The following is a 72,089-nucleotide window of genomic DNA, read 5'->3' on the forward strand; positions in this document are numbered from 1 at the left end:
CTAAAAGTATGAGCCAAAAATCTGGACATTCTGCAAAAATCTGGGCAGTTGAGAGGTATGATTCTGGGAAAGTCCAATGTGATAGAAGACAAATTGAGCAGATGCATTCTTCTACCTCACGAATGATCCCTCAACAAAAAGATTGAGAACATGATCTTTGTCAGTGGGGTCAGCCTTGCTGTGATCTATCTGCATCCCCCCTGAACAACAAATGGAGAAGCTACTTTTCTCTAATTCCCCCCACATGGGGAGTCCCTGAGGGAAGCTTTACTTCATGACTGGCCCTCTGGTCTCCTTTATGTGTATCCTCCACGTCCATTACTTCCCAAATTTCTTCAGAAAACTACAAGATTGAAAAGCAAGATCATCCTCATTGCCCCTTATTGGCCTTGACAAATTTGTTTTCCCTTCCTTTGACCTCACCTGATTTAACCACCTTGGTTTCTGAATCTGACTCCAGACCTCCTGTCTCACTCAACAGGCATGATACATCCAGACATAGCGAACCTCAGACTGGCTGCCTGATTTCTCCAGTTCCATTAATAGCCAGACAATCTGTGCTCTCTTCTCCTGTCTGTCATATTCTTTTGTCTTCACATAAACCTTCCACCAGGAAACTATACTCCAGCAAATGGAAGAGATTTGTTTTTTGGGCTCAAAAACAAAATGCTGAACCTTTCACATCCCCCATTCATAATATCTTGGAATTTTTAGCACATCTTTTTGAAGAAGGAGCTCGTTCTTCTACTGTTAAAGTGCAATTAGCAGAGATTTCAAATTTTCATGATGGAATAAATGTTTCTTCTGTGGCATCCCACAAGTTCAGCAAAGCATTTTTGAAAGGTAGTCTACTGTTGAGGCCCCCTTGTAAAGATCCTACTCCCCTGTGGGACCTAAACCTTGTGCTACATTCTCTTACATATCTCCCTTTGAACCCTCAGCTACATGTGAACTCAAATATCTTTCATGGAAGACAATTTTCTTATGACCCATTATGTCTGTCAGAAGAATTTCTGAAATCCAAGCATTGTCCTCAAAACCTCCATACTCGATTTTCCATGATGACAGTTACCTTACATACCAGCCATTCATTTCTTCCAAAGGTGATGTCAGTATCCAATATAAACCAATTTGCCAGTATTCTTTCTCAGATTTTCTAACAAAGGAGAATACGTGTTACATTTATTAGGTTGTTCATAGACAGTTGTGTTTTTACTTACATAGGAATAAAAACATCAGAAATTCTGACCAATTCTTTGTTTCATATGCAGAACCAACATTGGGTAATTTAGTTACCAAAGTTATTTTATCTAAATGGATAACAAATTGCATTTTCTTTGTGTATAACAAATTGGGCATTGCTCTAACAAAATCTGTTCGAGCCCATTCCACCATGTCCATGGCAATTTCCTCAGTTTTTCAATCCAGAGTGTCCATGGATGATATTTGTGCAGCAGCTGCTTGGGCTACTCCCCATACCTTTATTACTAATTGCAAATTAGATCTGATATCCAGAGGAAGGGCAACTTTTGGTTCTATGGTGCTCAGGAATATCGTTTCTTGAGTCTGCCCTGGAAAATAGGTAGCTGGGGGACTCTGTCCCATCAGTTGAGGACAGGATGAAAATTGACAACATCAGATAAGGAAGTCATGTACTCTCTATAACATTCCATATGTGTTGTCCATTTTCATTCTTCCTCAGCTTCCCTCTCACCAATCCCCATTCTTAAGACTTCTTAGGGCTTCTGAAAGAGTAAGAGTTTACAGGACCTATATGTCCTAATTATATACATAAACTTCAGATATAGCTTCTTCATGATGATTTCCTTCTTTCACTTTCTACTAAGGCAGCAAACAAGATCTGAGGTAGCTGGGGTTGTTGCGTTGTGGGTAAGGGAGAAGCTCACGAGTTTTTTCTTGCCATGAGATTTAGCAATGGCTGAATCAGATCCGAGGGATCGGATCCAAACCCATCAGCTGAGGAAGAATGCAAACGGACAACACAGAAGGAATGTTATGGTGAGTACATAACTTCTTTTATTTTGACATTTTTCTATCAACCAAGGAGTCTAAAACACTCAGTAGGTCCTCTACTCATGTTATTACTTTGTCAGTATACAATAATTTTAATATTCTTGGTAGGTCAAATTCTCATCTCCCCCTTGCAAATCTCATTGGCTTCTAATATATCAGGCTCTGGGAGAGGTTCCTTTCTCTCTGAGTCTGGGCTAAAGAAGAAGGTGGTCACAGTTCTGTCAGTGGTTTCAAGAGTGGGCTTTTCTGGCCTCTTTCATTTTCAGTTGTGTTGGCATTGCTGCATGAGCTACTGGTGCTAGCAACTCCGTGCACAGGATTTTTTAACCTAAGATTGTCCTTTCTAAAGATGGAGCTCAGAAACTCCATTCTGTATACCCCTTATAAAATGGCAGTTCACTTCTTCCAGTTCTTTTAAGCCCAGTTGATTAACTGTTGAAGAGGATGCAGTCTTTTACTACTGTGGAGGACTGCTGCAATCCCCTGCACCAGATATCTCTCCCTCTTCTTGATGGTCAACTACAAAAAATAAAAAAATCCTTCTTGCCCAACAAGGAAGGATTTCAAGCATTGCATGGTCTTGCCTTCTCCTGTACCAGCAAAGCCTACTAAGCGGATGACTTTGTCTGCCCAACTTCAGCAGTGCTGACTGTGGTCTAGGCCTGTCTATTATGGGGGTGGGGGCAGTTGGGGTGGGGAGATAGCTTTTCAAAATTGCCTAAACTTAAGGAGCCATCACAAAGGACCACTGGGTTCTGAAATGGACCATGGTTGACCACTTCCTAGAGCTGTTAGGTCTCCATCAGAAAGAGCTGTGTTAAGGAACAAAATCATCTCCAGATTTGGGACAAACCAATACACTACTAATGAAATAAATCATAGAAGATGTTCATCATTTGATCACTGCTGCAGTAGTCTTGGCTATATGGGTAATATCCTGCCAAGAATATAACAGCTGGCCAGTCTTGCAAAGGCTAGATCGTCTTTTACATTCACCCAGGCTGCTGGTTACTTAAACTAAGTCCCAAGTGGAGAAAAATAGCAGCCTGAGCACCAGAAGCTTCACTACCTTATTGCCGCCTTCAGAGAGCACTCCGCTTGCTGGCTTTAGAGGATTGCTGGGCAGATAAGTTCCTGCTGGGGGGGGGGGGAAACTTCCACAATCTTTTATTTATTTCTTTATTTTATGTAAAATGTACCAGTTTCTGTGAAAAATTTCATGATATTCATTTTTGTGTGTTTTATGGGATTATTGCAAAACTGGCTGGTTTGATAGACCTTTTTACCTTTGTCTTTTAACTTTTAATTATATGGTTTAAGCACTTTTGTGGAGAAATCAAACCTCTGTTTATTTTGTGGGGCTTACTGAGTTTTATTGAGCCAAATATATTTTAGTAATATCATTGTGTATTTTCCTTGTGAACATTACTTTTGACAACTTAACCATCATCGACTCCTTCTAGCTGCATTAGCTGGGAATTAGCCTCCATTTTCAGCAGAACCATGGAACAGCATACTGGACCCACAGTTCTACCTTCCTCAAGTCCCAAGATAAAGACATTTTGCAAGAGGCCCTTACTAACACAGCAGGCTCAGTCTGTTCCACAGCCTCTGGAGGGTGACTCTGCTTTGGGCATAACTGGTCCCTCAGACAATTTGCTTTTTTCTCTCTGGGTCGCACTTGTGTAGCCTCTTCAGCCACCATGGTCCAGGGATCAGTCGCATCCTTTGTGGCTGTTCAGGTGCCCTTGCCAGGCGCGAGACAGCCACTTTTTTTAATTTCAGAGGAGATGCAGGAACTGCACCTCGGCATGCCAGGCTAAGAAACCTAGTCCCTGGAGTGTAATCCATCCATGAGTTAGTACCCTTCAAGGGAAGACCCCTAGAAAAGAAAGAGACTGAAAAGTAAACATTTTTTCTTCCTCAAACTGTATTTCTGTATATAAGAAAGAGTTTATTGGATTGGCTTAAGGTTTATTGCATGCTTTAAACTCTTTAAAGAGTGACTGGAATTTTTGTGGTAAAAACAAAACAGTTCCCTCAGTTTCTGAGTATTCCCACTCAGATAATGGGGAATTATCCTGACGGATGATGATGATAAATATGATGATGATGATTTACACAGGATGAGCCTATAATTGGTAATTGTTTCACCAATATTCTACCCCAGTAAGCAAATTCAAATAAATAAATAAAAGAGATTGAGGAGGGGCATCCTCTAATATTTCTTCCCAAGTACCTAATTCTGAAAAATGAGGATTTTCTATTTTCTGAAACTTTCTAGGATGAATAAGAAATTTCAGTGGGAGCAGTCTGATATTCCACCTTCTTTGAAGAAATACTATGATTTCTTATAAATTGTAATTCCACGGCCTACTGCCATTCCACCTCTTTTGCCAGCTTTGAAGGATGTTTTTGAGATTACCTGCAGCACCTCAGAAGGCAGGCAGACTTTATAAAGTTCATCAGTCTTAGAAATATTTGTTTTCTCATCCCATATCTGATCCTGCAGCTATGTGTGTGTCAAATTGCGCTGCAACAAATAATTTAGTTAATGCTTTTGACTGATTTGGGAAGAGGATTTATTCTTCTGCCACCTTAGCTTTTAGAATTCGATGTTATTAGGTTCACATGTTAAAGGATCTTTTGGCTTTTTTTGACAATATGAGCAATGTTACATCCACTTTTCCTCTTCAAAAGGTAAGTTCTCTTCCAATTATTTAATTACTTCTGTTTCCCAGGTAGCTAAATATTTTCAGTGTTCTTATTACTTTGCTGCCTTTGTCTCTAGGACGGCATCTTCTACTTCTGTTATGAGGTGGTTTATTTAGGTGTGTACACAGACGTTTTCTGAAGATGTTATCTGATATTTTAAATTCTCCTCTGAATAAATTGGTTTTGTTTGCTGTTCCTGCCACTTAGGTACTCAAAGAGTTTGATGAAAGAGTGCAATTGATCCAGTAGTTCACTTAGACATTTTTTTCAGCTCTCCTTCTCCATGTTTGCTAACACCTTTTCTACAAACTCAGGTTATTTTTATAAAACACAAAATAAATGGTCACAATAGATCTCTAACAAGCAGACATAAAAGAAAAAAAAGTGGCAAGACAGTTCTAAGAAAAACGAGGAAACCTTCCAGAAAAAAGAACAGACCAATAATAGGAAATGACTACTGCAGCATTCTTCTTTTTTCCCCTCCCACCCTGCCACTTCTTTAAATCTGTCCCAGATTGGGCCTTCACCTTCCTTCTTAGCATCACATTGTTTCAGACAAATGGATTCTAAAAGTTTTTCAGGAAGGTTATAGATGGCTGTGAAATCCTCCCCCTTTTGCAGGAGATTCCCTCTCATCCTTCAAGGCAGACTTGCCTATTTCCCCCAGTCATCAACTAAATGCTTTCTGTGGATTATAGAACAAGTTCCCTAAAATCTATGAGGGATTTTACTCAGGAACTTTTCCTGGTGCTAGAGAAGGATCCCTCTTGGAGGCTATTCTTCAACTTGTGTGTTTTTTCTCAACCTATCTGTGAACATTCCAAAGTTCAAAATGTTGTCCCTACAAACTTTGTTACCTCTCATTCCTCCTCTAAGTTTGTTGGCACCTATAGACTTGAAAGTTCCTTATCATCACATACCTATTGGGTTACACGATCAGTTCTCTGCATTACCCTTTGGGCTATCTACTGCTCCAAGGGTTTTCATAAAGCATCTAGCTCTTATGACATCCCATAGCAGACCACATGATATTCACATTTTTCCTTATTTAAATGATTTACTTAACTTTGTAGACTCCTTCTCAAAGAGTCAGGAGTCCCTTACATAGGTAAGAAATCTCTTTATCAGTCCTGCATTCCTGGTCAGCATTTTAAAATCCTCCTTGATTTCTTCCCATAGGACAGTGCTCCTTAGCTGCCTTCTGAATACCTCCATGTAAAAGTTATGCCTACCTCAGGAAAAAGTATCTGGAATTGTTTTTAAGGTTCTCTCTTTAGTCCCAGACAGCTGCAAGAGAATACCTCAGGATACTAGGGTTTATGGCCTCTGTGATTCTCACGATCTTCGTTGCTAGACTGCATATGAAAAAAAAAAGTCATTGATTCCTGAAAAGAGTATGGTCCCAACATCTTCACCCTCCTGCCATTTCAGATTCCAGTGCTGGGTTTTGTGGAAAGAGAGTTGCTTTGGTGGAATGATCAGATATCCTTGAATCCATGTCTCCCCTTTCCTCTGACTCCCCCCTCCACAATTCGTAATAACAGATACATCAGATTTTACATGGGGAGCTGTGTGTGTGGGGATAAAAGTACAGGGTCTATGAAAAAAACATGAGGCCAAAGCACATCAGTATAAAAAAGACGTTAGCTATTATATGTGCTCGCAATTCTCTGTACCATCTGTGGTCTCCAGGGTCAAGTCAAGCAATCACAGACACCATTACAGTGATGTGGTACATAAACAACAGGGGAGTACAAGATCTTACCCCTCTGCAGTCTTATTATGGTAGCTTGGAAGGCACCAGTTCATCTTAGTCTAACCCTCCAATCTTCTTACATTCCGTCAAAACAAAATGTTGTGGCAGACAAGCTAAGCAGGAGCAAGACAGAACCTCACAAATGGAAATTGAATGAAGGGGATCTTCCAGAAACTGATCTAGTTGTGGGGAACTCCTCAAGTTGATCTGTTTGCCTCCTTTCAAAACGACAACTGAAGATTCTGCTCCAGGTTTCTTTGTAAACAGGCCTTGAAAAAAATGCTTTTTCATTCCCGTAGATGGGAGTGTGTGCATGCATGTCCCCCCTTTCCACTGATACCCAGGGTCATTCTGAAGATTAAGAAGGACTGTCCAAAAATGATTGTGGTGATGCTCTTCTGGCCCAGGCAATTACTTCAAGCTTCTTAACTCAGTAGATTTACTCATAAAAGACAAGAATTGTTTGATACAAGTCAGAATTAAATAATTATAACTGACTGCCTAGATGATTCAATTTTAATACCTTAAGCACCTTTTTTCTGAGAATGAGCTGTTAAAGTGCTTAGAATGCAAGTGATCAGACTCACACCATACTACTGTATCCATTATACTTTATTACAAGAAAAATATATTGCCAAGCAGTTATACTGAGTTATTTCAATTCTATTATAACATAGCTAGAAAAAAGTCTTAGCTTCTCACAAACTGTGTCATGCCTAGGATCAATGCACACTTAATCAAGATGGCTCTAAAGAAAAGCAAGCAGTGTCCAGCTTATATATACTTTTAGATAGCAGCATGTGTTGTTTTTTAGTGTCTTTGTAGTTTGCATGACTGATTTCTGTTCCATGTCATCTTCACATTGGTTGATGTGTCTGTATTTTATTTCTTTCATTTCTGCACCTGGAGACTCACCAAAGGTCCTTGTTATTTCCTTTTAGAATATCAAATGTCTCAACAGCTTCCTTTTTTGTATGCTCCAGTTTGTCATAACAGAATGCCATTTTACCATGACAGTTTAAGCCCACAACCACGTTTTCATGAACAAGCTAAACTAGACATGTTTTATATTTTTTTCTGTGAACCAGCTCTAAACTACATGTAATCACAGATAAGCTAAACTAAGCATGTTTTATATTTTTCTAAGAAATTGCTCTAACAGGTGTCTGACTGATGCATAGTTAGCTGCTGTGCTAAGCACATTGTACTTTCCATATCTATTTTTAACTTTGCAGTTCAAGCCTTGCATGTTACATTTCTGCACTTTAGAAAAAGAACATTTTCTTTTCAAACCTTATATTATAGGCAAACATTTATTTTGCATTATTTCAAAATTTGCATTAAAAGCAAAGAATTTATTTTACATTATTTCAAACTTTACATTAAAAGCAAACAATTTCTTTTACATTACTGCTTTGGGGAAATTTTGCTTTATATAATATCTGTCAATTCCCCCTTTTTGTTTTAATGAAGACAAAGAAAAATGCAATCTACAGAAAAATACGATCCTCTGTACTTAATACGATTTCTTCATTGTTAACGACATTTACTTGATTAATAGTTTTATTAATACAGATTTTAATACATACAAATGTCATAGATAAAAGATAATGACAATGAAGGCAATCAATGCCATGATTATAGTACCACACCAACCTGAGAACAGTGCATAACCAATCGGACCACTCTGTATTACACGTTTTCCTGGATTCTAACACAACCTCAGGCATCCTCTCGAGGTGTTCCTGTATAGATTCTGATTTGTCACGAATACATGTACAGTACCCCGGCTAGCAAGCAAGTAATCTAAAGCCATCCTGTTCTGGAGGTCCATTGTCCTCATTGGTACCATCTCCTCTGTTATATGTAGATAGCTCCATAGGTTGCATTTGCTAATACTTCCATCAGCTTTGCAACTTTCCATGATTCCCATATTGCCTTAGTGGCCCACAGAAAACCAAAAATCGGAGTCATCCAACCGTCCCCACAGACCAGATCGATCCGGAAATTACTCAAGGTTCTTTTTAGTGCCAAAAAAGACAGGGGACCTGAGACCCATTTTGGATCTCAGCAAACTAAACCAGTCCAAATTCCGAATGGTCACTTTACAGTCCATTCTCCCATTGTTGGAGAAAGATGTTTGGATGTGCTCCATAGATCTCAAGGACACCTATTATCACATACCGATACATCAGGCGTCCAGGAGGTATCTGCGCTTCAGCCTGGGAGACAGTCATTTCCAATTTTGTGCACTGCCCTTTGGTCTCACCACAGCCCCCAGGGTGTTCACCAAGTGTTTGGCAGTAGTGACTGCTCACCTGAGGAGTCTCGGATTCCAAGTGTTTCCCTATCTGGACGACTGGCTCCTGACTGCCACCACCAGGCATCTACTACTAGAGAACCCACAAGCCACCATCTCCCTGGGTGCTTCCCTGGGAATTACATTCAACTGGCCAAAGTCTGTCTTGCTGCCTTCTCAGCGCATAAGATTCATAGGAGCAGAGATAGACTCAAAATTGATGCGAATCTTCCTTCCTACCGTAAAGGATACAAACATTACAAGGTCAAGTCCGAGCCCTGCTTCTAAGATCCAAAGCCCCAGCCAGGTTGGTCCTGCAACTTTTAGGTTCAATGTCTGCCACGGTTCTCCTAGTTCCTCTGGCAAGATTGCACATGAGGATTCTTCAGTGGCTGTTATCGACACAATGGTCCTTTCAGGATCTCCCCCTCAATCATCACATACTGATTACAGAAACGCAACGGGACCAACGCTGGTGGCTTCTGTCATCCAACCTGAATCAGGGAAGACTATTTGTTATGCCCCTCCGCAGCCACCTTGACGACGGATGCCTCCCAGACGGGTGGGGGGCATTGTCTGGGCAGGTCAGTTCAGGGTTCTTGGCTTCCAAACGAAACATTTCTCCATATCAATGTGTTGGAAATGAGGGCTGTACTTGTCCCTACAAAGCCCTCCACAACTTTCTCCTCAAGGCATTATCGCTATCCACACAGACAATATGTCGGTGGTCTGGTATCTAAACAAACAAGGAGGGACCAGATCTTACCCCTTTGCAGAGAGGCCATGAGGGTGTGGGAATGGGCAGTGGTTACCAACCGCTTCCTGGTAGCGATCCACATTCCAGGAAAATCCAATGTATTGGCAGACAGACTGAGCAGGACTATTCTCTCTCCTCACGAGTGGTCCCTGAACGAACAGTAGCAGCTCAGATTTTCAAAAGATGGGGATTCGTGTGCGACCTGTTTGCAACACCACAAAACACGAAGTGCAAAGGTTCTTTTCCTGACCCCGCATCAAGGGGAAGCAGCTACGGATGCTCTAGTCCAACCTTGGCCAACAGGACTGCTTTTACGCTTTCCTCCGGTTCCACTCCTCCCCAAAGTCATCCAGAGCTTCCCAATTGGGGTCCACAATGATTCTAATTGCTCCACTGGCCTCGCCAGGTATGGTTCCCCTACCTACAGAAATATGCTCTGGACGGTCCTTGGTTTTGGATCTAACTCGACCTTCTGATTCATCAGTCGGGACAACAGCACCAGTCCCTTCACACTTTGAAATTAACAGCTTGGCTCCTCCACTTCCGACTTTAGTCAGAAATCACACCTTGGACCCGAAGTTATTCACATTTTATCTTCAGCCCACAAACCCACCACTAAGAAATTGTATCACAGTAAGTGGAAGAGGTTTGCTATCTGGGCTCAACTCAGAGGCTTAGACCCTATTACTGCCCGATACCAGAGGTCTTGAAATTTTAACATCCTTGTTTAATCAAGGATCTTCAGTCTCTACTATTAAAGTCCAACTAGCAGCTATCTCCAAATTTCACTTAATCCATAGACCCACCGTTGATGAGTAGCAGATTATGTAAACTTTCATGAAAGGTGCTGTGCTTTTAAGACCCCTCTAGTTTTTCATCCCGCGCCCGTGGGATCTTGATTTGGTGTGCCTTTAACATCTTCCCCTTTGAACCGGCTGCTACATGTGAGTTGAAATATCTGTCTTGGAAAACTGCCTTCAATTGCAATTACCTCTGCAAGAAGAGTTTCAGAACTTCAAGCCCTATCTGTCAAACCACCGTTGATTTTTCACAAGGATAGAGTATCACTTAGGCTCAATCCATCTTTTTGTTCCAAAAGTTTGTTCTAATCTCTGTCTCCAACAATCTCTAGAGCTACCAGTTTTCTTTCCAAAATTTTCAAACAAAGCGGAATACACCTTGCATAAATTGGATGTTCACAGGCAATTGCGCCCATCTAGACAGGACTCAACAAATTCGAAAACAGACCAATTGTTTGTGTCCTTTTCAGATAATAAACTGGTAAAACCATCACTAAAGCTACTATTGCCAAATGGATTAGAGATTGCATAACTCAGGCTTATTCCTCTTCAAATAAGCAACTTACAACATCTGTCAAAGCTCACTCTACTAGAGCTATGGCTACCTCTATTGCATTTCATTCCAAGCTCGCTATTTCTGAGATTTGTGCTGCGGCTACTTGGTCCAACCCGCACTTTCATTTCCCACTATAAATTGGATGTGGCATCTAAAGGGCGAGCATCATTTGGTTCCATGGTACTCAGGAGTGTTTTCCAGTGAGCCACCCAGGATTCAGGTGCTAGGACGCTGTCCCATCAGTCAGAATGTAGGCGAGATAGGATCACATAACATCTTTTAGTTATGTACTCACCATAACTTCAGATGTTTGGGATCCATCTCGCCACATTCCTAATACCCACCCTCCTTCCCCTGCCTTGGAGATCAGAAGAGATTGAACGGTTTGAGTTCTACTGTTTTTATCTTGTTTCATCTGGCGATGTTATATAAGCAGTGCGTGCGTGTGTGCATGTATGCGGACAAACTAGATCTGGGGGACTGGTAGTGGTGCATCCTGGGATATAGTAAGCTCAGCCAATAAGAGACTTCGCTCTTTGGCATAAGCGTGCCGAGTCGGAGCCGAGGGATCGGCTCCGAACCCATCAGTCAGAATGTAGGCGAGATGGATCCCAAACATCTGAAGTTATGGTGAGTACATAACTAAAAGTTTTCTCATCCCATATCTGATCCTGCAGCTATGTGTGTGTCAAATTGCGCTGCAACAAATAATTTAGTTAATGCTTTTGACTGATTTGGGAAGAGGATTTATTCTTCTGCCACCTTAGCTTTTAGAATTCGATGTTATTAGGTTCACATGTTAAAGGATCTTTTGGCTTTTTTTGACAATATGAGCAATGTTACATCCACTTTTCCTCTTCAAAAGGTAAGATGTTAAGTTGTCAATCTCGCCTTCATTCTTGCTTGATGGGTTCGGAGCCGATCCTCGGCTCCGACTCGGCACTTGCTTTAGCTCGAGAACTCCTTTTACCAGCTCGAGGCAGCCCCATATCCCATGATGCAAGGCAGTAAGTACCCAGATCTCGCTTTGTCGCTTGGGAGGTCTTCTTTTACCAGCTCCTGGTAAGTTGTTTCACTTTGTGATTTTCAAGCCCCTTTTTAGTCAAAAACTAATTTTTTTATAGTTTAATTTAATTTCTATCCCTTCCTGACAGAAATTCCCTGTCTTTTTGAATTTGTTCTTAGTTATCCCTATCCCATCCCCCCGCTGTTAGGGTGTGTGTGTTGGTGTTTTTTTTTTTTTTTATAGAATACCTTTTGGTATTTTGTGTAATTTAATTTTATTTTGACTGGTGTGTGTGTGTTTTGTGTGTCGGCACCATGTCAAAGGAGAGGGTTTCAGGTTTTAAGAAGTGTGACTCGTGCTGTCAGAAAATGTCTCTGACAGACGGTCACACTTCTTGCCTGTATTGTCTGGGCCCTCTTCACCTGCAGGACTCCTGTGCTATTTGTCACTCCTTCAGCCAGAGAGTCCTGCAGGAGAGACATAACAAACTGGTTCTTAGGGGCCTTCTTGCCGGAGGGCTCTCCGCTAAGTCGGCCCACGAAACCAGCAAGAGTTTCCAAGGCCCAGGCTTCTGTTTCTAAGCCTGCGGCCTCGGCTCCGACCGCACAGAGTCGAGATCGGCTCGGCTGGAGCCGATTCTGGCTTGATTGTTTCGGCACCGATGGCCATCGGTGCCGAACTGTATTGTCACTTCGATGTCGGCCCGATCGTCCGACACCCATGTGGCAGGCATCGTGTCGGCCCGATCGGCTCCGACACCGCTATTTTGGTGGCTGTATCGGCCCGCTGGAGCCGATACATCGAGCGCTCTGTTGGCTCGAGAACGGCTCGACAGGATCCGTGAGTGTCGGCTCCGATGGCTCATTCCAGGAAGAGGTCGAGGTCTCCTTCCTTGGAGCCGATACTTTCAGCTCCGGCTTCACCTCTTCTGTCGGAACGAGCCATCGGAGCGATCTTCAAGGTCATCCAGGTTGTCTGACCATGACCTAGAGAGAGTGGTCAGCAGATTGCTCAAGTCACAGGTACTGGCCCAAATGCTTCACAGTCCGTCTCAGCAGGCGACTGTTGGTCCACACCGTTACAGTTCCTCCTTCAACTCTACCCCAGAGCTTGGAGTTGGAGTCTTCGGCATAGTTACTGCTACGGCTGGAGGACGGATACCCCCTTCTGTTCCTTCAGCCTCTACTCTTATCTCCTCTTCCTTAGAGGGATTCGTGATCGGGCTTCCATGGTCTCCTCCGAGGGGTGAGTGGCATCCGGACCCTTGTCCGAACCCGCTCTTCCCTTGGAGCCTCGGCCTTGGTGAGCTCGGCCCGACATCTGCCTCGATGCTTCCCTTCGGTGGTCCCTGGAGTTCCTAGCTCTTCGAGCGGGTTCTCTCGGACCTGCCTGGGAGGGGAGCATTCGAGGTGATGAAGAGTGTACTGGCCACTGGTATCAGTCAGCAGTCTCTTCCCGTAGCTCCTCCCTCTATTGTACCTGTTGACATCTCTGCCACTTCTCTTGCTACAGGACCCAGAGATCCTCCGCCTCAGGTTTCCCATTGGGAATTTCCCCTCTTCGAGGATTCTCCTGATGTTTCGGGAGATCCTCCTAGGAAGAGGACTTGTAAGAGGAAGCATGTAGACTCCTCCGAGTCTGTCACGTCGGATACTGACTTTGATGAGTCAGAGGGATCCCCTAGATCCCCCTCTGAGGATGTCTCCTTTTCAGACATCCTAGAACTCTGAAACAGAGGGGAAACTGGCCCACCAACAATCCCTCTGAGGATGAGTCAGTATACCTAGAGGCGTTTGGATCTCGGCCTTCCACCTCCTGGGTGTCTCCGCCTTTCGACCCCCTTATGCAGGTTATTGCACGAAGGCGTGGACAGCTCCTGACTCTGTAGAGCCAGTCCCTAGGAGGCCTTCTAAATTTATCACTGCCCCTAGTGACAAACAATTCCTTACCAAGGGTGTCCCCGCTGATGCCATGGTGGTGGCGGCCACCAAAAGGAACTTGCAGATCCTTCCGTGCCCGGCCCATCCTCCTAATAAGGACTCTAGGACCATGGATAGGTACGCAAGCGGATGTTTTCCTCAGCGACCTTTGCTATGCTCGCTGAATTATCTTTGTCACTTCACCAGACTCCAGAGAGATATCCTGAAGGAGCTGGGAGAAGTAGTTCAGGATCCTACAGCTGCAGGGGCTCAAGAAAAGATTGCTCGCAGCTAGGAACCCTCAATTCCATTGCTAACTCCTCCATGCGGCTAATATCTTATGCTGGATGGAGTAGTAGAGCCGCAGGCACAGGTGTGGCTCTTGGACGCCAAGCCTGGATGCGGCTATGTGATTTTATGGATCCCTTTAAGGCCCTTCACAAATTCTCCCTTTGATGGGTCAGCTTTGTTTGGCCCTCAGGTGAAGAGACCTTGACCAGGTGTGAGCAGGACGGCAAGACTCTTTCTGCTGTTGGAGTCTGTTTTTCCACCCCTTCTAGACCTTATCCCAAAGGACAGAAGGGTGGTAAGATGTGGTTCCAAATCCCAAGGAGTCACCGATTCACGTGGTCAGTTTACCCCTAGAGGCAGAGGGGTAACAACAACAGACGCCGCTCTAGAGGCAGAGGGGGTCCGAAAACCAGGGAAACAGGGAGCCTCTCTCTGATAAGCCCTTTCAGCATCCCTGAGGTGTTGCCCGGCTGTCCCTCCTTGGAGGCAGTCGGGAAGATTATCACTGTACCCAGAAGCCTGGCATTCCCTCACTCAAGACAGATGGGTACAGTCGATCATATCCAAGGGTTACATAATTCCCTTCGAGGAAAGTCCCTTCCCCTCAAGTTCCCTTCCAGATGTACCACCCGGTCTAAGGGACATTGCAGAGTTAGAAATCGCAAAACTACTGCAAAAGAGCCATTCAGCCAGTTACAATAGACCATTCAGAGCCCGAATCTACTCAAGGTTCTTTTTGGTCCCCAAAGACGGGAGACTGGAGACCAATATTGGATCTCAGCAGACTCAACAAGTCTGTCAGGAAGACAAGATTCCGAATGGTCACTCTTCAGTCAATTCTGCCCTTCTTACAGAAGGACAACTGGATGTGCTCAATAGATCTTCAGGATGCGTACTATCACATCAAAATTCACAGACGCCCAGGAGATTTCTCCGCTGCTGGGGTCCAGTCATTTCCAGTTCAGAGCCCTGCCCTTTGGTCTCACTACAGCCCCCAGAGTGTTCACCAAATGCATGGCAGTGGTCACGGCTCACCTGAGACGCCAAGGATTCCAGGTGTTTCAGATCTCGATGACTGGCTCCTGTCAGCCACCACCAGGCATCAGCTTATACAAGCCAGGGATTACACAATAGACCTTTGTTCTCATTTGGGCATCTCAGTCAACTTCGAAAAGTCATCCTTATCGCCCTGCCAGTCTATTACCTTCATAGGCGCAAACTTAAACACTGTTCGGATGTCAGCTACCCTTACAGAACAAAGAGTTTCAGACATTCAGACTCATGTCAGGATCATTCTGGCCAACGAGAAAGTACAGGCCAGAATGGTTCTAAAAGTATTAGGTCTCATGGCTGCGGCCATTACTCCCCTGGCTCGATTCTACATGCGCCTCCTTCAGTGGATGCTGTTCACACAGTGGTCATACCAGCAACTCCCAATGCGTCACCAGATTCTGGTGACACAAACATGCAAAGAACATCTTGCTTGGTGGATCACATCGTCTCAGGTTCACCAAGGCAGATGCTTTGTACCTCCGTCCCCGATAGCCACTGTCACCACGGATGCCTCCCTGATCGGGTGGGGGGGTCATTATCAGGGCAGGATGGTTCATGGGACGTGGCAACCGTTCGAGTACCATCTGCACATAAATGTCCTGGAGATGAGAGCAGTGCTTTTAACGTTGCAAGCCCTCAACGACTTTCTTCCCGTAGGGACAATTGCAGTCCACACAGACAACATGTCTGTAGTTTGGTATATCAACAAACAGGGCGGAACCAAGTCCCACGCCTTGTGTCGAGAAGCACTCAGACTATGGCAATGGGCGATCTCCTCTCATCGGTTTCTGGTAGCAACGCATATCCCTGGGAAAACCAACATTATAGCGGACAGATTGAGCAGAGCTATTCTCATGCCTCACGAGTGGTCTCTCAAGCAATCCATAGCGGAAGAGATTTTTCTGGAATGGGGTCCCATGTTGCGATCTTTTGCTACTCCCCAAAACAGCAAATGTCCAGACTTCTTCAGCCTCTTCCCTCTATCAGGCCATCCCAGAGACGCTCTGACCCAGGATTGGCCCCAGGGACTTCTTTATGCCTTCCCCATTTCCTCTGATCCCTCAGGTGATCCAGAAAGCTACCGTTTGAGAGCCAAATTGATTCTCATTGCCCCTTACTGGCCTCGACAAGTTTGGTTCCGTTCCTCCATCATCACCTTTTGGTGCAGCTGTGGCATCTGGACCCAGTGCCAGATCTACTGATTCACCAATCCGGTCAGCTGCACCGGTCAATCCCTTCTCTCAACCTCACAGCATGGTTGCTCCACTTCCTTCCTTAGCCAGGTTTCCTTTGATCTCTAACCCAGTTAGAGATATCATAGTAGCTTCACTAAAATCCTCTACCAGGAGGATTTACACAAGCAAATGGAAACGTTTCTCTTATTGGGCTAAGGCCCAAAATATTGATCCTTTTACTGCCCCTGTTCAGGCAGTTCTGGACTTCTTAGCAGAGATTTTTCATGCAGGCTCCTCTTCTTCCACAGTCAGAGTTCAGTTGGCTGCTATTTCTAATTTTCATGTCGGGATAGCAGATCATAATATTATGTCCCATAGGCTCTGCAGGGCCTTCTTGAAAGGAATTTTCCTACTAAAGCCTCCAATCAGGAATCCTCCTCCTCAGTGGGATCTAAATTTAGTGCTGACATCCTTGATTCTTCCCCTTCGAGCCAGCTGTTTCTTGTTCCCTGAAATATCTTTCTTGGAAAACTTTATTCCTAGTGGCTATTACATCTGCCAGGAGGTGTCTGAACTTCATGCTCTTCGGTTCGACCCCTATTTGATTTTTCACAAAGACAGAGTATCTTTGAGAACTAATCCATCCTTTTTACCTAAGGTCGCTTCAAAAACAATCTGAATCAATCCATTGATCTCCCTGTATTTTTCCTAACTATTCAGATAGAGCTGAACAAAAGCTACATTATCTTGACGTCCACCGTCAGCTTAGATATTATTTGGACAGAACAAAAATTTAGAAAATCTGATCAACTTTTTGTTTCCTATGGATAATAAAAAAGGCCTTCCTGTTTCTAAAGTGACTTTGTCCAGATGGCTTTCTTCGGTCATCACTGAAATTTATACGATCAGGGAAAACAGCTGTGCTCAAAACCTAAAGCACATTCAACTAGGAGTTTAGCTACTTCTACAGCTTTTCAAGCTAGACTGCCTTTGGACACTATTTGTGCAGCGGCCACTTGGGCCACTCCTCACACTTTTGTTTCCCATTACAAATTGGACTTGGCCTCCAGGGACAGAGCCAGTTTTGGCTCTACAGTCCTCAAGAGTTTGTTCCATTGAGCCACCCAGGATAGTGGTGCTAGGGACGCGGTCCCATCATGCAAGAATGTAGGCGAGATTGACAACTTAACATTAAGAAGTTATGTACCTACCATAGCGTTCCATGTTAGTTGTCTTCTCGCCTTCTTTCTTGCGACCCTCCCTCCTTCCCCCTGGCCTGGACAGACCTTGTATAAGAAACTATTATGCTAAAGACCATTCAAACCTGGTCCTTTTTTTCCATCTGTAAGTTTCTTCTTCCTTTGGGAAGTATTTTATGCTTGGTGTTATTGCCCTTTGTCAACAAACGAGATCTGGGTACTTACTGCCTTGCATCATGGGATATGGGGCTGCCTCGAGCTGGTAAAAGGAGTTCTCGAGCTAAAGCAGGTGAATGGAGCCGAGGATCGGCTCCGAACCCATCAAGCAAGAAAGAAGGCGAGAGAAGACAACTAACATGGAACGTTATGGTAGGTACATAACTTCTTATTCTCTTCCAATTATTTAATTACTTCTGTTTCCCAGGTAGCTAAATATTTTCAGTGTTCTTATTACTTTGCTGCCTTTGTCTCTAGGACAGCATCTTCTACTTCTGTTATGAGGTGGTTTATTTAGGTGTGTACACAGACGTTTTCTGTAGATGTTATCTGATATTTTAAATTCTCCTCTGAATAAATTGGTTTTGTTTGCTGTTCCTGCCACTTAGGTACTCAAAGAGTTTGATGAAAGAGTGCAATTGATCCAGTAGTTCACTTAGACATTTTTTTCAGCTCTCCTTCTCCATGTTTGCTAACACCTTTTCTACAAACTCAGGTTATTTTTATAAAACACAAAATAAATGGTCTCAATAGATCTCTAACAAGCAGACATAAAAGAAAAAAAAGTGGCAAGACAGTTCTAAGAAAAACGAGGAAACCTTCCAGAAAAAAGAACAGACCAATAATAGGAAATGACTACTGCAGCATTCTTCTTTTTTCCCCTCCCACCCTGCCACTTCTTTAAATCTGTCCCAGATTGGGCCTTCACCTTCCTTCTTAGCATCACATTGTTTCAGACAAATGGATTCTAAAAGTTTTTCAGGAAGGTTATAGATGGCTGTGAAATCCTCCCCCTTTTGCAGGAGATTCCCTCTCATCCTTCAAGGCAGACTTGCCTATTTCCCCCAGTCATCAACTAAATGCTTTCTGTGGATTATAGAACAAGTTCCCTAAAATCTATGAGGGATTTTACTCAGGAACTTTTCCTGGTGCTAGAGAAGGATCCCTCTTGGAGGCTATTCTTCAACTTGTGTGTTTTTTCTCAACCTATCTGTGAACATTCCAAAGTTCAAAATGTTGTCCCTACAAACTTTGTTACCTCTCATTCCTCCTCTAAGTTTGTTGGCACCTATAGACTTGAAAGTTCCTTATCATCACATACCTATTGGGTTACACGATCAGTTCTCTGCATTACCCTTTGGGCTATCTACTGCTCCAAGGGTTTTCATAAAGCATCTAGCTCTTATGACATCCCATAGCAGACCACATGATATTCACATTTTTCCTTATTTAAATGATTTACTTAACTTTGTAGACTCCTTCTCAAAGAGTCAGGAGTCCCTTACATAGGTAAGAAATCTCTTTATCAGTCCTGCATTCCTGGTCAGCATTTTAAAATCCTCCTTGATTTCTTCCCATAGGACAGTGCTCCTTAGCTGCCTTCTGAATACCTCCATGTAAAAGTTATGCCTACCTCAGGAAAAAGTATCTGGAATTGTTTTTAAGGTTCTCTCTTTAGTCCCAGACAGCTGCAAGAGAATACCTCAGGATACTAGGGTTTATGGCCTCTGTGATTCTCACGATCTTCGTTGCTAGACTGCATATGAAAAAAAAAAGTCATTGATTCCTGAAAAGAGTATGGTCCCAACATCTTCACCCTCCTGCCATTTCAGATTCCAGTGCTGGGTTTTGTGGAAAGAGAGTTGCTTTGGTGGAATGATCAGATATCCTTGAATCCATGTCTCCCCTTTCCTCTGACTCCCCCCTCCACAATTTGTAGTAACAGATACATCAGATTTTACATGGGGAGCTGTGTGTGTGGGGATAAAAGTACAGGGTCTATGAAAAAAACATGAGGCCAAAGCACATCAGTATAAAAAAGACGTTAGCTATTATATGTGCTCGCAATTCCCTGTACCATCTGTGGTCTCCAGGGTCAAGTCAAGCAATCACAGACACCACTACAGTGATGTGGTACATAAACAACAGGGGAGTACAAGATCTTACCCCTCTGCAGTCTTATTATGGTAGCTTGGAAGGCACCAGTTCATCTTAGTCTAACCCTCCAATCTTCTTACATTCCGTCAAAACAAAATGTTGTGGCAGACAAGCTAAGCAGGAGCAAGACAGAACCTCACAAATGGAAATTGAATGAAGGGGATCTTCCAGAAACTGATCTAGTTGTGGGGAACTCCTCAAGTTGATCTGTTTGCCTCCTTTCAAAACGACAACTGAAGATTCTGCTCCAGATTTCTTTGTAAACAGGCCTTGAAAAAAATGCTTTTTCATTCCCGTAGATGGGAGTGTGTGCATGCATTTCCACCCTTTCCACTGATATCCAGGGTCATTCTGAAGATTAAGAAGGACTGTCCAGAAATAATTGTGATGACTCCCTTCTGGCCCAGGCAATTACTTCAAGCTTCTTAACTCAGTAGATTTACTCATATAAGACAAGAATTGTTTGATACAAGTCAGAATTAAATAATTATAACTGACTGCCTAGATGATTCAATTTTAATACCTTAGGCACCTTTTTTCTGAGAATGAGCTGTTAAAGTGCTTAGAATGCAAGTGATCAGACTCACACCATACTACTGTATCCATTATACTTTATTACAAGAAAAATATATTGCCAAGCAGTTATACTGAGTTATTTCAATTCTATTATAACATAGCTAGAAATAAGTCTTAGCTTCTCACAAACTGTGTCATGCCTAGGATCAATGCACACTTAATCAAGATAGCTCTAAAGAAAAGCAAGCAGTGTCCAGCTTATATATACTTTTAGATAGCAGCATGTGTTGTTTTTTTAGTGTCTTTGTAGTTTGCATGACTGATTTCTGTTCCATGTCATCTTCACATTGGTTGATGTGTCTGTATTTTATTTCTTTCATTTCTGCACCTGGAGACTCACCAAAGGTCCTTGTTATTTCCTTTTAGAATATCAAATGTCTCAACAGCTTCCTTTTTTGTATGCTCCAGTTTGTCATAACAGAATGCCATTTTACCATGACAGTTTAAGCCCACAACCACGTTTTCATGAACAAGCTAAACTAGACATGTTTTATATTTTTTTCTGTGAACCAGCTCTAAACTACATGTAATCACAGATAAGCTAAACTAAGCATGTTTTATATTTTTCTAAGAAATTGCTCTAACAGGTGTCTGACTGATGCATAGTTAGCTGCTGTGCTAAGCACATTGTACTTTCCATATCTATTTTTAACTTTGCAGTTCAAGCCTTGCATGTTACATTTCTGCACTTTAGAAAAAGAACATTTTCTTTTCAAACCTTATATTATAGGCAAACATTTATTTTGCATTATTTCAAAATTTGCATTAAAAGCAAAGAATTTATTTTACATTATTTCAAACTTTACATTAAAAGCAAACAATTTCTTTTACATTACTGCTTTGGGGAAATTTTGCTTTATATAATATCTGTCAATTCCCCCTTTTTGTTTTAATGAAGACAAAGAAAAATGCAATCTACAGAAAAATACGATCCTCTGTACTTAATATGATTTCTTCATTGTTAACGACATTTACTTGATTAATAGTTTTATTAATACAGATTTTAATACACATACAAAATGTCATAGATAAAAAGATAATGACAATGAAGGCAATCAATGCCATGATTATAGTACCACACCAACCTGAGAACAGTGCACTTAACCAATCGGACCACTCTGTATTCCATGTTTTCCTGGATTTTAAGGAAACCTCAGCGATTCTCTCTAGGTGTTGCTGTATAGATTCTGATTTGTCAGGAATAAATGTACAGTACCCCCCCCCCGGCTAGCAAGCAAGTAATCTAAAGCCATCCTGTTCTGGAGGTCCATTGTCCTCATTGCTACCATCTCCTCTGTTATATCTAGATAGCTCCATAGGTTGCATTTGCTAATACTTCCATCAGCTTTGCAACTTTCCATGATTCCCATATTGCCTTAGTGGCACCATACTAGGGAAAGATCACAGCTCTTGAAATAACACCATTTCCTAAGTACAACTGTTTTATATCCTCCCCTATTTTAGAAAAAACTATCATGGACCTCCCACTTTTTCCTGTGATTTCTTACCATGTCCTCCGGTAATGTGCGGGTAATTCTCATCATTGGAACTGCATAGCCTATGTAACAGGATCCCACCATCCTATTGGTAGCCATTTGTAAGCATTCTTTCCACATATGAAAAAGAACCCTTCTGTCAGAATTGTGACATTCTCTTGGTCCATTAAATTAATCGTGACATCACTGCTGAAGAAGTCTTTTATCGTTTCTTCAAAAGAACTGTTATGAGTTAACTCCGGTGCTGTTTTTATTTTATCAACTCCTCTATAATACTCAAGCTTTTCATGTGACCAGAGCTGGTGTAAAGTGATGGAATAGTTACAATTGCTAATACCAACCCTGACTGTCCCTTTCCTTTCAAAACAGAGTGTCCCTCTTTCTGCTTCTGTCACCTGTAAATGTTCTTTTATGGCCTATTGCCTTACGACTCTATTCTTATAAGACCCTTTAAACATAAATCCCATATCTGTAACCTCTACAGGGGGTGCATGTAATGGCATTTTCCCTCTGTAAGGAATGTGACTACAAACACAACAATTTGATTTATTATGTGCCTTTGCAAACAAATTTTTTTCTTTGTAATTTCTTATTTGCATCTCTTTTCATATTTACATCTCTTTTTTGGATTGCCTTGTCCTGTCCATACATCTCTATTATAAACACTATATACAATAACATCAGAATGCATATGACTATTAACATGCACCTCCAAAGCTTGAAACTCCATGTGTCAGGGCTAGTCTCCTCCATTTTTTCTGGCTTCCTTCCAAACGGGAATATCGGTGTCTAGAAATAAATTTAAACAGACTGTTACTTTCCTAACACTGTTAACAAACTGCTACTTTCCTAACACTGTTTGACTTTTGTTAACTTATACTGATCTCTGTGAACCAATATGGTGTGTTGCTTTTGCTTGGTTGTCCCGTTTCCTATCTTTTCCTTGTTTACTTTTTGTACTTTGTATACTAATGGCCCTGTCTGTTCTATCACCTCATAGGGACCCTGCTAGTTACGATCCCATGGTCCTCCTTTCTGGAAGTTTTTTATAAACACCTTGTCTCTGCACTGTAGTTTCATTTCCGTGGGAAGCACTGACATTTCCTTCCATTGACAGTAAGCCTGTTCTCTGGCTATAGTATCACATACTCCCTGTATATCTTTCAACCATTTTTGGTGTTCTACTGCTGTCAGTAATGGTCAGTTATCTACCGTTTGTGGGTCAGAAGGAAGTGTGAGGGGCATTTTCCTCCCTGTCATCACCTCAAAATGTGAAATTCCTGTTTTACTGTTAGATGTAGCCCTAATGCCTAATAGAATACCTGGCAAATATCTTACTCAGTCCTTGCCTTTTTCCAAGCATGCCTTTTTTAACCTTTCTTTGGTTGTCCAGTTCATCCTTTCAACAATTATGTTGGATTGTGGATGGTATGGAACATAAACCTCTGCTGAATCCCCAACAATTTGCACAAATGCCACATTATTTGGCATGTAAACTGGGGTCCATTATCTGATTCTATGACCCGAGGCCATCCCCAGTGGACAAAAATGTTTTTCCATAATGCCTCTGCTGTGGCTTTAGCTGTCATACTTTTGGTGGGAATTGCTTCTACCCATTTTGAAAATACATCAGCCACCACTAACAGATATCTGTATCCCCCTTTTGCAGCTGGAAGGGGTCCTGCATAACCAACCTGGATAGCGGGTTATCTGCCACTGATACTCTATGCAATTAAGGTTTCTTTATATTTGCATTAGTTGGTAGACAAGCTAAACAACCCTGTAGTACTGTCTTACTGATTTTTTTTAGACACTGATTCCACATCTTTTGTTTCACTATATTCCATAACTTCTCTGGACCTATGTGGCCCAAAATCTTGTGATTATATTTGACCAGCTGTCTAGCTAGATCTCCTGGGATGTATGGTATTTTGTCCTGTCTGGCACTGAATAGACAAAAACTGCCTGTTTGGCATCCCTTTCCCATATACACCTGTTCAGTTCTTCTGGAATCCCTTTTTGTTTTTGAAAGGTTGCCAAATCCTGTATTTCTACAGGTGTAGTTTTTTTTCAACTAACATTACCTTGTCTGCGTGCTCAAGCAGTTGTGTGGAAATAGCCATTGACCTGTTTTGGATGCTTGTTTTGCTTTGGCATCTGCCAAGGCATTTCCTCTAGCCTCTTCTGTGTTAGATTTTTGATGTGCTTTGATTTTGACACTACTGAACTTTCACTGAAAATTGTTCTAGGTAATCAATGCCCATAACTTCCGTAGTACTGGGGCATGTTTTAGGGGTTTTCCAACACTGTGTTGATGAATCCCCTTCTGGCCCAAACTGCCATGTGTAAGCGTAAAGAATTTATCACATAGGCAGTGTTACTGTAAATATTGACAGGTTCAAAATGTTGTAAAACATATTTTACTGCTTCTAATTCTGCCCTTTGAGCTGACATATAACCTGGCAATTTCTTCAGAATAGGCTTTTGGCCATCTTCTAGGATTACTGCAAATCCCATCAAATATTTCCCATCTTTCCAAAATCTCACCCCATCTACATAGACTGTGGGTAAACTTCTTTGGAAATGTCCACAACTTGTTCCAACTTAATCCAAACAAGGTGAAATTACTGGCAATGGCTAAAAGGTCTTTGAAACAAACAGTCTTTATTAAAACAAAATGATCCAAGTGCTTTCACCCGTGTATTATCGGGCATTTTCAAGGAAAATCACTAAGCAACATTGTGCACTTCTTTAAATAAATTCATACTGGTCACATGTTAAGATTAATTAATTAATTGGTAAATAGTAATTGCATCTTAAAGAAAAATAGTGCGTATAACAAGATGTTGCATTTAATTTCAAGTTCTCTGTTACTTTCATCAAGGCATCTCTAAAAAAACTAGTTTCTATACACTCGAACTTGCGTGAACTATTAACAACTTGAAAGAATAATTCATTAAATGCTTATTTCAAAGTTTGATACATCAGATATATAAAAAAACTCTTTAAATATAAATATAAAATTTACGTGTTAAAAAATAATAATAAATAAAAAGTGATATGAAATATAAACTATGTGTTGTAAGTTAAACATACATTAAACTGTACGTTAGTCTGATAATTCAGAAGTTTAATATTACTCATTTTATACATTCAGAGTTTAATATACTGTAAGCTTTAAACAAACTGATTTTTCTTGTCATTAATTAAATAAACAAAATCACATCTAAAATCTTGGCTGAAGATGTTCACCATATTAATTAATAATTTGTGAGTGTTTTAAAAATGAGAAAAGCAAGGTTATAAATAGTTTTAGTTCACTATTCCTTTTAAAGCCATATTACAAATAGATGTTTTAACTTCATGCATATACTTTTTTGAACAAATAGTTCAATTTTCAATTTTTAATTTTATTAAACTTTATTTACATTTTACATTTTATATTTTTATTAAGATATTGATTAAGATTTAATACGAATTATTAATTAATATGGTGAACATCTTCAGCGAAGATTTTAGATGTGATTTTGCAACATCTTGTTATACGCACTATTTTTCTTTAAGATGCAATTACTATTTACCAATTAATTAATTAATCTTAACATGTGACCAGTATGAATTTATTTAAAGAAGCGCACAATGTTGCTTAGTGATTTTCCTTGAAAAAGCCCGATAATACACGGGTGAAAGCACTTGGATCATTTTGTTTTAATAAAGACTGTTTGTTTCAAAGACCTGGCCATTGCCAGTAATTTCACCTTGTTTGGATTAAGTTAGAACAAGTTGCTGCCAATCACGGGTCCTGAATTGCTGGGCTGTGTTTTTTTATTCTTGTTTTTTTCGCTTGGTTTTTCATTTCGTGGATTACTTTGGAAATGTGCATTTAAAGGTGAGGCTTCTGGGCGTTCTAAACTCTGAACACAATTATGTTTTTTTTTTTGTCATAATTGACAAGATCTGAAAGATAATACTTGTCCCCATCTGTATTTGCACATTCTTGGTACTGAATAGAGTCATCCATTTCACAGAGATGGTCTGACTCATCCCTTCTATGAGTTTATTTATTTCTGTGGAATTTAGTAGAATCTTAATAGATAGATGTGGTGTCTGCACAGTTATTTTTGAAAAGACTGTCAAGTATTCCATTTGTTTGATTCCCCAATAAATGGCTAACAGCTGTTGTATACATGGATGGTATCCTATTTCAACTGGGATTAACTTTTGGCTGCAGAAAGTCTCCGGTCAGAGTGTCCTTTCTACCTTGACCTCACTTCCCTAAGGCCAATATTGCAGAAAAACTGCCGAAATGGTCTCATTCCCTGCAGCTGCCTGTAAGATGAAACTTTGCCTATCGTCAGGCACTACTAGTTCAGTGACCTGTGACAATTTTTTCTTTAGGAGTTTAAAAGCCTCTTCCTCCTTTCATCCCCATTTCAAACATGGTTTCTCCTTTTGATCAACTAACATTGTATATAGGGGCACAGCCGCTGCTGTGCAATCTGCTATGAACTCTCTGGTATAGTTCATAATCCCTAGAAATTTATGCAATTCTGAAATGGTCAATGGCTGAGGCAATTCCAAAATTCCTTTTACTATCTCCTTACAAGGAGATCTGCCAGTGGGACGGGCTATTGTTCCCAAAAACTTCACTTCCTGTGAAAAGACCTGGACCTGTGAAAAGACATGGACCTGTTCACTATTAACTTTGAATCCTGCATCCTGTAGTGTGTGCAAAATTTTCTTAAGGAGTTTTTCATGCTGTTCTACCATCTCTGATTGAATGAGGATGCCATAAATGTAATAAATGACACTGCCATCTGTCTCTAAGGGTTTTAAAATTTCCCTTACAACTTGGTAAAAAATTACAGGGCTGTTTTGAAATCCCTGTGGCAATCGCGTCATTACATACTGTGATTGTCAAAGGTAAAAACAAACTGTTGCCAATCATTCTTTTGTAAAGGGACTGCAAAAAATCCATTAGCTAAATCAATGACTGTGAACCATTTGCTTTGAGGTTTTATTCATGCTGCCAGTTCTGGAACCCCCGGAAACAAATGTGCATGAGGGGTCATGAATTGATTAACTTTACATAAATCAATAACTAATCTGTAACTTTCATCCTTCTTTTTCACTGGCCAAATTGGTGAATTTGTGGAGCTATGACCTTTCTGTATTATGGCTGCCCACTCCCATTCTTCTATACACCATTTCATATCATTTTCTGCCTCTCTGGGAATGGGATATTGCTTTTGAAATGGTGGAATGTAGTCATTGAGACTACCTACACTGACCAGCACTTCTAATTTACCACAATCTGTAATTGACATAGCCCACAATGGCTGAAATTGCTGTTTAATTTTTCCCACTTGCGTTGCATCACTGAGTGTCTTTTGTCAATGTCTTTTTTGTACTTGTCTAAATCTATCATAAAACAGGAACATTTTTTGACAGTATTAAGTCTGTCATCTTCACTGGTGGACCCCAAAACCCTGTTAGTAAAGTCAATTACTATTCCCAGTTTACCTAAGATATCTGCCCTGAGAATTGTTGTTCCACAACTGGAATTCATAAGAAATGTGCCCTCCACTGGAGTTTGTTAGTGACCGAGACTGCTGTCCATAATGTTCCCTCCACCCATAACGTCCAGTAATGGGCGTCCATCCTTTCCGCGTTTGAAAGTAGTCAGAAAAGTTAATTGGGTGGGGGGGGACACATCCCTAATTGGAATCAAATTCGCTTTGATCGGTTATCCTGGGTATGTCTCTAATTACAGAGACAACATGTTCTGTTCCTCACTGACTGTTCATGTCATCACTGTCTAGAGTGTATTTTGTACTTTTTATCTTACGTTTTATTTCCTGACCCATGCCATATGAAGGATTATATGGCGGATTTTCTGTGTATTCTACAGAACATAACTTACTTTCCCCTGGATCATTTTGACTTTGATTGTTTGATCATTTGTCATCATTTCTGACTCTTTTTTTCTTGATTTTGTTGCCTAGGTTTATGTTTTGAAAAATCAGTATTTTCTGCATATATATACCTTTTTGTATTTGGCTTGCTTTCCATTATTTATAATATGGACAATCTTGTTTAATATGACCTATTTTTTTGCAAGTAAAACATACCACTTGTTTTCCTGAACTACCATGTGTATCTACCCTTATCATTGGTGGAGCAGAAGCTGCTCGTTGTTCTCCTTTCCTTTAATCAGACCACCTATTGCATCATCTTCCTTTTCCAACAAAATTAACACTTTGTTCACCCTCTACACAAAAGATATTATGTGTATATAACTTTCTATTGTTCCCCATTGTCTTACCTCATATGAGTTTTTGAATCACTTCCTCTAAGGTCTTAGACCCTAATTCATGAATCTATTATCTGATATTGTTAATCCTCGTTCAGTCCTTACATATGGGTATCGGTTCCGACCTCAGAACCGAGCTGGCCATCTTCCAAGCTCGCGCCAGCTACAAACTCTCGAGCTAAAAACTCTTACCCAGAATTCCTCTCTCCCTGTTACCCCAGAGTTTGTTTGCCGCATCGCCATTCAGTTGTGTCAAGCTACTTCTCTTGAGCTAAGCACAGTATTTTTCTTCATACTAAGTTCTAAGACAGTTTTTTTCACAAAAAAGTTATTAGATAGTTATGTCTTACCTTATCGCATTTAGCGACTACCCTTTTTCAAATCCTTTTCAACTCCTTTTCCTCTCTTTTTACCGCGAGGTAATTCCTTTTTTACTATCATTGATAAGCCCCTTTTCCTTCTTACCTTCGGGTATTTCTTGTACCATTGCTGGTATTTTTCTGTTTTTTCTTTCTTTCCTTCTAACATGACAGATAAAAAAGGTAGCCCAGGGTTTAAAAGATGTTTAGATTGTGGCCATAAATTACCTACTTCAGATGCACATTCCCTGTGCGTCTATTGTTTGGGTGTGCCTCATTTAACAGTTGACCCGCCTTGCGGGATTTGTAAGAATTTCTCTAACAGGACGTTAATTGAGAGGAAAAATAAATTAATATTGAAGGGGCTACTTAAATCTCCTTTTTCAGAGGCTATTTCTGGGTCAGAGGCTTCAAACCCTCCAAGATCCCATAAGAAAACGAGTGATGAACATAAAAAGGCCAAGTTTCTTCCTTTGTCCCCAGCTGGGGACCCTCAGCAACTGAGAACCAAGAAAGCTAAGCCTTCCAGTTCGGATTTGACTTCTTCGGCTCCAGCACTTTCGGTGCCTAGACCTTCGGCACTGAGGCCATTGGTGCCATCTGCGACCTCAGCACTGACTAGTGTGCCCCATACTGCATCGGTACCGAGGAGCTCCTCGGTTCAGACTCCCTTACTGGCACTAACTGTCCAGTCAATGCAGACTGTTATGACGTTGATGGATGTTTCAACGCCCGTTTCCTTTTTGGCTCCGACAACTTACCGGCACCGACTACCCTCTTGGTACTGTCCATTCAGTTTTTGTCACCGATGTTTTCGGCTCAGGCCTTAGCACCGAAAACCACTTCGGTACCGACCTCATCGTCGGTGCAGACCATGCCTTCGGCATTGATGATTTCCTCAGTGCAGACACCAGTAGTTCAGTCCATTACAGCTCCGTTGTTCTCAGTGCAGACCACCTCCATGATGGGCACCGAGTTTGCTCCATCCTTAATCCTTGGATAGACCTGACTCTCCCTCAGCCATGTCCATGAAATCCGCTAGAAGCCTCTCTGAACACGATGTGTTGCGTCTTGTGGATCAAGTGCTTTTGGGCAGAGGTATCCCTCCCCCCAGGAACTATCCTTCCTCGGGAGGTGATCACCCTTTACCAAAGACCCCTACTTATTCTCCTCCTTCATTAGGCGAGGGGTGACCCCTGCCCTGGGCCCCCATCCCTCTTCAGGTGGACGGCCTTCCAGCTAATGGAGAAGGCTCTGGTGTCAGTTGGCAATCCTGTGCTATCACTCTCCCTGCCCTCCTCTGGACCGCAATGTACACAAGCCTCTCCTAGCAGACACCGGGCGCAAGGGCCTCAGGACACACTCCCACAGGAGACCACTTTTGAGCTGTCTTCCCCAGCTTCTCCCTCTGAGGAAGATTGTCAAAAGAGCTTGTGCAAGAGGAAGCACATGGACTCCACAGAGGAGTCCCTTACTGAAGACACAGACTGTGATGATAGGGAAGGGTCCCCTCGATCACCCTCTGAGGTATCCTTTGATGATATCCTTGAAATCCTTAAACAGAGAGCTGACTGGCAGCCCTCTAACCAGACCACTGAAGAGTCTGTGTTCCTGCAAGCCTTTCGTGCCCACCCCCATACCTCCTGGGTTACTCCACCTGCCAATGAACTTGTCCGGCTCATCGTGCACCAGAAGGCTCCTGACACCATTGAGGCCATTCCCCGGAGGCCAGATAAAATTTTGTCCCCTTCTGCTAGTGATCCCCATTGGTCCAAAAGTCTTCCTGTAGATGCTTTGGTTTTGGCAGCCGCAACTAAAAAGGACCTGGTGGAAGAAGAAAGCCAGACTGTCCATCCACCCAACAAAGAGTCCTGGGCTCTAGACAGAATATGGAAGCGTACTTTTGCATCAGCGACCTTTGCAGTCAGGTCCCTGAACTATATGGCACATTTTACCAGGCTTCAAAGAGACTTAATTTCTGAGCTCTCGGAAACTTTGGCTGGAGCTGTGTCTGATAACTCCTCCATGAGCCTGATATCTCACGCATCAGCTAGAGCAACAGGTTCAGGCATTGTTTTGAGATGACATGCCTGGATGCACTTGTGTAATTTCATGGAACCCTTCAAGACTTCCTTTCTCAACGCTCCCATTGAAGCCTCGTCGATCGGACCCAAGGTTAAAAGCACAGTGGCCAGATGTGAATAGGACGGTAAGACCCTTTCTGCTGTGGGTGTCTGTTATTCTTCCCCTCAATGGGCTTTCTCCAGAAACCAGAAGAGTGGGAAGATATGGCACAAAAAGTCTCAAAGTTCTTTCCGTGACACACAGGCCGAGTTTTCCCCTAGAGGCAGAGGGGGAAACTCACAGGGAAGATGCCCCTTTCGGGGCAGAGGGGGTCTGCGTAACCAGGGTTCCAGGGATTCTTTCCCTGGCTATTCCTACCAGCGTTCTTGAAGAGCGGACCAACTGCTTTCCTCTGGAAGTGGTAGGGGGTCGTTTCTCTTTGTACCCTTCTGCCTGGCTAAACATTACCACCGATTCTTGGGTACAAAGGATAATAACCAGATGTTATCATATCCCCTTCGACCTTTGTCCCGCTCCTCTAACAAGCTTACCTGATGATCCACCCAGTCAAAGGGAAGAAGCAGCATTAGAGATTTTAAAGCTGCTAAGAAAAAGAGTCATCCAAATAGTCCCTCCAGACCAGATAGGATCCGGATTCTACCCAAGACTATTTTTGGTGCCATAGAAAACCGTGGACTGAAGACCAATTTTGGATCTCAGTGTATTGAACAAGTTTGTAAAAGTACAGAAATTCCAGATGGTCACAATACAGTCTATCCTTCCACTTTTGGAAAAAGACAATTGGATGTGCTCTATAGTTTTTCAAGATGCGTACTACCACATAAAAGTGGACAGACCATCAAGAAGATTCCTTCGCTTCCATGCGGAAGCCAGTGATTACCAGATGTTAAGTTGTCAATCTCGCCTTCATTCTTGCTGGATGGTTCGGAGCCGATCCTCGGCTCTGACTCGGCCTATACTAAAGCTCGAGAGCTAATTTTACCGGCTCGAGGCAACCCTATATCCCATGATGCTAGGCGCTAACTACCCAGATCTCATTTGCCGCTTTCGCTAGCGAGGTGTTTTTTTTACCGGCTCCACAGGTCAGTGAAAAATTTCAAATTTTTCTACTCCTTTCTTAGGATTTTTCCCATTTTTGCTAATCCCTAATCCCAAAAGTTATATCCCTCCCCTGTTAAGGTTAGGCCTTAGGCCCTTTCTGTTTTTTTCCCATTCCCTTGTTTTGGGACAATTAGGTGTGTGCTAGTTTTGTTAACCTTTATTTTTACTGTGTGTGTGTGTTTTAACTTTCTAAGGAAGATTTTTTTCTTCCCTTGACAGCTTAATGTCTAAAGACATTAAATGTCGCTGACAGACGGTCACACTTCTTGCGTGTATTGCCTGGGACCCCTGCACCTGCAGGACTCTTGTTCTGTCTGTCATGCGTTCAGTCCAAGAGTCCTGCAGGAGCACAGGAATAAGTTAATTTTGAGGGGCTTATTAAAGCCCGAAGGCTCCCCGGCTAAATCCTTGCCGGGGAAACCTTCGAAGCCATCCAAACCGTCGGCTCCGTGCTCCAAGCCTTTGGCTGGTGGCTCACCTACTGCATCATGATCGGCTCCAGCTGGAGCCGATACAGCTATGTCGCAGTCTTCTGCATCGGCTCCGGCTGGAGCCGATGCCTCAAAGACTGTCTTCAGAGTCAGCTCCGGTCGGAGCCGACGTGTCTTTGGCTCCATCGGCACCACTAGTCTCGGTGCCATCTTCCACCCACAAAAGATCTAGGTCTCCGTCCCTGGAGTCCATTCACTCGGCTCCGAGATCACCTTTGCTCTCGGAGCGGAGCCATCGGAGCCATTCCTCTCGGTCTTCCAGGCTTTCGGACCATGACCTTGAGAGGGTGGTTAGCAGACTCCTAAAGTCTCAGGCACTGGCCCAAATGCTTCATAGCCCATCTCAACAGACAGTGGCTTTACCCATACCATCTTCGATTCCTCCTCCGTCTCTGCCCCTGAGTTTGGAGCCGGAGTTCCTCGGAGCCGTGACCGTCGAGACATCGGAGCCGATACCTCCCCCTTCGGCTCCGTCGTCTGCTCCGATCTCTTCCATGGTCCCATCCTTGGAGGGATCCAGGCACTTGGACTTCTTCGTTGGCTCCGAGGGGGCGAGTGCATCAGACCCTTGTCCGACCCCGTTCTCCCTCTCGGAGCGTCGGCGCTGGTGAGTTCGGCCCCGACATCGGCTTCAGAGCCATCCCTCTCGGTGCCGGCTGGGGTTCCTATTTCTTCGGAATGGGAGCCCTCTGTCCTGCCTGATAGGGGCGCCTTCGAGGTCATGAGGAGCGTACTGGCCCCAGTGCCTCTTCCATGGTCAGCTCCATCAGATCCTCCCACTGTAGTGCCTGCTGCGGTCTCTACCCACTCTCTCATTCCCGACCGTAGAGATCCAATGCCTCAGGTTTCCCCATTGGGAATATCCTCCTCTTCCGAGGCTTCCCTGATCTGTCAGGTGAACCCCCTCGAAAGAGGACATGTAAGAGGAAGCATGTGGACTCCCCTGAGTCCATCACATCTGATACCGACTTGGATGAGTCGGAAGGGTCCCCACGGTCCCCCTCTGAGGATGTCTCCTTTTCTGACATTCTTGAAATCCTCAAGCAGAGGGGGAACTGGTCTACCCTCAATCCTTCCGAGGACGAGTCGGTTTACCTGGAGGCATTTGGTTCTCGCCCTTCCACCTCCTGGGTGCCTCCGCCTTTTGACCCCCTCATGGAAGTGGTGGCGCGGAAGGCATGGACGGCCCCTGATACGATGGAACCCACCCCACGGAGGCCTTCCAAATTTATCACAGCCCCGTCAGATAAACAATTTTTAACTAAGGGTGTCCCAGTTGATGCCATGGTGGTGGCTGCAGCCACTAAGAAGGATCTAGCCGATCCTTCAGTGCCTATCCATCCTCCTAATAAGGAATCTAGGACTATGGATAGGTACGGCAAGCGGATGTTCTCTTCAGCAACCTTCGCCATGCGGTCGCTGAATTACTTGTGCCATTTCACCTGCCTTCAAAGAGACATTCTCAAAGAAATGGGTGATACCCTACAGGATCCAACAGCTGCGGGGTCTCAGGACAAAATCAACTCCCAGCTAGGAACCCTAAATTCCATTGTCAACTCCTCTATGCGGCTTATTTCCTATGCAGCCGATGGAGCGAGTAGAGCCGCAGGCACAGGCATGGCTTTAAGGTGTCATGCCTGGATGCGGCTTTGCAACTTTGCAGACCCCTTCAAGGCGTCCTTCACTAACTCCCCCTTTGATGGTTCGGCGTTGTTTGGACCTCAAGTGAAGGATACTTTGACCAGATGCGAACAAGATGACAAGACTCTCTCTGCCGTGGGAGTCCATTTTTCAACCCTGTCTAGACCATATCCTAAGGGTCAAAAGGGTGGAAAAATGTGGTTCCGCAAATCTCAGGGAGTCACGCCTGACGCAAGAGGTCAGTTCCCCCCGAGAGGCAGGGGGGGTGGAACAACAACAGACGCCGCCCTAGAGGCAGAGGAGGTCCGCAGAATCAGGGTAACAGAGATTCTCTCTCTGACAAACCCTTCCAGCATCCCTGAGAAGCTGCCCGACTGTCCACCTTCGGAGGCAGTCGGGGGAAGGTTATCGCTGTACCCAGAAGCCTGGCTTTCTCTCACACAAGACAAATGGGTACAGTCGAATATATCCAAGGGTTACAAAATTCCCTTTATTCACACCCCAACTCGGCCAAAAGGGCCCCTCCCAGACATTCCACCCAGTCTAAGGGAACAAGCAGTACTAGAAGTATTAAAACTGCTAACAAAAAGAGCCATCCAGCCAGTCCCAGCAGACCAACTAGGATCTGGAATCTACTCCAAGTTCTTTTTGGTACCAAAAAAGACAGGGGACTGGAGGCCAATATTGGATTTCAGCAGACTAAACAAGTCTGTAAAAAGAATGAAGTTCCGGATGGTCACGCTACAGTCCATTCTACCCTTTCTGGGTCAGGACAGTTGGATGTGTTCAGTGGACCTTCAGGATGCGTACTATCACATCAAGATGCACAGGCGCTCCAGGAGGTTTCTCCGCTTCCGGCTGGGGGCCAGTCACTACCAGTTCAGAGCCCTGCCCTTTGGTCTCACTACAGCCCCCCCAGTGTTCACCAAATGCATGGCAGTGGTTACGGCTCATCTGAGACGTCAAGGATTCCAGGTGTTTCCGTATCTAGACAACTGGCTCCTTACTGCCACCACCAGGCATCAGCTTCTTCTTGCGAGAGATTACACCATTCAAACTTGCAAAGGGCTAGGTAGCTCCATAAATTTCGAAAAGTCTGCCTTGTCGCCTTGTCAGTCTATTACCTTCATAGGCGCCACCTTGAACACCATACAGCTCTCAGCAAAATTAACCGAGCAAAGAGTTTTAGATATTCAAAATCATGTTCATATCCTCCTTCAGAGCAAAAGAATCCAGGCCAGGTTTGTTCTAAAAGTGTTAGGTCTCAAGGTGGCAGCCATCATGCTACTTCCCCTTGCTCGCTTTCACATGCGGCTCCTTCAGTGGATGCTCTTCTCCCAGTGGTCCTTCCAACAGCTTCCTTTGACACACAAAATCATAATAACTCTATCTTGCAAGAAACATCTGTCTTGGTGGATGGTCTCCCCTCAAGTCCTTCAGGGCAGACCATTCGTTCCTTCCCCTCCGGTCGCCATGGTCACAATGGACGCCTCCCTGATCGGGTGGGGGGGGGGCATTTTCAGGGCAGGACAGTCCAGGGCACATGGCAACCTTTTGAATGCCACCTACACATAAATGTCCTGGAGATGAGAGCAGTGCTTTTGGCGTTGCAAGCCCTCCAAGACTCTCTTCCTTTAGGGACTATTGCAATTCAGACAGACAATATGTCCGTAGTGTGGTATATCAACAAGCAGGGCGGAACCACGTCCTATCCCCTGTGTCGAGATGCACTCAGACTTTGGCAATGGGCGATCTCTTCTCAGCGGTTTCTGATAGCAACGCATATCCCCGGGAAGTCCAACATCGTAGCGGACAGGTTGAGCAGAGCTATTCTCATGCCACACGAGTGGTCTCTCAAGCAATCAGTAACGGAGGAGATTTTTCAGAAGTGGGATCTTCCTTGCTGCGATCTTTTTGCAACACCTCAGAAAAGCAAGTGCCTCGACTTTTTCACTCTCTTTCCCCTTCCAGGCCATCCCCCCAGAGACGCTCTAGTCCACGATTGGCCTCGGGGACTTCTATACGCTTTTCCCCTCTTTTCATTAATCATTCAGTTGATTCAGAAAGCTACTGCCTTGAGAGCCAGGATGATCCTCATTGCCCCTTATTGGCCTCGACAGATATGGTTCCCGTTCCTGCATCATTACTTTTGGAACAGCCTTGGCATCTGGACCCAGTGCCAGATCTTTTGGCCCACCAGTCAGGGCAGCTGCACCAATCCCTCCAATCTCTCAACCTCACAGCTTGGTTGCTCCACTTCCATCCCTAGCCAGGCTTCCCCTGATTTCCAATTCTGTCTGTGATATTATTGTAGCTTCCCTTAAGTCCTCTACCAGAAGGATTTATACTAGTAAATGGAAGCATTTTTCCTTCTGGGCAAGGGCTAGGAATATAGATCCCTTCACTGCTCCTATACAATCAGTTCTAGATTTCCTAGCTGAAATTTTTCATTCAGGCTCTTCATCCTCCACAGTAAAGGTTCAGTTAGCGGCCATTTCAAATTTTCACATAGGCCTATCGGACTCCAGCATCATGTCCCACAAGCTTTGTAAAGCCTTCCTTAAGGGCATCCTTTTACTCAAACCCCCAATCAAAGACCCCCCACCACAGTGGGATTTGAATTTGATTTTAACATCCTTGATTCTTCCTCCCTTTGAACCTGCGGCTTCCTGTTCTTTAAAGTTGCTCTCTTGGAAAACTCTCTTCCTAGTTGCCATAAATTCTGCTAGGAGAGTATCAGAACTCCATGCCCTTTGCATTCGTCCTCCTTATCTAGTTTTCCACAAAGACAGAGTTTCTCTCAGAACTAACCCGTCTTTTTTGCCCAAGGTGGCTTCTCAGGCAAATTTAAATCAATCTATCGATCTTCCAGTTTTCTTCCCTAATTATTCTAACAGGGTGGAGCAAAAACTGCATTATCTGGACATTCATCGTCAGCTCCGTTACTATCTGGACAGAACTAAACAAAGTAGGAAATCTGATCAGCTTTTTCTGTCCTATGCGGAAGGTAAAAAGGGCCTTCCGGTATCCAAAGTAACCTTGTCTAGATGGCTGTCCTCTGTGATTACCTATATCTATCAACTCAGAGGTAAAGAATTACCTTCTAAGCCAAGAGCCCATTCAACCAGAGCTTTAGCTACATCAACAGCCTTTCAAGCTAGATTGCCAATAGATATTATTTGTGCAGCAGCCACATGGGCCTCTCCTCATACCTTTATTACACACTACAAATTAGACATGGCCTCCAGAAACAGGGCAAATTTTGGTTCCACCGTTCTCAAGAGCCTGTTCCAATGAGCCACCCGGGATGAAAGTGCTAGGGACGCGGTCCCATCCAGCAAGAATGAAGGCGAGATTGACAACTTAACATTGAGAAGTTATGTACCTACCATAACGTTCCATGTTAGTTGTCTTCTTCTCGCCTTCTTTCTGTCCCACCCGCCATCCCCCTAGCCTGGCTAGACCGAAAGGATTTCCCTTTTTTTATCAGGGTCTTCACCTTACACAATTTGAAGCCTAAACTGGTTATCCTTGGGTAGCTATAGCTTCAGGTAGTGGCACATGGGAGTTTTTCCCCTTCTTCTTCTCTCCCTTGGGTTGGGAGGCTAAAATTGCTATGTTCTCAGCTACCAAACGAGATCTGGGTAGTTAGCGCCTAGCATCATGGGATATAGGGTTGCCTCGAGCCGGTAAAACTAGCTCTTGAGCTTTAGTATAGGCCGAGTCGGAGCCGAGGATCGGCTCCGAACCATCCAGCAAGAAAGAAGGCGAGAAGAAGACAACTAACATGGAACGTTATGGTAGGTACATAACTTCTCATTCAGAGTACTGCCCTTCGGACTCTCTGCAGCCCCCAGAGTGTTCACAAAGTGCATGGCAGTCATCACAGCTCACTTGCAACTACAAGGATTCCAGGTGTTTCCATACCTAGAAGACTGGCTCATCTCTGCCCCCACCAGTCATCTATTGGAAGAAGCCCTGGCATACTCTCTCCTCACTGCAGAAAGGCTAGGCATAACCATAAACTGTCAAAAATCCAGTCTCACCCCATCTCAGTCCACAGAATTCATAAGGGTTATCTTGAATACAAAGAATTGCAGAGCATCCTTTCCAGAGCACAGAATTCTAAGGATAAAGCAGCAACCGATTCCAATCCTTTCAAGGGAGAAATCCACAGCTCATTCTGTTCTCCAGTTGTTGGGTTCCATGGCAGCCTCCATTACGATTGTCCCCCTGGCCAGGTTTCACATGAGGCTTCTACAATGGCTACTGCTCACTCAATGGTGTCCCTTTCAGTACCCTCTTTCAGCCAAGATTCAGGTAACTCACAGGTGCAAACAAGATTTAAATTGGTGGATGGAGCACAATCCGTCACAATGGTCTTGCCCCTTCTCCCCCAACTGCCCAAGGCTACAGTGACCACGGACGCCTCCCTGATGGGGTGGGGGGGGCTATTTCAGGGACAGACAGTCCAAGGTACTTGGTCCAAAATGGAGGCCCATCTGCATATAAATGTTCTAGAGCTGAGGGCGGTGCTTCTAGCATTGCAAGCATTCCATTCCCTGCTGCCGTCTGGGACTATTGCGATACAATCAGACAACATGGCAGTGGTCTGGTACATCAATAAACAAGGTGGAACCAAATCTTACCCACTCTGTTGAGAGGCCATGAGGATATTGCAATGGGCGATGGCTGCCAACCGCTTTTTTCTAGCAATGTACATTCCCGGGAGTTCCAACGTGATAGCAGACAGACTCAGCAGGTATATTCTACAACCTCATGAATGGTCCCTGAATCCCTTGATAGTGGTGGAGATTTTCAACCACTGGAGTCTTCCTTGCTGCAACTTCTTTGCTTCCCCGACCAACTACAAATGCAGCAACTATTTTGCCCTGATTCCCCCTCCGGGATAGTCACCTAGGGACGCTCTAGTCCACGATTGGCCCTTGGGTCTGTTTTATGCATTTCCACCTCTCCCCCTCATTCCCTAGTTTCTGAAGAAAGCCCGCCGGTTGAAAAGCAAAGTAATCCTCATACCACCATATTGGCCTCATCAGATTTGGATTCCCTTCCTTTAGCCTCACCTGCTAGATCAACCGTGGATTCTCTATCCAACCCGGGGTTCATCTCCCATCCTCAGAATCTGATTCACCCCAACTTGAACAGCCTGAAGCTCACAGCTTATCTCCTCCAATTCCTTTGATTGCCAGGCAGACTGATCTTTCTTTGCCAGTACATGACATTCTTATTGCATCTCATAAGTCTTCCACCAGAATTACATATCTCAGCAAGTGGAAAAGATTTACTTTTTGGCTGAAAGAAAAATAAGTAGATCCTTTTTCAGCACCAGTGTCGATAGTACTGGAATATCTGTCTACCCTATTTCAGTCCGGTCTATCTGCTTCTACCATTTGAGTTCATTTGGCTGCAATATCTAATTTTCATGATGGTGTCCAAGACTCTTCTCTTATGTCACACAAATTATGCAAGACTTTCATAAAAGGCGTGAATCATCTAAGACCCCCTTTTAGAGAACCTACTCAACCATGGGACCTGTCATTTGTCCTACAAGCTTTGACAATGCCACCTTTCGAACCACTTCTTCTTGCGACCTCAAATATTTATCATGGAAAACCTTGTTTTTGGTCGCCATTACTTCTTCCAGATGTATCTCTGAGCTTCAAGCCTTATGCATCAAGAGACCATATTTGATTTTTCATAGAGACAGAGTGTCATTGAGAACTAATCCTTCCTTTCTGCCAGAAGTGATCTCCGAAATGTCCATTAATCAAACCATTGAATTGCCAGTTTTCTTCCCCAATCATTCAAACAGAGGAGAGTATTACCTACATACCCTAGATATTCACAGGCAAATTCACTTCTACTTGAACAGGACTAAGGCTTCTCGTAAATAAGACCAGTTATTTTTGGCCTATTCTGGACCTAGATTAGGATGTGCTGTTGCTAAGGTCACATTGGCTAAATGGTTAAAGACTGTGTAACCTTCATTTATAGAAAATGTAATATTCCATTACCTACTACCATAAAGGCTCATTCTCCTAGGTCGGTGGCAACTTCTGCTGCCTTCCATGCCAGAGCCTCTTTACATGATATTTGTGCAGCTGCAACTTGGGCTACTCCTCATACCTTCATCAATAATTACAAAATGGATTTGGCCTCCAGGGAAAGAGCATCTTTTGGTTTTATGGTGCTCCAGAATATCCTTCCATGAGAGCCTCCCAGGAATAAAGGTAGCTGGTGACTCTGTCCCACATGTAAGGACTGAACGAGGATTAACAATATCAGATAAAGAAGTTATGTCTTACCATAACATTCCATCTGTATTGTTGATCCTCGTTCAGTCATTACGACCCTCCCTCCTTCCCCCTCCTGTGGCTTCTAGTGGATCTCACCATCTGGTTCTGTTAGGTCATTTGACCAGATGTAGCCTCTACCTTCTTTTGACTTGCAAACTCAATCTGAGGTAACAGGGAGAGGGGAATTCTGGGTAAGAGTTTTTAGCTCGAGGGTTTGTAGCTGGAGCGAGCTTGGAAGATGACCTGCTCGGTTCCGAGGTCGGAACTGATACTCACATGTAATGACTGAACGAGGATCAACAATACAGATGGAACGTTATGGTAAGACATGACTTCTTTTTATGTCACCAGGTACTCCCTTTACCTGTTTTAAAAAGGTATGTATTAATTTTTGTACCTCTGGCTCTTTCATCTGGTTATCTTTCTTACCATAGACAACCTGAATAGCTAACTTAAAATGGTCATCCTGTTCCATCAATTTGTCCAAAATGATGATTTTAAAATAATCAAGTAATTCAGCTGTCAAAGGCTGACCCTGAGTATATGCCTTAAGCATAGCTGCCATATGAGCTGTCCTATTGTCTAGGGAACATGTTTCTGTCTCTATATATGATTTTAGACACTTGGGAATGAATGCAAAAAGAAAAAAGAAAAAGTCTACATACAGCATCATTCCAAATGGACTCTAGAGTGCATGTCAACCATTCTTCAAATGCCAACATATTGAAAAAAAATCCTTTTTTGCCTTGCCACTGAGGCAGAGTCTGCAATAAATGAGACTGTTGATAAATATCGGCAGGAGAAATAACTGCCACTTCTGCCGACCCATGTACAGTATTAATTGGTGTATTTTGTGCCCATAATAAATCTTGTAGGGCTGTTTCTAATTGTCTTGTTAAATTAATTTCTGAAGTTTGTGCCCTTAGTAAATCTTGCTGGGTTCTGTTCAATTCTTAACAGGAGAAAACAACCAGCCTGTGCTGTGTAAATGTCTCACCAAACAAATAAACCAGAGTAAAGCAGTCCAAAAAAGTAGAATGATGAGATGACACCAGGCTCTCAGCATAAAACAAACAGTCTTTTATTTTAAAACAACATAAATGCTTTCACAACTCTTGGTGCTTCTATAGATGTCAGATTCAGGGTGTCTTTTCTTCTGGTTTTGCACTATTTCTGTGAGTTATTATCCTCTGGCCTCTCATATTTCTCTTTCAAGATTAATCTCTCAGACATTTCAGCATGTGTACCCAAGCATCCTCCCATTTCATCATAGTCTTTGATCAAGCTAGTCTAGAAGGGATTTTACATATGTTTTCACCTAGAAAACAGCTGGCACTTATGTGGAATCTTAATTTTCTGTCAACTTTACCTCCTTTTGAACCAGCTCATCAGAACAATTTACGGTACATCACGTGGAAGACAATAATACTGATTGCTCTGACATCTGCAAGTAGAGTATCTGACAGATCTGTGATTCAACCCTATTTGATGTTACCTAAAGGAAAGATTTCTTTGAGAACAAATTCCTCATTTGTGCTTAAAGTGGTTACAGAGTTTACCTTAAGCCAAACCATCCAAACCAAGGAGGAAATATACTTCATACTCTGGACATGCATAGATAGCTTAGTGTATTATCTTGACAGAACAAAACCTTTCAGGAAAACTGAACAGCTGATCCAATGTTGCCTTTTCCATCTGGGTTCAACCTGTGGGCTGTCAGATCTGACTTTGATCAGAACCTGGCCAATTCCCAAGAATTCAGCTCAGCAAGCAATGCCTCCTCTACCCATAACACCCAGATGTAGATTGCCACCATTCCATACAGCAGCTCAGTCATTCACTTCTTCCCGTATTCCATTTTGAACAGGGTATTTTACTCCTCTACATATTTTTCTGGTTAATATTACTGTGGTGTGTGTGTTTATTGTTAGTGATACATTTATATTGTGTATTGCAGAGTTGTTAGTTAGTTAGAAACTCTGAACCATTCTTCTTTCACAATGCCCCCTCAAAGGAGGATGGATCCAAGGTTACAGTAGCTACTAGAGCGGGAACTTAGAAAGGTTTGCCTGCAGCTACAAGAGCCAAATGCATCCACCAGTTTGGATGTGTTTGGCATGACTGAGTTACCTTTATGGAAGGAGACAGAAGACTGTACTTCTGAGACCACTGTGACTATAGTAAAGACTGCAGAATTCTCATATGGTAACGGGTAAACTGCACCACGAGAATGGATGCTGCCATTAATTAAAGAGCTCTCAAGATCAATCTTGCTGGAGGATGCTCAGAATCTAGAAGAGACTGAATCACACACTCCAATGACATGATTTTGTCTTGTAGGAGCAAGATCAGAGGTACTGTTGTGCCCAAAATGTAGCCCAATAAAAGTATGCACTGAGAGGGTGCTAGGTTGGGTTTTGCCAGATTTACCGTGATATGCAGAGAAGCATAAAGATGAAGAAGATAGTCTTTTACCTGAAGAAGGGACTCCTTGGACAAGGCAACCAGGAAACAGGCATCGAGGTATGGGAAAAGTTAGAATTTCTGTAGTCATAGATGAGCTGTTACTACCACCATGCATTTTGTGAACACCTTGGGGGCTGTGGTGAGGCCAAATGGCAAGGCTCTGAACTGAAAATGACTGGCTTCCAAGTGGAAGTATAGAAATCTCCTGGACTCCTTCTCTGTCTTTATAAAAAGATAAGTGTCCTGGACACTTATAGAGCACATCCATTCATTCTTCTGAATACGTGGAAAACAGACTGCACCGTGACATTTTGAAAGTGAGTATTTTCAACATAACCATTTAGGTAGCTTAGGTCCAGAATGGGCAGAGGCTCTTTGTTTTTGTTGGATGAGTTGGATAAGTTGTTAGACAGCTGTCTTATCTGCTCTTAGTTTAATAAATAAAAATAAAGTAACATCACTGCAATAAAACTGGATAATATATAATACTCAAAACTACAACAAAGTTATCCAAAACCATGAATTACAAGACAGATAAAACTGAAAACTTTAATAAAACATTGTGAGATTACACTTCTACTAAAAAGCTTCATCAGGCAAATGAAAACATTAGGCAAAATCCTTCTATTTATACATATGAATCTACGTCACATGACTGAAATCTACTTGATAAAAAATGATAGGACCACAAATCATTTAATAAATACAAATTATCAAGCCAAACTTTTAAAGATAACTGGTGCCAGTGCCATGGTTTAAAGCTAAATGCCAAAAAATGTATAGTCATACCCTTTGGCAAAAACAATGTGCCCAGAAATTACCACATAGGCGGAAACTCATTAAGTACAGAGAAAGTTATTATGGACCTGGGGACCCAAGTTGTTAGCAATCTCTCCTTTGAAAACCACATTGCCAAAGTGGTTAGAAAGACCTTCTACATAGCCCACCTCATCACGAAGGGTTTCACATCTAGATCAAGAGAGGTAATCGTGCCCCTTTATTCATCCCTCATCAGGCCCATCATAGAATACAATGCCCCTTTTGGGATGTACCTTACCCGACACCTCCAGCAATTAGAAAGACCCCAAAAGTATCTCACCAAGAGGATCAAGGGTCTCAAACAGATGCCATATGCTGCTCGGTTAAAAAAACTCCAGCTCTACTCAGTTGCATACCGCCTACGTTGAGGCGATCTATGCCTGACATACAAAGCTATGTCAAATCCAGAATTAATGGACATGCTCCACCTCAGTAAATCTAAATCCCTTACAGCCACACGCTCGAGGGACTTGAACCTCAGCACAGAAATAAATAGAACTTGCTGGAGGGACAGGTTCATAACACAGAGGCTCCCTTCGCTCTGGAATAGAATTCCAGTTCATGTGAGGCAGAGCACCTCACTGAATCTCTTCAAGAAGAATCTCGATAGGTGGATGGGGGATCGTAGGTTTGTCCCAGGGATTACTCCGTGTCACTATTAGACAGAGGCACAGTAAACTAAACCTTAAAAAGGGCACAGTATACTCAAATCAAGGGGTGGCGTAAGCCATACAGAATCGGGCTAGGCTTATAATTGCCCCAGGGCAGATAGCCTAGTATGAACCTATGAGCCTATGAACCTATAAGAAACATTTTCCTAGCTTTATTCCTCAAATCCTTCAATATAGGCTTAATAATAAATGTTTTATTTAAACCTGAATACTGCTGTGCCCTAAATCTAATAATCCATTTGTTTTCTTCTTCCTCTATCTCATTCCGTATATTTTCACCTCTTATATGTTCAGAAATAACATTTAAAATTATGAATGTGAAAGAATGTGTGCTATCCATAGCTTTAATATGTTTAAATAGGGCATTTGTTTCTATAGCTCTTGCTATTTCTGCTAAATGGTCACCTATGCACTCTTTTAGTTTGAGATGAGTTTTGCCTATATAAATGCCAAAAGACAAATCTGTGGTATCCCTCAAAGTCTCAGAAAACCCAGTATGCAACCTATATCGGGTCAAAAACAAACCAAGAAGAAATGTCTCAGTGTGGAGAGTGTGAAGTTCACTCTTTGAATTATGTTATTCACCTAGCTCACTAATAAAAATTGAACTGAAAAATATGTACTGCAAAGTAATAAAAACAGAAAATAGTAGGTAGTCCACAGTTGAGTTAAAAATGGAATATCCTTTATTGAACACACATGTGAAGATAGGTGAAGGCTGCCAGCCTAGCTAGATAGAATTAAAATTCTGTCATTTGTAAATATTAATGTAAGCCACAGGCTTGTTCTCTTAAATGTGAAAAGACTGTATTGGATGTTGAACTGGACTCGAGATATCTAGAGGGAGGTATTCTGCCTATTGTTTTGGGACCAGAGTTAATGGCTAGAATTTACATGTATAATTTCTTTTATTGCTCTGGCTTCCTGACCAGCTGCAAGATCAAAGGGTTATTAACCTGTGAGTTTCTGTTAGTCTGGGAACCAGAAAGAAATGATGTAATCTGAAATGAATCAGTGGTACTGTATTATCAATTTAAGGACAGAAAGAATGAGGGCATTTGAGCATTTGTCTTGAGAACATCCAACTCACCAGCACTCTGCCTGTGTTCTATATGAAGGTTTATTTTAGAACTGTGTTTTCTCTTAGATATAGCTAGAAACTAGGAAGATTAGTTTTTTCTGTACTGATGTCAGAACTTTTCTACTGTATTATTTTAAGTATTTCTCTGTGATCTCTGAACTCTTGACTAGCACTGTGTAATAAGAAGTATTGTCTTGTGTTTTTGTTATTTATTATAAATATTTTAAACCTTTCAACAGTAGCTCTTTTGTGTAGATATAATTTAAGCTCTAAGAGTACATTGCATGTATTTAGTGGTATTGTAAAAAAGCCACTCCAATAGCCTTGTTTTTCAGTCACACTTACCATTTGGATAATAATATTACACAGTATAATTGGACATCCTTTCATAAGGGCCTTTTAGTAGCTGATAAATATTAGTGGGTGGTGGCAAGTGGTACTACCGTATAGTCTGGGTAAAAAAGGCACAGCTGGAGAACCTGTGCCAGCCTTCCCCAGGAGTGTCCATGTGGTTGTATATAACTCTTATCTCAAAGTGTGTGTGTGTCAGCTACTTGGGTAGGGACATAAAGCACTGGATGGATAGAGAGTGCTGGAGGTTTTAGCTCGCCCACTAGGATGAGATCTGGACCCTATAGCTGTGCCAGTGGGAAGTCTTATTGGAGATCTGGAGAGAAAGGGAGAAACCAGCCCCAGACTGACTGTGATTTCTGTGTGCTCTTAGGTTCATAGATTCATAGGTCGGTACTAGACTAGCTGCCCGAAGGCATTTATAAGCCTAGCCAGAATGTGTTGGCTTTCGCTGCCCCCTTAGATTAGTTCCCTGTGCCTCTGTCCAGCAGAGCCACTGAAGTGATCCCTGAGGTAAACTTTCTGTTTCCCATCCACTTGTCAAGGTTTCTTTTGAAGAGTGTTAGAGAGGAGCTCTGCCTAATGTAGATTGGGATCTTGTTCCAAAGCATGGGAAGTCTCTGGGACAGGAATCTATCCCTCCAACACATCCTGTTTATTGTTGTGGTGAGGTTTAGATCCCTAGAGCATGTGGCTCGAGGGGATAAGGTTTTCTTTAGGTGGAGCATGTCCATCAATTCTGGGTTGGACATGGCCTTGTATGTCAGGCAGAGATTACCTCTGAGTAGGTGGTATGCAACCGAGTATAACTGGAGTTTCTTCAGTCAAGCTGCATAGGGCATCTGTTTGAGGCCAGTGATCCTCTTGGTGAGGTACTTCTGTGGTCTTTCCAGCTGTTGCAGGTGTCTTGTAAGGTACATCCCAAATGGGGTGTTGTACTCTATAATGGGTCTGATGAGTGATGAGTAGAGGGGCACAATGACCTCTTTTGATCTAGATGTGAACCCTTTTGTGATTAGGTGGGCCACATAGAAGGATTTCTAACCACTTTGGCAATGTGATTATCAAAGGTGAGATTACTATCTACTTGTGTCCCCAGATCCCTTACTACGTCTTCCATATTTAGGGGACTACCACCTATGTGGTAGTTTGTGGGTACTTTGTTTTTTCCAAAAGGGATGACTATGCACTGTTTGGCATTTAGCTTGAGGCCATGATTTTGACACCAGGTATCCGTCTCAGTGAGTCCCTTTTGGAGGATGTCTGTGTCAGCCGGAGAGTCAATTATAGCCCCTAATTTGCAGTCGTCTGCGAACTTGGTCAGCCATAGTCCTCCCGTGCTTGCCTGTACCTCTGAGAATTATATGCCGAACAGGAGGGGTCCTTGGACTGAGCCCTGGGGAACGCTACTTGTAGCCGGTTTAGAGTCGGACCTAGCTCCTGAAACTCTCACCATGTGGGTTCTGTCCATGAGCCAGTTGGCAACCCATCTTGTGACAAAGGGGTTTATGTTCAGGCTGGTGAGCTTGTCTATAATACCAGAATGGGGAATGGTGTTGAAGGCCTTAGCAAAGTCTAGGTAGGCTGTGTGTACCACCTTTTCCTCGTCTATAGCCTTGGTAACTGTCTCAAAAAAGTCCACCAGGTTTAGGAGGCATGATCTGCCCTTAACAAAGCCAAACTGGGTAGGGTCCAGTGTTTGGAGGTTCCCAATGTCTCTGTTAATAAGTTCCATGATGATGCGCTCCATAGCCTTGCAGACCAAGCAAGTCAGGCTTATAGGACAATAGTTCCTGGGGTCTGTTGTGGCTCCACCTTTGTGGAGTGGATTATCCATTGCTGTGCGCCACTCTATGGGTATGTAGCCTGTGGAGAGGCTGAGTTTGAACAGTGTGTTTAGGTGAGGGGTTAGTTTGTCTTTGAGCTCATGTAAGATGCAGCCTGGGACACCGTCTGGTCCCATTGACACTGTGTTTTTGGCTTTGGATAGGGCTGTTTTAACCCGAGTGTCTGTGATTTCAGGTGCTCTACATTCTTCTGGTATGGCTATGGGCCCTTTTAGGGGTGAGAGAGGGGTGAGGTTTGCACTGAACCTGTCTGCCAGGATGTTGGCGATATCGGTCGGTTCAGTGTATTTTGTGCCATTCTGCACTGACTCTGAGCAGATCTGAGCATTGCCACTTAGATTCTTGACATAGCTAAAGAATGCCTTGTGGTTATCTTTGGAGTCCTTGGCAATTTTTCTTTCAAAGCTCACCTTGGATGATTTTATGAGGGATCGTAGTTTCTTGCTGATACTGATTAGGGATGTCTTCCCTTCTTGGGATTTTACTCTGTTCTGTACTAGTTTCCTCCTTCTATTGTATAGCTTGTTTATGGCAGGAGTCCACCAGACTGATTTCCTTTTCTTGGAGGAATGAGTCTTGGTTTTGCTTGGGATGGCACGATCCATGCATTCTTGTAGCTGCCCATAGAATGCATTAGTAAAGGATTTTGCAGCTTGGACACTGTCATCCTTCAGTATGGGGGCTTTGAAACTTTCCTCCTCGGTCTTAAGTAATGTGAAGTTTGCTTTTGAAAAGTTTTTCACGGTGTTTTTTTTGTCCGGGGGTGGGGGCGGAATATGGATATCCAAAGTGATTTGTTTATGGTCAGATCTAACCAGCGAGGGGTTAACCTCTGGTGTGGAACACCGGTCGCCCATGTTGGTGATGACCAGGTCCAATATGTTGTCATCTCTGGTGGGAGTGTTGACCAGTTGAACCAGAGCATTTGAGTTTATAAATTCTAGGAAAAGTTGGGCAAGGGAGTTAGTACTTGAGTAGTTCTTCCAGTTAATGTTTGGGTAATTGAAATCACCCAATATTAGGGTGTTTGGTAGGACCTTTATGTTTCCCAGTGTTTCCAGAAACGCGGAATAGGGATCCTGCGACATGGTGGGTAATCTGTAGCAAGCTACAATTTGAATTGTAGTTTTGCCCATTGTTAGTTGCACATGGATGATCTCTGAAGCATCGTGCTGTGCCACTAACCTGGAGGTGTGGGTATCCTTGATGAATATGGATACGCCCCCGGCTTTTGTATTTCGGTTGGGTTCTGTGGCCGAAATGCATGGTATGAGTTGTAGCCTGGTAGTGCTGGGGTGCTCTCTGGAGCCTTAAACCAGGTTTCTGTTACTGCACATATATCAATTTTCTCCATACTGAGGAGTGCCTCGAGTGCATGCATTTTGAGGTTTAGACTTCTGGCATTGAGTAGCATTACCCTCAGTTTTTTGTTACTTGTGCTGTTTACGGCGGTGGGTTTGTCTTTTGAGCCTTGCCTAAAAAAGGCACTATGGGGGTGGCAAGAGCCTTGGCCAGTATTCGAAAGCCTAAGGGTGACAGGTGGAAGCCGTCTCAGTGTGGCTTGTCGAGCATGTCAACCCAGGTGGACAGACACTGGATCCCCTTTGAATGACACCAGAAACTTAGCCAATTTTTGAAATCGAGAATTTGTTCTTTATACCGGGGTATCATTCTTGGTGAGGGCAGGATGCTACTCAGGGTCAGGTTCATACCAGCCTGGGCTAAGTGATCAGAGAGCTCTTCCGTGTCTCTCTTCATGTAGTCCAGGGAGGTACGGCTCAGGTCATTCATACCAACATGGACAATGACAGAGTCATATATGTACTTGTTCTGGAGTGACCTGAGTGCTTGTGTTATGTGGCGGATCCTGGCACCCGGCAGGCAGCTAACAGTAACCTTCTCCTTATTCAGCTTAGTGAGTGTGCCTGACTATAGAGTCACCTATTACTAGTATTTTGGGTATGTTATTTTGCCTTAAGGGCTGTGATTGCGTGGCACACTGGCTTTGTGAAGTATGTGTTTCATGGTTTGTGTTGGGGGGGTGGAGGTTGCTTGGATGTTTGCTTTGGAGGTGTCTGTTGGTTTTGCAGATTTTTATTTAGAGCCTCCGAGTATGTTTTCTTGTATTTATGTGTGTTTTTTGCCGGTGCTGGTTTAATGGGTCTATGTAAGACTGGTGGTGTGATGCAAGTATTTCCCTTCTTCTCTTGACTGTCTGATCCAGTCTTGGGTTGAGAGAGCCTAGCCTCTTGTTTGGCTGTATAACTGCATCTCTCGCATGTATTAGTGTTTGGTGGTAGGAGGAGGGGGTTATCTGTGTACATGAGGCAGTTGTAACATTGCCTCAAAATGCCCAGATTCACCAGTTGAACTGGAGAGTACACCTGAAACTGCCCTTTGGACATGCCTGGATTGGTACAGTGAACTGTTTTACTGGATGGCTGGTGAGGTCGAATAGAGAGCCATGTCTTTCTGTACAGTACAGGAAGGTCTAGTGCTAGGGTTTATAAGTGCTTGCTATACGTTTTGAGCAAGTGCCAGGCTGAGAAATGAATGGCTTGAGTGCTTAAGTTGAAAGTTTGTCTCCTTCCAAGGGAAAAATTGTAGAGGAGGCTTTGTGGAGCCGGGAAAAGTTTTAACCTAGCTAACCGGCGCTGCCCGGTGTGCAAAACCGGACAAATATGGTATTTATAGCAGGCAAAAGAAAGAGATAGAAATTAGCCCAAAATGGCCAAATAAACTACTAATTTCTGGGCTGAAACCACTCCTCCAGGGACAGATAGGCTACTCAAAGCTCCCCTGTCTCACAGGTGAACAGAGAAACTTCCTTCTATCCAAGTAAGGTATTGGCAAACACATAGATTTGTAACACAGCCCTGAATTCAGAACTAACCCAAAAACTGGATTATACTAGCTTAGAAAGGTGGGAAGCAAGTATATATATATATATATATATATATATATATATATATATATATATATATTTTTTTTTTTTTTTTTCAGAAAATAAAGCAGATACACTCAACAAAAAACAGTTTAAAAGCACAGAAAAGGATACTTATTATTATCGCAGATCAGAGTTGTAGTCAATGCCCCCAGTAATAAAGTAGGAAGAAACACAAATACAGTAAAAGCAAATGAATAAAGTGCAATTTATATATATATATATATATATATATATATATATATATATATATATATCTCACAATAGAAAACGAACAAACTGACTTAAAGAAGTTACCAAGTTAACCAGAAAAAAGCTCAAAACTGAGCCCTGCTCCAGCAGTCTTCAATCAGACAAGTTCTAACTGCACACCCCTGCTTACTAGGGTGCAGGGGAACCTTCTCCAAAAAAAGATGGCCAAACAAAGCTAGATTCATCAGGCCTGAATCTGGTCTATGCTACAGCAAGAAGGCGCACCAATTTCAGAAAGAAACAGCTGTAATTTACTGTGTGTGTATTTGTTATCCTCCCTTATGTGGATGCCCCTCACTGGTGTTAGTGGTGAGGACTGAGGCTCCTTGATTGCTGGGCCAGTGCACGGCATCACAACACAAACAAGTGATCCTAATTGAAAAGCATCAAAAACATTCATTATGTATAATCAGGACTTTTGGAGCAAGGGAGTGGTTACATTGGTTGCTTCTGTTAAGAGCAATAAAGCATTGCACTCATTCCTTTAACCAAGTCCCCCTTCCCCCTTAAACACCATAGTGTAAACTGAGACTGTGCTACCTTAGAACTGAAACTAAAAAGCTAGAGACAAATTAAAATATATATAATATAAGAACAACTTATTAAGGCTAATCTACTAATCCAAACTTTATTAGTTAAGAAGCTAACTCACTAGTAAAATGACCAGCTAATTAACTAACAAAAATATCTACCACTAGACATCTATCAGAATAAATATCAATACTTGTAAACTGAAACATTTTTAACAGAGATTGCTTACGTACCAACTAAATACTTCATCAGTTTTATATGTAAAAAAAAACATATCATGATATTAATGTACATGTGTATAACTCTACAAGTGAACACCTAAGTAGGCTGCAAACCATAGCTATAATTGCTAAGGTAGAAATACAGTGAAAAATGTTAAAAATAAAGCATTAAGGCCCTGGGGATCTGTTCAAGTATGGCATCTAAGAAAGCGCTTAGTTTGAATGAGTAAAAGTGCACTCAAGAGTATCAGAAAACAGCACTGATGTCAGTTATTTTCATTGTAAAATATGTACAATGTCTGATATTTGCTTATAACAATATTAGCATGTATTTTTTCATCTTACCTTTAAGCATCTATTGCAAGACCATCATTTATTGGAGAGCCTACATTCTGCCCCTCAGTAGTCATCTTGGGATTAGTGCTTCTGTTTTCTCCTGGTGAGAGAAGGAGTGCAGTTACATTATTTCCTGAAGAATGCTGATCACCAGAAAGCTTAATAACTGCTTTATAGGGAACAGCTTGGAATCTGTGCTTATATTCTGATCCTGGTGAGAATAGGAGCAGAGTGCATTGATTCCTGACTCTTTCTGGTTGGAGAGTGAGTATCTGTGCTTAACATACCTGATTGGTCTGGTTGCTATTCGAGGCATCTACCAGAAAAAGGCTACAAGCCTGCAGACTCTTGCATCATCTGGGACAAGACTGTGGGTCACCAAACAGGCAGTGGCCTGCTTCTCTTCTTGGGATTAGTGCTAACGTTTTGCTTCTGGTGAGAGAAGAAGCAAAGGAGTATTATATCCCAACAGAGTGAAGCTGTGCTGAGACCAGCATTAGTAGTAGTCAGGCAGTAGCCATTCATGCGACTCCCCTCTTTTCATTATTCTTGACAAGCTAATTCTTTATTTTTCAGTAAGTACTGCTTGATTTCTTTCTAACTTCAGAATATCTGCCTAAATACTTCATCCTTAAATTTTCTGGATCTCCGTATTAGTTTCCCCTCAAGTGCTTGGCAGTGCTCTGTACAGACTCAGACACCTTGAGTGACATTTTTCCTGTAAAAGGAATATATAAGGAAACAGCTCCAGTACTTAGTAATAATGACCATCCCTCCTGGCATGTCTAAAGGTCAGTTCCCTGTGCTTTCTCCTATTAACCTGGTGAACTTGGCCATTCTGAGGCAGTGTAGCAGCTGCCTCATGTACACAGACAACCCTCTCCTCTTACCTCCCAACACTCAGACTTGTGAGAGATGCACTTATATATCCAAATTGGAAGCCATGCACTCTCAAGCCAAGACCGGATTAGCTGGTCAAGAGGAGAAGGTCAACACCTGCACCACACCACATGCAAGACATAGCCTTCCAGAACACCCACCATCACAACTCTGACATAAAAACACAAATCACACACCCACCTTTGCGGAGGCTCTCAATAGAAATCTACTCAAACAGCAGAGACCTCTAAGGCAGAAACTCACTCGACCACCACAACACAAACCACAAGGCACATAGCTCACCTACACAGTGTGCCTCTCAACCTAAGCCCCTAAGGCAAAATAGCTTGCCCAATACATTAATCATAGGTGACTCAACAGTGAGGCACACTGATGTCCCATTCACTAGGTTGAATAAGGAGAAAGTACCAGTCAACTGTACATCAGGTGCCAGAATCTGACACATAATAGACGCACTCAGGTCACTGCACAACAAGTACAAGTTTGACTCTGTCACTGTCCATGTGAGTGTGAATGACCTGAGACGCACCTTCCTGGACTACATGAAAAGAGACATGGAGGAACTCTCGGATTATGTGGCCCAGGCAGGTATGACCCTAGTCCTGAGCAGCATCCTACAGTCGCCCAGAATGATACCACAGTGCAAGCAGAAAATGATTGACTTCAACAACTGGCTAAGTTTCTGGTGTCATTCTAAGGGGATCCAGTATCTGTCTGCTTGGGATGAAATGATCAACAGACCTTGCCAGAGATGGCCTGCATCTGTCACCCCTGGGTTTCCGGATACTGGCTAAGGCTCTTGCCACCCCTATAGTATATTTTTTTAGGCGATGTTCCAAAGACCAAATTACTACCGTAACAGCTATAACTAAATGCAGTTTGAGGGTCATGCTGCTCATTACTAGAAGTCTAAATCTAAAGATGCACTTGCTCAAAGCACTCCTCAAAATGGAGAACATTCACATTTGTGCTGTAACAGAGACCTGGTTTAAAGCAGCAGAAAGCACCCATGCACTACCAGGTTATAACTCATTCTACACGTTTCGGCCCCAGAACATGGACAGAAGCTCCGAAGGCGGTGGTGTCTCCATATTCAGAAAGGATATGCACACCTCCAGACTAGTAGCCCAGCATAATGCATCTGAGATGCTTCAGGTACAACTAACATTGGGTAAGATGGCTATTCAGGTCGTAGCCTGCTATAGGTCCCCAACCATGTCCCAAGACGCTCACTCCACATTCCTAAGCAGCAGGGAAACTATTAGGGTCCAACCCAGCACTCCCATACTAGGTGGCTTCAACCACCCCTCTGTCAACTGGGCAAACTACTCATGCGCCAATACACTGGCCCAACACTTCCTGGAATTCATCAGTTCCAATTTCCTGGACCGGCTCATTCTTACCCCTCACTAGAGGAAGCAACATCCTTGACCTGGTTATTACTAACATGGGCAACAGTTGCTCTACACCAATAGTCAGTTCCTCACTGGTTAGATCTGACCGCAAACTAATCACCATGGAAATCCACATCTCACCCACACCCTCTGCAAAGGTAAGCACCATGAAAAACTTCTTCAAAGCTGACTTTGGGCTCCTAAAAACAGAGGTGGCTAGCTTCACAGCACCCATATCAATGGAAAATAGATGCATGACTGCCGAATTATACCCTGATGCACCGTACGAACACATACATAAATGCACGGAACTAGCCATACTAAACAGAACCAAGACGCGCGCCTCCAAAAAAAGGAAGCCAATCTGGTGGTCCCCTGCCATTAATAAACTCTACAACAGAAGGAAGAAACTGTTGCAGAAAAAGGTGAAGTCCCAAGACTGGAAAAAACTCTGTTATTAGCCTCAACAAAAAGATGAGATCCCTCATCAAAACCTCTAAAGCTAGCTATGAAGGCAGAATTGCAGCAGACACTAAAAACAACCACAAAGCCTTCTATAGTTAGATCAAGAATCTCTATGGCAATACCCAGGTTTGCTCTGAGTTACTGCACAATGGTACCTCCTGTACTGAGCCAACAGATATTGCCAAGATACTGGCTGACAGATTCAGTGCCAGCGTTACCCCCCCAAAAGGACCAATCACAATATTGGAGGAATGCCACGCACCCAGCATTACTGCAGCACAGGTTAAAGCTGCATTGTCCAAGGCCAAGAATACAGCTTCCATGGGACCCAACAATGTCCCTGGATGTGTTCTGCATGAACTACAAAGTGAACTGGCACCACATTTGTGTTTCCTGTTCAATCACAGCCTCACCTCAGGCTTTGTCCCTACCAAATGGCGCACTGCTATACAGTCATCCCTCTCCATAAAGGGGGAGCAACTGTAGACCTTGGGAATTATTTCCCCATTAGCCTGATGAGTCTGATATGTAAGGCTATGGAACGCATTATCATGGGCCTAATTAACAAGGATATAGGGAATCTCCAAACTCTAGATACCATGCAATTTGGTTTTGTGAAAGGTAGATCATGCCTGCTCAACCTGGTTGACTTCTTTGAGTCAGTCACTAGAGCTGTGGATGAGGGCAAGGCAGTTCGTACAGCATACCTCGATCTGGCCAAGGCCTTTGATACCATTCCCTACTCAGGAATTATTGATAAACTCACCAAACTAGGCATCACCCCCTATATCACTAGGTAGGTTGCAAATTGGCTCACAGATCGAACCCACAGTGTGAAAATAGTGGACTCCAAGTCAGACTGCCGACCAGTCACGAGTGGAGTCCCACAGGGATCGGTTCTGGGTCCTCTCCTGTTTGGCATCTACTTGTCAGAAGTCCTGGCCAACATGGAGGGACTCTGGCTGACCAAGTTCACAGATGACTGCAAGCTGGGAGCCATTATTAATTCCCCAAGTGATGCAGACATCCTACAGAAAGGTCTGACTGAGACCAATGACTGGTGTTGAAACCATGGCCTTACGCTCAATGCCAAAAAATGTATCGTCATCCCCTTTGGGAAAAACTCAGTTCCCACTAATTAACACATCGATGGGAGCCCACTGAACACTGAAGGCATTATAAGAGATCTGGGGACACAGGTTGACAGCAACCTCTCCTTCAACCACCACATTGCCACTGTGGTCAGAAAGTCCTTCTATGTGGCACATCTCATTACCAAGGGTTTTGCATTCAGGAAGAAAGAGGTCATCATCTCTCTCTACTCTTCCCTCATTAGGCCAATCATTGAGTATAACGCCCCATTTGGCATGTACCTCACTAGACAGATGCAACAGATGGAAAGGCCACAAAAGTACCTCACAAAGAGGATCCTAGGCCTTAAACACATCCTGTATGGACAGACTCAAAAACTCCAGCTATTCTCTGTCTCATATCATCTACTAAGAGGTGATCTCTGCTTGACTTACAAAGCTATGTCTGACCCAGCTCTGTTAGAAATGCTACATCTAAAGAAATCCCAGTCCCTCCACACCACATGCTCCAGAGACCTCAACCTCATTACCACAATCAACAGAACATGCTGGAGGGACAGGTTCATAACCCAGAGACTGCCCATGCTCTGGAATAGACTTCCCATACATGTCAAGCAGAGCACTTTACTGGCCCTCTTGAAGAGAAATTTTGATGAGTGGATGGGAAATAGAAAGTTCATCAAACCAGAGATAATAATTAAGCCCCGATTTTCTAAAAGAGTTCAATTTCAGCTGCCACAGTAGTTCATGTTTTTCTAAAAGATTAGGGATGTCTCCTTCCAGTTTCAAATGGTCCACATGATCGATTATTTTAAATTGAAATTTAAAGCCAGTGTGTCTTTTGTGAAGCTGCAGGTGCAAAGCCAGTGCATTATTTTTTTAACTTAGCTGTAATTTCGGAAAGATGGACAGAAAACCTTCTTTTAAGTCTGTTGAGCCTTTTCCCCACATAAAATGCTTCACAGTCATAGCAGCTTGCCCGGTAAACCACCTGCATTGAGTTCCAGTCACCTCCTGTGTTGGTTTTAATCAGTTTCTTTAAATATGGGCAGAAAACATCTCCCTTCTGTATGTGCTGACAAAAGACACAGTTGGCTCCACACTTATTGGTGCATGTACCAAATAGTCTGGACTTACCTTCAACCCAACTCCTGATATTTCTGGCTTTCCTATACACAAAGGAAGGAGCTTCTCCAAGAATGTCCATTAAATATGAGTTTTCAGTAATTATGGCCCAATTTTCTCTAATAATATTAATGATGCTGTGATAGTCAACAGTAAAAGTCAAGCTTCAACTGTCTTTAGATTTTTAGTCCATAGATTTATTTAACACCCTCCTATAAGGACTGTTAAGTGCTGGTGAATTTGTACTTTTTAGTTCAATTATAGGTTCCAGAATGCTTCTTAACATATTGCTTTTGTATCCCCTCACCAAAAAATAATTTTCAAGATCATTTAGGTTCTTAAGGAAAGGTTCAATTTTCTTGGTGATCCTAGCCCTGAGACTTAACATTATATTTTGTCCTGGTGGGATGAAGATTCTTATAATGTAGCAGGAGGTTTACTCTGGTAGGTTTTCTATAAGGATCTGTGTCCATTTTACCTTGGTCCAAGTCTTTAGTAATCTGCATATCTAAGAAGACTGCCGAGGTGAGGCTCTGGGAAGAGGTTTAATGCAGGAAGCTGGTGGTTTGATTCAGATCATGGGATCATAGGAGGTTACTAGGCTATTGGCCCTGAGGCCCTTAAAAGCCTAGCCAAGAGTTTAGCCCATGTTTAAACAAGTCAGCACCCAAAGCCCCTGTCCAACAGGGACACAAGTGGAATCCCAGGGGTGTATTTTTTATTTCCCATCCAGTTATCGAGCTTGCGCTTAAAAAGGGATAATGAGGTACTCTGCTTGGTATGGAGAGGGAGTCTATTCCACAGATGGGGAGTCTCTGGGACACAAATCTGTCCCACTAACAAGTCCTATTGATATCACAGACCAAGGTTGAGGTCACACATACTGGTTGCTCGAGTGGAACTTGACTTGTGGATATGCAGCAGTCTCATCAAGCTGGGGTCTGAGATTGCTTTCTATGCCAGACAGAGGTCACCTCTGAGCAGTGTATGAAACTGAGTAGAGGGACAGGGGTTTTAGTCTGTGTAGGGTAGATATTTGAGGCTCTGGATTCTTCTGATGAGGAACCTCTGTGGTCTGTCCAGCTGCTGCATGTGCTTTGCGAGGTATATGCTGAAGGGGGCATTGTACTCAGTAATTGGCCTTATAAGGGAAGAATACAGGGATGTTATGACCTCTTTGTCCCTGGATGAGATACCCTTACTTATGATGTGGGCCATGTAGAAAGCTTTCCGTACAATGAGAGCAACATGGTGGTCAAAAGTCAGGTTGCTATCAACCTGGGTGCCCAAATCCCTCACTACTGATTGTGTACTTAGGACATTATTATTAATGTAATAATATGTGGGGATGTCACTCTCCACAAAGGGGATGATGATGCATTTTTTGGCATTCATCTTGAGGCCATGTTTCTGGCACCAGTCATTTGTTTGGGTGAGACCCTCTTGGAGGATATCCACATCACTTGGAGAATTGATGACTGTGCACAGCTTGCAGTCATCTGCAAACTTGGTCCGCCTAGTCCACTGGTTTTGGCAGATAGTTGATAAAGTCTTTTAATTTAGCACTGTTTCATTTCCACACAATAAAGATATCATCAATAAAGCACATATAAATTGTGATATGTTACATGTATTCTCTGTTGTTAAAAAATTAATCCTCGTCCCTCTTGACTAGGGCTGTGTTGGTTAGGCTATGGGCCATAGCTGCCCCCATGGCTATACCAGACCTTTGTTTATAGTAATTTCCATTAAACATAAAAAACTTGCAGGTAAGCACCATATCTGAAAGTTTACCTGTTTTTGGAAGGGGGCTTGATTAAAGGAATGAGCATAATGTTTTTATTGCTCTTAAAAGAACCACCCTCTGTAACCTCCCCCATGCTCCAAACACCTGATTATATATAAATAATGAATGTTTTTGATGCTTTTCATTATGCTCATCTAGGATCAATTGTTTGTGTGTTTCAATAAAGAATATTCCATACTTAACTCAATTGTGGACTACCAATTATTTTCTATTTTATTATTTTGTAGTACATATTTTACAGTTCGGTTTTTATTATTTTTATTAGTGAACTAGGTGCATAACATAATTCAAGGAGTGAACTTCATACCTTCCACACTGTGAAATTTGGCCTATATAAAAAGCATCACACTTTTGGCAGAGACCCATATAAACTATATTTTTGTATCACAAATATTGTATGCCTTTATATAAAAGTTTTCCTTCTTTATTAGGTATTTAATGAATTTACCTGTATATATGTATTTGCAATACAGACCTTATTGCACTTATATGTGCCTTGTTTTATACTTCTGAAATGACCTAAATGTTTGTGTTTGTTCTTTATAATACAGTAAGTTCTTTGAATTATTTGATCATTTATATGCAAAGCTAAGCAGTCCATTTCCTATACCTTTAATTTGATTTAATTGTTGTACCATTGGCCAGTATTTCTTAATAATGTGTAATAGTAGAAGTATTAATGTTATAAATTAGTACACATATGCATTTAGATTTAAAATTTGTATTATGCTCTTGTATTTGTGATGAATCACTTCTTTCGAAAAAAAAATATGTCTGATCTCACAGTCTCTCTTTTGCAAAATTTCTCTGCTCCTGTCTGCTTATTATAGCCTCTATCTGTGAAATCACTGAACATATTTTCCATATGGATGTACATATGACTATTTATTGTGTTTACTTTAGCTACTCATGCCATCTGGCTCCCGACAATATTTAAAAGAAAATGTGGTGAAAGCATACTGGTCAGATGTATATATGTATTCTTTTTTACTTCCTTTTTACATAAAATAGTGTCTATTTCTCTTGTCTTATTTTTAATTAATCTTACATCCAAAATATCTATCTGGGAAAATTGTGCTGTCTTTTTAAACTTCAAGAAATTAATGGTGGTATTTATATAAGTTACAAACTCATCAAGTAAAAGCAATGAGCCTTCCCATATTAAAATAAGTCATCCACAAATCTTTTATAAAATAATATACTACTATAATATTGGTTAAGTTGTTCTGATAATACATGCTCATTCTCCCATGGATTCATAAAAATGTTCGCATAGGTGTTGCCTAATGCTGTTATTTGCCTGATGAAGCTTTTTTAGCAAAAGTGTAAACTCGTGCTGTTTTATTAAAGTTTTCAGTTTTATCTATCTTGCATTTCATGGTTCCAGTTAACTTTGTTTGTTGCACTCAGTTTCATCCTATGTGCCTTCAGTTTTGCATTCCATTCCCCTATCCGTTGCTGAAGTTCTTGCTCAAATTCTGCCTGTAATATTGCATTGTCTGCATATAACAACTTTGTTGATCTATCCTCTCCAAACTATTTGCTAATGTAGTCCATCACCAGTATGAACAGCAGCGGGCTCAGAAATGAACCCTGTTGCACACCCCACCCACTCCCACTGCAAAACACTCTGTAAGACTGAATACTGTTCATACTTGAGTCACTAGGTCCTTGTACATAGCTTGTACTTATTCTACAAATGTTTTTGGGACTTTGAATCACCTTAGGACTGCCTCAATCAGCTTTTTTTGGAGCTTTGTCTTATGCTTTTTCCAAGTCTGGGAATGCTCAGTTGGACTCTCCTCTCATCTCTACCTTCTTCTTCTCAACTATCTGCCTCACTGCAAACATCAGGTCAGTTGTGCTGTATCCTGATCTGAATCCAAACTGCTCATCTCCCATATTACTTTCTACTATTCTGCATATCTGTTTATCAGTCACCCTCTCCTAATGTTTCACGCACTGTGACAGGAGTTTGATACTTCTATACTAACTACAGCTGTGAATGTCCCCTTTGTTTTTGAACCCTGGCTCTAATATGCTTTTTATCCAGTCATCTGGAGTACACTGTTCTCTCCACAATGCCGTGAGTAGCCTAAGGAGCCATTTCTCCCCTATCTGACCCAGCATCTATATCATATGCTGTGACCTCATCTAAACCTGCTTCTTTCCCTGACTTCATTTTCCTTAGTGCTGTTCTTATTTCTATGGTGGACTCCTCCTCTTCTCTCATTGCATGCTGTGTGTTTCTTCATTGATGAGCTGCTGAAGGTAGTCCTTCCATCCATCTTTGATGTCCTGTGGGCTAGTGAGCAGATTGTTGCTGGCATCCCTTAAGAAGGGTGTTTGACTATCTTCTTTATCTTTCTGTCTTTGCCTTATAACCTGATATAATTTCTTTGTACCATCTACTGACTTACTTTCTAGAAGTTGGTAGAGTACCTCTGATGCCTTGTTCTTTGCCACTGCAACTACTTTCTTAGCTTCTTTGTTAGCCAACCAGCATTTCTTTCTAGCCTGGCCATCTTTTCTATCTTCCACTTTTTCCTGCACTCCTTCTTTCTTTCTTGCTTTTGATGACTTCCTGGAATTCTGCATTCCACCACCAGCTTTCCTTATCTAACTTATTTCCATACCTGGCTCAGCTGCATATATGTTCTATTGTCCTCACGCATGCTGTTTTGAGGCACTGCCATTTCTTCAGCTCCACTTATTCCCTCCTTTTCTTGAGACGCTAGTGCCCTGAGTAATTCTTTGAACTATTGTGCTTTCTCTCCGGTCAAACTCCAGGTCTTCAGCCAGGTCTTTGTTGATCTTAGTGCCTTCTCTGACCACTGCTTGCATTGTGGCAGTTAGTGGTTTATGCTATGGGTCAACTGTTCCATTGGAGATGACTTTGCAATCGCTGATTCTACCCCAGTGCACTTTCCTAAGAGGAAGTCTAAGTGAGTTGCATGTTGGCCACTCTTGTATGTGATCTTGGGACTGATATCCTTTATCTACACCTCCCGAAATAAACCCTTGTCCATCAAGCCTAAAGGTCACTCCTCTAGAGCCGCTGCGGCCTCAACAGCCTTTTTTAAGAGCTTTGTCCGTAAATGAAATTTCACAAACTGCCACTTGGTCTTCAACTCATACTTTTGTCAAACACTACAAATTAGACTGCAACTCCAGAGTCAGAGCTTCCTTTGGGGCTTCTGTCCTGAAGGATCTCCTGCTTGAGGCCACCCAGGAGTCTAGTAGCTGGGAATTCTGATCCATCATTGGATCGGGCAGACTGAATGAATAGGATAAGAAAGTTATGTACTTAACATAATGATAGATCATTTCATAGTAGTCTGTCCAATATGATAACCAGCCTTTCTTCCCTCTGCCATTTTATGTATCTAAGGATCTTTATCCTGAATCAAAGGCAGTACAGGTGCGCTTAGGCATCAAACTCAATCAACGTTACTCAGGGAGGAGCAGGGCGTTATGGCTGAAAATGTTTAGGAAGGGCTAAAGGGTTGAGCACTAAATCAGCTGTATCCGATCAGAACTGGGGCTGAATGCCCCATCCATCGTATGGACCAACTGGAATGAAAGGATCTGTCATTATTTTGAGTTGTGATTATGGTGAGTACATGACTTTCATTTTCAAGCTAAGGTTGCATGTTTACATAGATATAAAGAATAAATGTTGCAGGATTTTCAAATGGATAGTATTCTTCTTCTTTTGTTTTAACAAGAAACATCTTTATTAAATTTTCACATATGGCATAGGTAATCATACTACATAAACAAAACAAAACCATACTAACATAGCTTTAGTTGTAAACATTACACATCGCAAACCATATTCACATAATTTTATTTGTAAACATTATACATCACTCACAATCTATCCAGTCACTGTTAGTCAAACATTACAGAGCTCATTCAAATCCTGCCTTTTTTTAAACCTTGTTCCTCCTTTGCAGGTATTATTCCCACAATTCCCTTTTTCTGTGTAATTTGCTCCTACCCTTTACTAAAGATCCCAATTCCAGTTGTTTTGTCTCTGTTGCTATATTTCCTGCTCCCTGTAAAGTTGGTTTAGACTTTGATTTCCATTTTCTAGTAATTGCTTTTTTGGCAGTCACCATAATTAGACTCAGCAAGGCCTTATTATGTCTAGGTAATTCCGGATTCTGTATCATAGCGCAAGAAAATAATTTCCTTAGTTACACCAATTTGCTCACCCAGTATCTCTGACAGAGCAGCCTGCAGGGAATTTTAAAGTCTGCCGACTCATTACACTCCCATAAAATATGTTCCCAGTTACCTGTTTCTTCCCCATCACACCTCCATTTGCTGTCTACCTGAGAAAAAATCCTTTGGAGTCTACTTGGGGTGTAAAAATGGAATCTACTTGGGGTGTAGAATTACTTGTGTAAACACGTCCAAGCAAAGATCCTAAATCTTGTAGACTTTGTTGCATATTTGGGAGACATACATATATCACTCATTGTATGATTGTGAATTGCTTATCCAATCTCTCTTTCCAGTCATTTCTAACCTACTCTGATTGATTCTTATAGTTATGCAATATTTTGTATGCTCAACTAATTATTCCTTTTTTAACAGCAGCTTCTGTTCTAGAGTCTACTAAAAACTCTACCAGTGCTGGTGTTTCACTTCAGATCCCCCAGTTTCTTTCTCTTTGGCTATATTGTGATATCATTTATTGATAGGGAAGGTAATATCTATTCTGCAGTACAAATAAATTCTATTCCTCTTCCCATTCTTTTACTTTTCCCTCTCTAATCATTTGCCAGTTTTCTCCAATAAATTCCAGCCCCCTCTTGCCTATTGTCTCTGTCCCTAATTGCAGTCATTCCTATTGTCAGAATCTCCTTTCTTCATTCCCTTTTTGGCTTAGTTCTTAGAATTCTTTCTGCTACTTTATGAATATAATATTCTGTATTTTTACTGTTATTCTTCTTAAGGATCTGCATCCACAATCTCAGTCTCTCCTTGTTTCTTGAGCATTCCCGCTCTTTCATCATCATCCCTTTCCATTTTGAATTATAGGTTTCTGCTTGTGCTATGTATAGGAGCCTTAACTGTGTAGCTTTGTAGTACCCCTTCAAATCAGGTAATCCCAAACCACCTTGTTTAATTGGAAGAATCAGCTTATTCCTCTTGACTCTTGCTGTCTTGTACTCCCAAATAAAATCCTTCACCTGTTTATTAATTGCTACCTACAATTTTTCCTCTGGTTGATAAAAAAATATGCTTGACCTGTGTATAAAACTAAACGGACTAAAAACATTTTAATTGCTTGTATCTTACTATCCATACCAATATAACGGAGTTTACAATTTCTCAGTTTTTGTATTTTTTGTTTAATCTCTTCACGTGCCTCCTTAGCTGCCACACCAGAATCCTTTTTAATCCATACTCCTAAGTATTTTTATTTTATCATCTCCACATAAATATGGATCTGATGTTGTCAATTTTCATTCTATCTCTAACTGTTGAGTTCAGATCCGATCCTTGGATGGAACTTGGCCATTACTATAGCTCTCGGTAACAAAAAAGGTCTCGAGCTCCTCCCTTACCCATAATGCACCAACCCCCTAACATATCCCAGATTTCATTTGCCACTTTTCGTGAAAATATGTTGTCAGCCTGAGCTCTAGAGCTTGTATTAAGATAAGTTTTTTTTTTTCTTGATAGTTTCCACTGTAACATATAAATATACTCTTTTCTGTTACCCTTACATTCTGTGTATTTCTCTTTTACCATCGTTGGTATTTTTCCCTATAATCTCCATTGTACACATTAGTGTAGTTTTACGTACCATTGCTGGTATTTTCCCTTTTCTCTTTATTAAGTTAAAAAAAAAAACGTTCACTTTTTCTTTCTCTTTTTTTTCTTTTCGCAAGTTGCCATGGCTGATAAAAGACCCACTGGCTTCAAAAAGTGTCATAAGTGTGAGCATAAATTATGAATTTCTGATGCCCACATTTTATGTGTTTATTGTTTAGCCCTTCAACATTTACAAGAGGATTATTCTGTCTGTAAAAATTCAATCCTAGGCCCATAGCAGATAGAAAAACTAAACTGATATTAAAAGGATTGCTCCCATCTTCATTTGGAGAAACTATTGCTGGGGCTCAGTCCCCCAAGACTAAGACTAAAGAGACCTTGACTAAGTCTCGAAGACCTTCCACTTCTTCAACCCCTTCCTTGTAGCTGCTGAGGAAAAAATCTAAATTGTATACAAAATCTGCTCAGATCCACACCCTGTCGGATCTGACAAGAAAATCTTCAGATCCAACTTCTTTGGATCCAAACTCTATTGAGAACAAAATATTCTCCATCCTTAGATCCAGTGCCTTCTAGGGTTCCCTATCCCTTTCTAGAGAGACATTATTCCAGGTCACCATCCCTTGCCTCAGCTCATTCTTCCAGAAGTCTAACTGAGGAAGATGTGGACAGAATGATGAGGAAATTCCTCTTTGCGCAGATACAGATGGGTGTTCTTCTGGCTCTTACCCCCTTGGGTCAGGGAGTCCATCCATCTGTTACACTACCATTATCTGCTTCTTCCTTGATTCTGTCTGTTTCATAATCCCTGGAAACGAACCTTCCAGGTTTGTCTAGCTCAGATCTGAAGATACTGTTATATTCAGAGCCAAAGCCTAGTCTGAGTGCACCGGCTCTGACTACTTCAGATCTGGATGACTCTTGGAGCCGAAACTGCCTTGTTGGGTCTGAGGCACTGATGTCAACATCTGAGGTTTTCTCTGTCCCTCAGAGTTTCAGCATTGGATAGCTCAGCTCTGACTTCCACCTCTGGGAGGTTGCTCTTGGAGCAGAAGGAGGGAGGGAGGCAATGGTCTAGAAGCCTGCCTTCACAGAGCCAATGTCTTCCTTCTCTCTGAGCAATCTGCCTTTGAAGTAGTGAAGAGGGTGTTTTCTGTTCAGACAGGATGGATGGATCCAGCCTGTTTGGAACTCCAATCTAGTTCTCAGATGTCTCTGTGCTTAGGGCCACATCATTCTGTGCAACAGGGACAGCCAGCTCAAGGCATGCAGACTACCCAACAGAGTCAGAATCTCTTCTGATACTTCACTGAAACATCCCACCAATTAAGTCCCTCAGAAGAATAAGTGCAGGAGGAGGCACTTGGACTCTCCACAAAAGTCAGTCATTGAAGATACTGATTTCAATGAATGAGAAGGGTCCATGTGATCATCTCTGGAAGACATCTTATTTGGATATATTCTTGAGATCCTTAAACAGAGAGGTGGCTGGTCTTCCAGCAACCCTTTATTGCAGGAATCAGTATTTTTGGAAGTTTTTGGAGCTGGCCCGTCTACCTCCTGGGTTACTTTGCACGCCTACAAGCTCATTGATTTGGTCTCTAGGCAGGGGTGGAAGGAACCTGACTCAGTTGAGCCAGTCAGTCCCTAAGAGACTAGATCAGATTTTGACTTCACCTATTGGGAAGGAATTCTGGAGTAAGGAGGTGCCTGTGGATGTCAGTCATGGAGGCGGCCACCAAGAATGAACTTGCTGAACAAAGTTCATCCTTTTGTCCTCCTAACAGGGAGTCTAGGATGATGGAGAGATTTGGGAAGTATGTTTATGCATTAGTAACCTTTGCTCTTGGGTCACTGAACTATTTGGCACATTTTACTAGGCTGCAAAGTGACTCAATCAAGGAACTTTCAAAATTCCTTTCAGGGACCATTACTGCTGATGGTGAATCTTCTGTGGCCTCTCAGCTGGCTACCCTCCAATCCATTTCAAATTAGTCCATGAGATTTATCTAACATGCAGCTGAAGGTGCCTCAAGGGTACCGGGTTCAGGCATATCCATTAGGAGGCATGCCTGGATGTGCTTATGTGACTTTGCAGGGCCTTTTAAGTCCTTGTTCATCAGTGCATCTTTGGATGTCAGTTCATTGTTTGGCCCAAAAGTGAAGGACACAATCTCCAGGTGTGAAAAGGATGGAAAGACCCTCTCTGCAGTGGGCATATGTTTTTTGACCCTTCAAAGATCCTTTTTTAGGAATCAATGAAGTGGTCAGAAGATGTGATTCAGAAAGTCCCAGTATCCTTTCCAGGACACATGAGGAGATAGTTCCTCTAGGGGCAGAAGGGGGAAATGTAGTGGACGATGACACCCCTGCAGCAGAGAAGGCCCACAAAATCAGAGGTCCAGAGATTCTTACTAGCATTCCTGAAAGGAGGTCCGATTGTCCACCTCTGGAGTCAATCGGGGGTTGACTATCCTTGCACCAGAGTGCCTGGCTAGATATAACAAGAGATACTTGAGTGCAGAGGATTATTTCCAGAGGTTATATAATTCCCTTTTCCCTTCCTCCTCAACTGTATGCAAAATTCACAATGTTCCACCCAGTCAGAGGAAAGCAGCAGAACCAAAAATATAAAAGCTGCTAGAAAAAAGAATCATCCAAGAGGTCCCGCCAGACCAGATAGAATCCGTAACTTACTGAATAATCTTTTTAGTGCCAAAGAAAACAAAGGACTGGAGCACAATTTTGGATCTTAGCATTTTGAACAAGTCAGTTTAACGTACAAAGTTTTGGATGGACACTGTTCAGTCCATTCTACCCTTCTTGGGCAAGGACAACTGGTTTTGCTTGATAGACCTTCAAGATGTATACTATCACATAAGGGTGAGCAGACAATACAGAAGATATTTACACTTCTGGCTGGGAGCCAGTCATTATCACTTCAGAGCACTGCCCTTTGACCCCACCACAGCCACCAGGTTGTTCACCAAATGTATGGCAGTAGTAACAGCTCACTTGAGACTTCAGGGACTCCGCTTGTTTTCATATCGAGAGGATTGGCTCATTACCGCCCTGATCAGGCATCTACTAACAAGACCAAGAGATCACATTCTCCAAATTTGTTCTCTTGTAGGGATAACCATAAATTATGAGAAGGCTCAGTTATGACCAACTCATACCTTAGAATTCATAGGAGCAGTGCTCAACACAATATCAATGACATCTTATCTTCCTCTGTCAAGAGTACAAACTATCAGATTCCAGGTCAGGAAAATAATTCACAGTACCAAAATTTCAGCCTAGTTGATCATTCAAGCCTTGGGGTCAGTGTCAGCTGCCATAATCGTAGTTCCTCTAGCAAGCTTTCATATGAGAATTCTCCAATGGATGCTAGTAACACAATGCTTGACTCTGCCAGTGCATGTCAGCTCAGCTAAGAATCACTCAAGCATGCAAGAGATACCTCTGGTGGTGGATTCAGTCAGATCAAGTTCTACAAGGCCGGCCTTTCATTCCCCCTCAACCCAAGACTATAGTGACAACGGTCACTTCCCAGATTGGGGGGGTGGGGTATTTCCTGGGGAAAACAGTCCAAGACACTTGGTCCCATGAGGAGGCCAATTCACATATCAATGTCCTAGAGATGAGAGCAGTGCTCTCAGTGTTGCAGGCCTTCTAAGATGCTCTCCCTTTAGGAACAGTTGCAATTCAAATGGACACTATGTCAGTAGTTTGGTACATCAAACAAGGAGGAACCAGATCTTACCCCTTGTGTCAAGAAGGACTCTGAGTGTGGCAGGTGGTGATCTCATCCAACCACCTTCTCATAGCAATGCACATTCTGGGGAAGTCCAGTGTGATAGCAGACAAATTGAGCAGGTGCATTCTTCTTCCTCATGAGTGGTCTCTCAACATGAAAGTGACAGAAATGACTGACCATCAGTGGGGCCAGCCTTGCTGCAATCTTTTTGCTTCTCCACTAAAACAACAAATGCAGCAGCTATTTTGCCCTAATCCCCCTTCCGGGGGAATCACCAAGTGATGCTCTACTCCACGACTGGCCCCCCGGTCTACTTTTTGCTTACCCACCAATTCTCTTAATTCCAAAATTCCTGCAGAAAGCTGCCAGGCTGAAGAACAAGGTCATCCTTATTGCACCTTACTGGCCTTTGTAGACTTTGTTCCTGTTCCTGTGGCCTCATCTGCTTTGGATTCTGGATCTGATTCTACACCTCCTGTCTCACCCAACAGGTATAATTCATCCAGATATCTCAAATCTCAAGGTAACCTCTAGGTGACAGCATGGTTTCTCCAGTTCCATTAATCGCCAGACAACCAATGCTCTCTTCCCCAGTTCTTCATATTCTTTTATCTTCCCATAATTCTTCTACAAGAAAACTTTACACAACTAAATGGAATTCATTTGATGGGCACAAGAAAAACACACCAAATCCTTCTGAGCTTCTGTATGACTTTTTGGTAACAGTTTTTAATGAGGGAGTTAGCTACTTAACAATTAAAGTTCGGTTAGCAGCAATCTCTAATTTTCATATTGGATTTGAGGATTCTTCTGTGGCCTCTTCAAAACTTTGTAAAGACTTTTTGAGAGGCACACTCCTGCTAACACCCCTGTATAAGGATGTTACTTCTCCATGGGATTTGAACTTGGTACTGCAGGCTTTAATTCATTCTCCCTTTGACCCAGCAGACAAATGTAATTTTAAGTTCCTGACCTGGAAAACTATTTTTCTAATGGCCATTACCTCTGCTAGCAGAATTTCAGAACTTCAAGCATTGTCCTCTAAACCTCCCTGCTTGATCTTTCATAAGGATAGGGTCACATTATGTAACAATGCTTCTTTCCTTCCTAAGGTGGTGCCAGAATCCAATATCAGTCAGTCCATTAATTTGCTAACAAAGATGAATACATGTTACACCTATTAGGTGTTCACAGATAATTATGTTTTTACTTACATAGAACAAAAGAAATTAGAAAAACAGATCAATTATTTGTGTCTTTTACAGATGGCAAATTGGGAAAACCAGTTAGAAAGGTAACTTTAGCCAGATGGCTGATGGATTACATATCATTCATTTACAACAAATTTACCAAAACTTTTAAGAGCCCATTCAACTAGGTCCATGGCAACTTCTTCAGTGTTTTTGTCTAGAACTTCCATGGATGACATGTGGCTGTAACCTGGGCCAATACTCATAATTTTATTACTCATTACAAACAGGATCTCATCTTGAGGGGAAGAGCAGCTTTTGGTTCAGCTGTGCTCAGGAATATCCTTCCTTAGAGTCCACCTGGGATTTCAGGTAGCTGGGAACTCTGTCTCAACAGTTGAAGATAGAATGAATATTGACTACATCAGATAAAAAAGTAATGTACTTAACATAATATATTATGTTGCCCTATCTTGCCTTCATTCTTACACTGATGGGTTTGGAGCTGATCCTCGGCTCTGACTAGGCTGAATACATAGCTGAAAGTCTCAAACCTGGCTTGTGGCAAGAAGATATCCCACACTGCATGCTGTAATTCCCCAGATCTTGTTTGCCGCTTTACGAGGTTGGATGCGCTCATCTTGGCTGTGGCTAAGTTGTGACAAATTTTCCATTACCTTTTTCTCAAATTGTTATATTTGCTTATAGATAGCTTATTTCTTATTATATTTAGCTTGTTGTGCCTCTTTGCTGCTTTATGTTAGGTAGTGACAGTTTTTTCTCCTTTAGCACGGCTTTTGCTGTCGCTTTGTAGGCCCTTTTGGTATCCCTTGTAGTGGTTGTTGTTTTGTCTGCTAGTTTCTCTATAGCTCATTTAAATTAGAGAGCAATTCACCCATTTAAGTTAGAGGGCTTGTAGTTTATTGTCTTGACTAGAAAATAGAACCATTTGAGTTAGAGGTTCTATTTTTCTTCACCTAGTTGTATTCCCTTGTGTTTGTCCCGTAGTTACTTTTTGGTGTAGCTTTAGCTCTTCATTAGTCTTTAGCTAATTTTTTTCTTCTTCTTCTTGCTGTCACCTTTGTGGTCTTACCTTAAATATATCCAAAGACCCAAAAGAGAGAGCGAACATAAGCCTTCAAACTTCCAAAAATTTCCAAGGCCACTACTTCCTCGGCTCCACAGTCCTTGGAGGTCATTTTGGTTGACAGGCCTGGTACTTCAGCTCCAAAGCCCTCGGAGCCACTAGATACCTCCACTTGGAGCCGGTCCATAGATATTTTGTCGGTTTCTCCGACGTTGAGATCTCCAATCCTTCATAGGTCTCACTCTCCATCCCTATCTTCCAGGTCCACCAGGAGCTTATCAGATGATGACATGGAATGGGTGGTGAGCAGACTCCTGAAGTCACCGGCACTGACTAAATAATTCTACTCCCACCCATTTGTTCTGAGAGCTAATGTACCCACTGTTGTTCCTCCTCCGAGTCAAGCTGGCCCTTCAGAGTCAGGGTGCTTGGTACTGCTTACTGTAGATCCATCAGTTCTGGGACCCCCTTCAGTGTTCATGGAGCCAACATCTGCTCCGACTCTCTCAGTGCCATCCGGGGAGTATGGGAGCTGGGGTCCCTGGTCAGCCCCGGGGGGATTCTTGGCCCCGATCTTCTTCAGTGCTGAGTCTACCCCTCGGAGCATTGGCCCGGGTTAGCTTGGCTCCCACATTGGCCTCGGGTCCGATCTCGTTGGTTCTGGTGCCTTCGTCTGTCTCCTCAGAGCCGAGGGAGTCTTCGGAGCTGGCAGGATCTGCCTTTGAGCTGATGAGGAGTGTGTTGTCTACCCATTCAGCACTACAGAAGGATACTAGTACTTGTCCCCCTAAGACACCGGCTACTGTCTTGGCACCACCCATTCCACAGGACAGCAGAGATGCAGAGCCTCAGGATCCCTCAATGGGCAAACCCCTCTCATCCGTGGCCTCCCTAGAATATCCTTCTGAGGAGCCACTGTGGAACAGAACCTGCAAGAGGAAGCATGTTGACTCCCCAGATGAGTCCATCACTTCAGACACTGACCTCGATGAGTCGGAAGGGTCCCCACAGTCATCCTCTGATGATATCTCATTTGCAGATATTTTAGAGATCCTCAAGCAAAGAGGCAGCTGGCAGGCCACCACCCCTTCTGATGAGGAGTCAGTGTACCTGAAGGCTTTCGGATCTCAACCTTCAGCCTCCTGGCTGTCTCCGCCTTTCGATGAGCTAATGGGCCTGGTTAGTCAAAAGGCATGGGAATCACCTGACACTACAGAACCTGTCCCTTGGAGGCCAAACAAATTTTTGTTAGCTCCTTTGGGCAAGGATTTTCTAACCAAGGGGGTACCTGTAGATGCTATGGTGGTGGCATCAGCCACCAAGAAGGAACTTGCAGAGACTTCCTCATCTGTTCATCCTCTGAATAAAGACTCTTGAATGATGGCCAGACACTGGAAACGTGTCTTTTTGTCAGTGACTTTCTCACTGCAATCACTGAACTACCTATCCCACTTTACAAGGCTACAAAGAGATCTCCTGAAAGAGCTAGGAGATACTCTACAAGGTTCATTAGCTGCGGGGGTGAATGAGAATGTCTCCTCCCAGCTGCCTACCTTAAATTCCATTGTCAACTCCTCCATGAGGCTCATATCTTATGCAGCAGATGGAGCGAGCAGGGCAGCGGGTTCCAGAGTTTCCCTTAGGAGACACTCCTGGATGCGCTTGTGCAATTTTACAGAACCCTTTAAGTCTACCTTTACTAATGCCCCTTTTGATGGATTCTCACTCTTTGGACCCAAAGTAAAAGACACTCTAACCCGGTGTGAGCAGGAAGGAAAAACTCTCTCTGCCGTTGGAGTTCGTTTTTCTGTACCTTCAAGACCTTATTCTAAAGACCAGAAAAGTGGAAAGATGTGGTTCAAAAG

Source organism: Protopterus annectens, chromosome 10.part0, assembly GCF_019279795.1.
Source record: "Protopterus annectens isolate FY-2018-M chromosome 10.part0, PAN1.0, whole genome shotgun sequence".
In the NCBI taxonomy this organism is placed as follows: domain Eukaryota; kingdom Metazoa; phylum Chordata; order Ceratodontiformes; family Protopteridae; genus Protopterus; species Protopterus annectens.